We start from the raw sequence: 72,089 nt of genomic DNA, 5'->3' as shown, positions 1-72,089 counted from the left end.
GAAAAAGAAAATAACTCACTTAAAAAAAAAGAATTAGTGAAATGGAAAGAAAAAAATTCCATAGAGCAAAACAACTCAATTGGACATAAACAAAAGGGAGTAAAAAAAGCTAATGAAGAAAATAACTCACTAAAAATCAGAACTGAACAAATAGAAATGAATGATTCATTGAGACATCAAGAATCAGTCAAGCAAAACAAAACAAAACAAAACAAAAAAAAAAAAATGAAAGACTGGAAAAAATGTCAAATATTTACTTGGAAAAACAACAGACCTGGAAAATAGATCTAGGAGAGATAACCTGAGGATCATTGGACTAACCAAAAATTATGATGAAAAAAAGAGCCTAGATAAAATTTTACAGGAAATCATCCAAGAGAACTGCCCAGAAGTAATAGAACCAGAAGGGAAAATAGGCATTGAAAGAATTCATCAAACACCTTCTGAAAAAGACCCTAAAATAAAAACTCCAAGGGATATTGTGGCCAAACTTGAGAATTTTCAGACTAAAGAAAAAATTTTACAAGCAGCCAGGAATAAAACAGTTCAAATACCGAGATGCCACAATAAGGGTCGCGGAAGATCTGGCTGCTTCAACATTAAAGGATCAAAGGGCCTGGAATCAGATATTCTGAAAGGCAAAAAAGCTTGGAATGCAGCCAAGAATAAACTACCCAGCTAAGCTGAGTATTTTTTTTCCATGGAAGAAGATGGGCATTTAATGAAATAGAGGAATTCCATTTGTTTCTAAAGAAAAAACCAGATGTAAACAAAAAATTTGATCTCCAACAACAGGACTCAAGAGAAGTAGAAAAAGGTAAAAGGAACTCTTGAGAACTGTATTTCTGTTGGGGATATACATAAAAACCATATGTATAATTTGATTTTACTGATATAACATAAAAAGGGGAAGTAGAAATGGAAAGGGGATAGTGTCAGAAAAAGGGAAAGGGGGAGATAAAAAGAGGGAAACTATATGCGACAATGAGGCAAAGGAAACGTATGATATCTGAGGGAACTTAGAGAGGGGGAGGAACATTGTGTGAATCCTACTCTCATCAGAGTTGGCTCAAAGAGGAAATAATTGACATATTTGTTTTACCAAGATTCTTCTCTCTCTTCATTAAAAAGTGGGAAAGGAAAAGGGAGAAGGAAAAAGAGTAATAAGGGAAGGGTACAAGGAAGGGGAAGGGATTCAAAGGAATGAGGGAGGGATACTAAAGAGGGAGAGCTACATGACATAAGTGGGACCAATAAGTTTAATACTAAGGAAGAAGGGAAGGAGGGCAAGAAAAAGAAAAGTATAATTTGGGGATATTAGGATGGCAGGAAATACAGAATTAGTAATTTTAACCTTAAATGTGAATGGGATGAACTCTCCCATAAAGAGGAGATGGATAGCAGACTGGATCAAAAGTCAGAACCCTACAATATGTTGTTTACAGGAAACACATTTAAAACAGGGAGATACATACAGAGTAAAGGTAAAAGGCTGGAGCAGAATCTATTATGCTTCAGATGAAGTCAAAAAAAGCAGGGGTAGACATCCTTATCTCAGATCAAGCAAAAGCAAAAATTGATCTAATTAAAAGAGATAAGGAAGGAAACTATATCTTGCTAAAGGGTACTATAGACAATGAAGCAATATCAGTATTAAACATATATGCATCAAGTGGTATAGCATCTAACTTCCTAAAGGAGAAGTTAAGAGAATTGCAAGAAGAAATAGACTGCAAAACTATAATAGTGGGAGATCTCAGTCTTGCCCTCTCAGATTTAAATAAATCAAATCACAAAACAAATCAGAAAGAAATTAAAGAGGCAAATAGAATATTAGAAAAATTAGGTATGATAGATCTCTGGAGAAAACAGAATGGTGACAGAAAGGAATATACTTTCTTCTCAACAATTCATGGAACCTACACAAAAATTGACCATATATTAGGATATAAAGACCTCAAAATTAAATGCAGAAAGGCAGAAAAAGTAAATGCTTTCTTTTCAGATCATAATGCAATAAAAACTACATTCAACAAAAAGTTAGGTGTAAATAGACCAAAAAGTAATTGGAAACTAAATAATCTCATCTTAAAGAATGATTGGGTGAAACAGCAAATTATAGACACAATTAATAATTTCACTCAAGATAATGACAATGGTGAGACATCATACCAAAATTTATGGGATGCAGCCAAAGTGGTAATAAGGGGAAATTTTATATCCTTAGAGGCTTACTTGAATAAAATAGAGAAAGAGAAGATCAATGAATAGGACCTGCAACTTAAAAAGCTAGAAAAAGACCAAATTAAACCCCCCCAATCAATTACTAAACTTGAAATTCTAAAATTAAAAGGAGAAATTAATAATATAGAAAGTAAAAAAAAAAAACTATTGAACTAATAAATAAAACTAAGAGTTGGTTTTATAAAAAAAAAAAACTATTGAACTAATAAATAAAACTAAGAGTTGGTTTTATAAAAAAAAACAATAAAATTGATAAACCTTTGGTAAATCTGATTAGAAAGAGGAGAGAGGGAAATCAAATTAGTAGTCTTAAAAATGAAAAGGGAGAACTTTCCAGTGATGAAGAGGAAATTAAGAAATAATAAGGGGTTACTTTGCCCAACTTCATGCCAATAAATTTGATAACCTAAGTGAAATGGATGACTACCTCCAAAAATATAGGCTTCCCAGATTATCAGAGGAGGGAGTGAATTGCTTAAATAGTCCCAATTCAGAAAAAGAAATAGAACAAGCTATTAATCAACTCCCTAAACATTTTTTTTTAAATCCCTGGGACCAGATGGATTTACATGTGAATTCTACCAAATATTCAAGGAAAAATTAGCCCCATTGCTTTATAAACTATTTGGAAAAAAAAAAGGGAATGAAAGAGTCTTACCAAATTCCTTTTATGACACAGACATGGTACTGATACCTAAACCAGGTAGGTTGAAAACAGAGAAAGAAAATTATAGACCAATCTCCCTAATGAATATTGATGCTAAAATCCTAAATAAGATATTAGCAAAAAGACTCCAGAAAATCATCCCCAAGATAATATACCACAATCAAGTAGGATTTATACCAGGACTGCAGGGCTGGTTCAATATTAGGAAAACTATCAGCATAATTGGCCATATTAATAATCAAATTAACAAAAACCATATGATTATTTCAATAGATGCAGAAAAAGCATTTGATAATAACCAATATCCATTCCTATTAAAAACTCTTGAGAGCATAGGAATAAATGGACTTTTCCTTAAAATAATCAGGAGCCTCTATTTAAAACCAGCAGTAAGCATCATATGTAATGGGGACAAACTGCAACCATTCCCAATAAGATCAGGAGTGAAACAAGGTTGCCAACTATCACTGTTACTATTTACTATTGTATTAGAAATGCTAGCTCTGGCAATAAGAGTTGAGAAAGAGATTACAGGAATAAGAATAGGCAATGAGGAAACCAAATTACCACTCTTTGCTGATGATATGATGGTATACTTAGAGAAACCCAGAGACTCTACTAAAAAGTTATTAGAAATAATCCACACCTTTAGCAAAGTTGCAGGATACATAATAAACCCACATAAGTCATCAGTATTCTTATATATCACTAACAAAACTCAAGTCAGAGTTACAAAGAGAAATTCCATTTAAAGTAACTACCGCTAGTATAAAATACTTAGGAATCTATCTGCCAAGGGAAAATCAGAAACTTTATGAGCAAAACTACAAAACATTTTCCACACAAATTAAGTCTGACCTAACCAACTGGAAAAATATTAAATGCTCTTGGATTGGGCGAGCAAATATAATAAAGATGACCATACTACCTAAACTAATCTATTTATTTAGTGCTATACCAATCAGGCTCCCCAAAAACTACTTTGATGACCTAGAAAAACTAATAACAAAGTTCATATGGAAAAACAAAAGGTCAAGAATTTCAAGGGAATTAATGAAAAAAAAAATCAAATGAAGGTGGCCTAGCTGTACCAGATCTAAAATTATATTATAAAGCAGCAGTTACTAAAACCATCTGGTATTGGCTAAGAAATAGACTGGTTGATCAATGGAATGTGTTAGGTTCAAAGGACAAAACAGCCAATAACTTTAATAATATAGTGTTTGACATACCCAAAGATCCCAATTTTTGGGATAAGAATGCATTATTTGACAAAAATTTCTGGGGAAATTGGAAATTAGTATGGCAGAAACTAGACATTGACCCACATTTAACACCGTACACCAAGATAAGATCAAAATGGGTTCATGACCTAGGCATAAAGAATGAAATTATAAATAAATTGGACGAACATAGGATAGTTTACCTCTTAGACCTGTGGAAGAGGGAGGAATTTATGACCAAAGAAGAACTAGAGATGACTATTGACCACAAAATAGAAAATTTTGATTATATCAAATTGAAAAGAACAAACAAACAAATGCAGACAAGATTAGAAGGGAAACAATAAACTGGGAAAACATTTTTACAGTCAAAGGTTCTGATAAAGGCCTAATTTCCAAAATATATATAGAATTGATTCTAATTTGTAAGAAATCAAGCCATTCTCCAATTGACAAATGGTCAAAGGTTATGAACAGACATCAGATGAAGAAATTGAAACTACTTATAGACATATGAAAATATGCTCCAAATCATTATTAATCAGAGAAATGCAAATTAAGAAAACTCTGAGATACCACTACACACCTGTCAGATTGGCTAGAATGACAGGGAAAGATAATGTGGAATATTGGAAGGGATATGGGAAAACACAGACATTGATACATTGTTGCTGGAATTGTGAACACATCCATTCATTCTGGAGAGCAATTTGGAACTATGCTCAAAAAGTTATCAAACTGTGCATACCCTTTGATCCAGCAGTGTTTCTACTGGGCTTATATCCCAAAGAGATACTAAAGAAGGGAAAGGGACCTGTATGTGCCAAAATGTTTGTGGCAGCCCTGTTTGTAGTGGCTAGAAGCTGGAAAATGAATGGATGCCCATCAATTGGAGAATGGTTGAGTAAATTGTGATATAAGAACGTTAAGGAATATTATTATTCTGTAAGGAATGACCAGCAGGATGAATACAGAGAGGACTGGCAAGACTTACATGAACTGATGCTAAGTGAAATGAGCAGAACCAGGAGATCATTATATACCTCAACAACGATTCTGTTTGAGGATGTATTCTGATGGAAGTGAATCTCTTCAATAAAGAAAGCTAATTCAGTTTCAATTGATCAAGGATGGACAGAAGCAGCTACACCCAAAGAAAGGACACTGGGAAATGAATAAAAACTGCTTGCATTTTTGTTTTTCTTCCCGTGTTATTTATACCTTCTGAATCCAATTCTCCCTGTGCAACAAGAAAACTATTTGGTTCTGCACTCATATATTGAATCTAGGATATACTGTAACCTATTTAACATGTAAAGGACTGCTTGCCATCTGGGGGAGGGGGTGGAGGAAGAAAGGGGAAAAATCAGAACAGAAGTGAGTGCAAGGGACAATGCTGTAAAAAATTACCCTGGAATGAATTTTTATTCAATAAAAAGTTATTAAAAAAAAAAAAGACTTGCCACCTTTCTGCAAACATCATCTGTATGCAGAATACTAGTTGCTGGAGAAATAGAAAGATAAGATAAAAAGATATAGACATAGCTCAAACAGCTTGCAATCAAGTCAGATAGAGGAAATAGACATAAATACTTCTAAACAACTAAAATATGAAAGTCTTTAAAATGAGCAGAAAACACCATGAAATCAGAAGAGGGAAAAATCATGTCTATCTTGAAGTTGGGAAAAGATTTGTAGCCACTGGTAGAACTTTAAGAAGAAAAGAGCATCTGAATTAGGTTATGAAAGAGAGGTTTTCATGACACTACTTTCTTGGCTCTTTTCCTGCCTCTCTGATTAATCCTCTTTTACTGGCTCTTCATTCAGTTTAGTTTAGGATTTAGGGTTAGTTTAGGATCCTGGGTCATTTTCTCTTCTCCCTCTGTTCTATTTCCCTTGGTGACTAATCATCTCCCATGGATTCAATTATTCTTTCTAAGCTAATGATTTTGAAATCTACTTCAGCCTTCAACTCTGAGCTAGTGTCAATATTCATATGCTGTTTGAATTCCTTATTCAACTTTTCAGGCTGAGTGTCCCATAGAATCTTAAATGTAACACATCCAAAGCTGAACCGTTTTACTTTTCTTTTCTACTTTTAAACTTCTCTATTACTTATAAGTATATAGAGAAGACTATACCATCATCTCAGGCTCACCATTCAAGAAAGGATAATCCCTTCATCATACATTCCGAGAAGAAGGCTCACTCATCTTCCCCATGAATATCGGATATGCTCTAAGCACTGGGTTCTCATTGACCAGTCTTTCATTGCATTTGTATGTGTTGTCATGAACTGAGGATGAACTGAGGGTGAACCTGAGCAGAAGCCTATATAATTATTTCAGGGATGTTATCCAGTCCCAGAAAAATGAGAATAGGGGTCAGAAATCAGAGATTAGATAAGTTCTCAGTTAGCAGTCTATCTAGAACTACTATCAGAGGTTAATATCCCAAGTAATTGCTGGAATATTATTATTACAAGATTCCAAAATAAAATTTAGGAGCACCTTGGACAAGAACTAATTCCAATAGCAACAATAGCAAGCAGCAGTACTGGATAACATCACAATGAAAAAACATGGGCCTGGGGTGAGAAAAGAACTGAGTTCAAAGTCTGTTCCTAACATTTGATAAGCTCTGTTTTATTACAGGCAAAGCATTTAACTTCTTTCTATCTCAGTTCCTCAGTCTGTGAAAAAGAGATAATTCTTGTTCACATAAGTAATGTATATAAAGTGCTTTGCAAACCTCAAATGTCAGTTATTCTTATACAACTACTATGCCCTATAAATTCAAAGGCCTATTCTAAGCCTACTATATTATATATTAAGCTTTTCTTTACTTTTCAGGACACCCCCCCCTCCAACAAAGGACTGAGGTTTTTTGTTATAGTCAGCCTGGGAGACAAGTCAGAATGGATACAGGATTTACACCTGTTTCACAGTGTCAGAATACCAGAAAGGGGAGTACAATGATGGGACAATCTCTGGCAGATAATATAAAATAATGGAATTTTGGAACTGAAAAGGACCTTGGAAACTAGTTTACCCCTTATTTGATAAGTGAAGAAATCAAGACTCAAAGAACTTAGTGACTTATCCAAAGTTGCTGAATAATTGGCAGAGGAAGAACAAGAACACCGTTCTTCTGACTCACTTCAGAGAACATTTTACTTCTACCAGGCCATCTATTCCTCATGTAAAGAGATGAAACTAATAATAAGAACAATTTAGCAACAATTGTAAAGCACTTAAAATGTATGAAACACTTCCCTTACAATAACCTGATAGGTAATTGATATAAATAATATTTATCCCTTGTACAGATGTCAAAACAGACAGATGAAAGTATAAAGATGGTAAGTTATGAAACCAAATCAATGATAGACAACCAGATTATCCTCCCCAGTAGTTGAATTACCAAACCAGGGATAGATTTATTAATATAAGCCCCAAAATTCACAGTCTATTTCTCCTTGTCTCATTGGTATTTAGGTAATAATGTATCAAAGACCTAATAATGCTATGATCTAGGTTCAGAAGAATAAAGGCAAAAGATAAAAACAAAAAAGAAATAGGGCATTATCAAAACCTAAGAAATGCATAGAAATTGAATGCCAAGGCAGAGTAGCGAGCCCCAGACAAATAAATGTTTGAACTCTAGAGATTACAGAGAAGCTAGAGAGAAGCAAAGGACCAGAGGAAGGCATTAGGATAAGGATAGCAGAAAAGGGCAAGGAAACACATTGCACTAGGGGAAAAAAAAGAATGCTTTCAATCCTTGATAAAGGCTCTCTCGCAAAACAAGCCCTTTAAATTCTTTCTCCTACAGGAACAAATAATGAGGATCTTCCCAAGATCAAGTTAGACCAGGAATTGGGTTTGACAGTCTATAAGAGAATGACAATTTGCCAGCCTGATGTTATAGCTGCAAAGATTACAACTCGACTCAATATAATGCAATACAAAAAATCAAAAGTCATTTATAAAGAGCTTAATGTGGAAATCAATTATTTTTTTTTACTCTGGGTCCAAAAAAGAACTTATGTTCTACTGGGAGAATGGAATATGTCCTTGTATTATAACAGATAAGTAAATAAAGTGCAAAGTAAAGGGACAAGGAATTGCAGTCAGCAATATATTTACCCAAAGTCTACCAGTTCCACTGAAGATAAAAGTGAAGCAAGAACTGATTCTCCAGGTAGGGTCTCATTTTCTTTCACAGTCTTCTCCAGAATTTTCTTCAGAAAGTTTAGATATAACTATGGAAACCAATTTAATGCTGCTTATCTGACAAGTCAATGTTGAAGTGGTCAAGATTCTGAACTACATTTCTATTATTCTAGGTGACATGTTAAGAAATTCTTGATAGGATCCAAAATACAGTACAAATCAATGTAAATGTGATTTAATCCAGTAGCCAACACACTGTTTATTGAATGCAAAAAGGGACTATCCATTAAATCCATATTCAGAAGTGAGTATGGTAGAACATAAATACCTTGTAGCAACTGAATTAAATTTGAAACTCTCCTGGTGAATAAGGGTAGTAGAAAGAAGAGTGTGCCCTAATTTGGAGGAATGTATTATATATATATATATATATATATATATATATATATATATATATATATATATATGATAGACATTGATATATCTTCCTGATAAATATCTTTTGAAAAGACTTATCAATGTTAATTCATGATATTGAGGAGAAATCTAAGAGTCACATAATAGTGGGGTTCTAATCACTAGTTAGATTATATTAAAGAGATAAGTGGTCAACTGAAGTGAGAAAGGTAAATAAACCAAACTGGAAATTCAGTCTAATGATAGCTTTAAAAAGAAAACCTACTGTTTTCACACAAGAGCAACCTCAGAATTCAAGGGGGAAATATAACCAGCTGAGCTCCAGACAGTTGACCTGCTGGTGTACAACTGAATTGGGAGAATGATTTCAGAAACTTGTTACATGAGTGAATGTAAAAAAAAGTTTTGTCCTTAATTCAGAGACAGATTGTAGCTGAATTCTGCATGTGTAAGTCTATCATTTGGAATTTCAATCATATAAAATAGCGAACGATGATTAAATTCACAGATAGCACCTTGGTTAACCATGACTTAATTGATCCAGTTTGTAAAATCCCTTATCTATATCTCTCAACACTCTAATGTTGTTGGCTACAAGACAAAGAATTTGAAAGTTTAGAACTGCTGGCCAGTTTTGTACAGAAAGGACATTTGGGAAAGGATCTTTCAATAATTGTGTGAAAGAAAATTCATAATAATGGAATTTTTGTGAGTTTTTTTTTAATTGGTTGGTCCTTTAACTGTAGCTTAGAAGGAAAGAGTGAAGTGATTTTAATGCTGCTTATTCACTTCCTGAACAAATAACAAATTGAAAGACTTCTCTCAGCAGATAAATGTCATAACAGTGGTGAGAGGGATTTGGAGAACTTCTAGGACCTGAATAACATTTTCTCTAAATTAAAAATGTCACCTGCTAAGGACTCAGAAAATTCTTGAAATGAGTAGTGAAGAAGTCATCCTGAAGAGGTCCAATTAATACCATAGCAAGATTTGCATAGCAGATTGTGAAGATACCAAGTTAAATAAAAGCATTTCATAGAAAACTTTTTTCTTCTCCTGAAGCTTCTTTCTATTATTACTAGCTAAACTTAACTAACTTATTGAAAATCTACTTACTAACCACACTGATGATTTTTTCCTCGACAATTATTTATTCATTCATTCAATAAGTATCTATTAAGCACTTGCTTAATGTGCTAGGTACTAAGGATTCAAATACAAAAAACAAAAATCTCTGCCCTCTTTATTCCCACTCCTTTCCACATTTCCATTCATTTTATTGGAGGCAAATGACTTATAGACAGAAAAATAAATCCATAAGAACTGTATAGAATATGCACTGGGATATCACTCCAATAAACAACGACTTAGTTTCAAAGTGAATTCAACTAGGAGGTGAAATAGGAAACAAGGGTAATATTCTAGGAATAAGGTGATAAGGACCTTCATTAAAGTGATGACTTTGAGTTGAGAGAAGGAGGTGGTTATTGAAAATATGTAGAACAGGCAAAACTTGACAATTGATTGGGCATTAGGGATGAGGGAAAAGAAAGTTTCCAAGATAATTTTGAGATCATGAAGCTGCATGACTAGAAGAATGGTGAAGAAGAAAGAGAAAAAGAAAGAGAGGAAGAGAAAAAAAGAAAGAAAGAAAAAAAGGAAGGAAGAAAGAAAAAAGTAGCAAAGAAAGGAAGGAAGAAAGAAAGAAACAAACAAACAAACAAACAAAGAAGAAAAAAGAAAAAGAAAGAAAGAAAGAAAGAAAAAAGTACCAAAGAAAGGAAGGAAAGAAGGGGGGGGGGAGGAAGAAAAGAAGGAAGATTAGTGGGAAAATATATTGGGTTCAGTTTTAGACATGTTGAGATTGAGATACCTCCTTGGTGCTTGAAAGAATTCTGGGAAGGACACTGAAAAAAACCTTGAAATCAAAGGACCTAAATTTGACTCCCCAGTGTGTTCACGACAACCTATCTGAATTTTTGACAAGTTGATGATGAGGGAGAGAATTCATGCAGTGACTAGCAATTTTTACACAACAATCATATGTGGTAGGTAAGAGAATGATAATAATTATCCCCATTAAAAAAAATAATGTAAGTAAAATTCAGCAACCAATGCTCATGGTTACAAAGCTTTTAAGTGTCACTTACAAGATTTAAATCTGCAAGCTCAGCATCTTTCTACTGTTGCATGCTTCTCTGATAGTCATCTTAATCATTGAAGATGAGAAAAGGTCACTTTAGAAATGCTGGCAGATCTGTTCCTTATCATGCCTATTTACTATCTTCCTTCCAATTTCAGTTATAAATGCAATTGGGAAGATCTAGTTATAGTTTAGGTATAACCCATGCCAAGCTTTTTATGAGATTGTTTTCTTAACTTCTCCTTTTTAAAACTTTTTTATAAAATCATACTATTTGTATCTTCCATCATCTTCCTAGATCCTACTTATTTTGAAAGTTTGTACTATTAATCATTGCAAAGCAGCAGCATAAAGAACCAGGAAAATCTGAGTCCACAGCTTATCTAAAACACCAGTTAGTTGCATGACCTTGAAGAAATCACTATTTTCCCCATAATCTTGGTAACTCTTTGAGACTACAAATTACAGAGAAATTACATTTAATAAAGTTCATTTACCCAGCAGAGATTTCTATATACCTATGACCCTATATCTAACTTAATATCTAACCAGTATTAACCTTGCTGAGTACATCCTTTGTGTTTGTAAAGAGAGTAAGTTTTTGCTCATAGATGCAATTTGTAGGTATACTTGGCTTCCTCATTATAGTAATTATTTTGCATTAGCTAAACTTCTTTAAGAAGTTCCAATATTTCGAGGGGGTATGGGAAAACTGGGAACATTAATACATTGTTGGCACAGTTGTGAACTGATCCAACCAATCTGGAGAGAAAACTGGAACTATACCCAAAGGGCTATCAAACTGTGTATACTCTTTGATTCAGTAGCATCTCTACTGAGTTTGTAACCCAAAGAGACCATAAAGAAGGGAAGGGACCCACATGTGCAAAAATGTTTGTGGCAGCCGTTTCTATGTCAAGGAACTGGAAGCTGAGTGGATGCCCATCAGTTGGAGAATGGCTGAATAAGTTATGGTAGATGAATATTATGGAATATTATTGTTCTTTTTAAGAAACAGTCAACAGGATGATTTCTGAGATGCCTGGAGAGTCTTACATGAACTGATGTAGAACCAAGAGAATAGGGCAACAAGAAGATTATACAATGATCAATTCTGATGGATGAGGCTCTTTTCATTTGAGTGAGGTGATTAAGGTCAGTTCCAATGGACTTGTGATGCAGAGAGCTATCTGCACCCAGAAGGAGAATTGTGGAGACTGAGTGTAGATCACAACATAGTATTTTCATTATTTTATTGTTTTTGCTTGCTTTTGTTTTCTTTCTCATTTTTTTTTCTTTTTGATCTGTGTTTTTTTTTTTTTTTTTTTTTGTGCAGCATAATAATTTTGGAAATTGTCCATGTTTAATGTATATTGGATTATTTACCATCTAAGGGAAGGGGGAGGGGGAGGGAGGAAGAAAAAATTTGAAATACAAAGTTTTGCAGTGGTGAATGTTGAAAACTATTTATGTAAATATTTTGAAAATAAAATTTTATTTTTTAATGGAAAGCAGCAATGGTGCATATACTAGACAGAGTGTATCATAGGTTAAATGTGTATATGAGAGAGAAAGGAGATAATGAGTGAAGATTGGTTCAAATGTACAAAGCATAAATGGTTCTGGGAGTGTCATTGAAATAATAAACTTTGTTTTTCCTTCAAAAAGAAAAGTTCCAACATTTCTCTAATGAGTTATTTTCATCAGCTATCATAGGACTATCACATTTAGACTCAACTCCCCAATACCTTGTGTGCAAAGGGAGGAATTTTAAAATAAAACTTAAGGAAATGAATTTGGAGAGGGGCAAGTCATAAAGAAAACTTAATGGAGGCAACAAATTTAAAAGATGGATGTGGGGCTAAATTTCATGCTTTCTCACAGTGGAAAGATTGCAAAGGAATGAAAACGTTACAGATAAGAGTATTAAAATAACAACAAAAGACAAACAAGAAAATATCAGGAACTATGAATTAATTAGTATACCTGATTTTTTTCCTCTCTGTCTTAACCACTCCCTAGTTTATTTTGCTGGATCTTCTTCCAGATTAAGCTTAATAACCATTCCACCCATCAGTCTCCTCTGACATATTCTCCATTCTGTCATCATCATTCTTTCACTTATCTTCAATATTTCCCTGTGTACTGACTTATCCCCTATTCCCTACAAACATGTCACATATCTCCTATGTCTTCCCCAGCCTGAAAAAAAAAAAAAAAAACAACACTCATTTGATCATTTCATTCTCACTATTGTCTTTTTTCTGCTCTTTGTAGTTAAATTCCTGCAAAAGGCTGCCTTTGCTTTCTTTGCTCTCACTCTATTAACTTCTTACCCTCTGACGTCTGACCTTATCATTCCACAGAAATTGTTCTCTCCAATGTTACTAACACTATCTTACTCACTGAATCCAATGACTTTTTTTCAGCTCTCATTCTCCTTGACACTGGTCATGATTTTCTTCTCCTTGATATTCTCTTCTCTCTAGTCTTTAGGACACCACTCTTTGTCTAGTTCTCCTCCTACCCAAATGATCACTCTTTCTCTGCCTCCTTTGCTGTATCTTCCTCTAGATTACTCCCTCTAACTACAGGATTTTCTGCTAGGCCTTCTACTTTTATCTCTATATCATATATATAGATATAGATATAGATATACATATTTCATTTAGTGATTCTCATCAGCTCCCATGGAATTAATTAGCATCTCTGTGCTAATGTTTCTCAAATATACCTTTCTTGCCTCAATCTTTGCAGATTTCCAATCTTGTATCTCCAACTACCTTTCTTAAACTGGAGGTCCATCAGACATGGTAAACTCAATGTATCCAAAAGAAAATTCTTTATCCTTCCCCTAAATTCTCCTCCCTTCTTCAATTCTCTATTACTGTAGAAAGCAACACCAAGCTCCCAGTTATTCAGGATCACAATCTAGGATCTTCTCTTCCTCATTACCTCTCACCCACTAACCAATCTATTGCCCCAGTCTGTCAATATAATCTTAAATATGTCTCTTTCTCTCCTCTGAAACAGTCACTACTCTGGTATAGGATCTCATCACCTTACTTTTAGATTATTGCAATAGCCTGCTAGTAGGTTTTCCTGACTCAAATCTTTTCTCATTCAATTCTCCTCCATTCTGTCACTGAAGTGATTTATCTAAAGGGTAAGTCCATCCATGTCAATCCCCTACTTTAAAAAACTCTGGTGACTCCCCATTGTCTCTAAGATCAAATATAAAATTATCTGTTTTGTATTCAAAGCCCTTCCTAATATAGTCCCCTCCTATTTTTCTAATCTTCTTACATCTTACATCCACACATATATTTTTCTCTCTATCAATACTGGCCTTCTTCTTGTTTGCTGTTATTGTTTTGAGAGACAATTGAGGTTAAGTGACTTATCAAGGACCACACAACTAGTAAATGTTGTATCTAAGGCCAGATTTGAACTCAGGTCCTCCTGATTCTAGGACCTGTACTTTAACCACTGTACTATTTAGTTGCCCCTTCTTGCTGGGTTTTAAACAAGACTTTCCATGGGAAAACAACTCTGGTTACATGCCCTATATCTAATTTAATACTACTAATAAAAAATAATAATTTAATAATTGTGAAGGTATCTAAGGACTAGGGAGGAATCAAAGGCCATGGCAACATCATCTATAAGCAGGAGAACAGAACTGACAACACTAGGTCAGTGGATATAGATAACTATTCTGACTGGGCCATTCATAAACTCAGAAGTTAAAGTAAAAGTATTGGGCCTACACTTCTAGTCATATGAAAAACATGCTCTATTCAACTTAAGACAGCTCTAAGATACCTCTTCACACCCCTCAGATAGGCTAAGATGACAGGGGAAAATAATGATAAATGTAGAGGATATGAGAAAACTGAGACATGAATACATTGTTGGTGGAGTTGTGAAATGATCCAATCATTCTGATTATTATTTTTGGAGTAATTTGGAACTAAGCCTAAAGGGCTATCAAACTGTGAATACTCTTTGATCATGCAGTGTCTCCACTGGGTCTGCATCCCAAAGAGATCATAAGAAAGGGATAAAGAACCCATATGCAAAAATGTTTGCAGCAGCACTTTATGTAGTAGCAAGGAATTGGAAACTGAGTAGATACCTATCAGCTGGGGAATGGCTGAATAAGTTATGATAAATAAATGGAAAGGAATATTATTGAACTATAAGAAACAAACTGCAAGATGATTTCAGAAAGACCTAGAGAGAATTACATGAACTGATGCTAAGTAAAGCAAGTAGAACCAAGAGAAAGTTGTACATAACAAGATGATCAACTGTGATGAAATGGACTCTTTTCAACAATGAGGTGATTCAGGCCAATTTTAATAGACTTGTGATGGACAGAGCCATTTGCAAACAGAGAGAAGACTATGGGAACTAATTGTAGATTTTCACCATTTTTGTTGTTGTTTGCTTGATTTTTTTTCTCATTTTCTTTTCTTTTTTGATCTGATTTTTCTTATGCAGCATGATAAATGTGGAAATATGTTTAAAATCATTGCACATGTTGGATTGCTTGTTTTGTAGGGAATGCAGAGAAGGGGAGGTGGGACCAAAAAAAAAAAATGAAACACAAGGTTTTGAAAGAGCGAATGTTGAAAACTATCTGTGTGTATTTTAACAAATAAAAAGCTATTTTTTTAAAGTGTTGGGCCTATTAGAACAGTGATCAAACTTATTATTTAGGGAAAAAATAAGAGGAAAAAGCTCATCTTGACAAGTAAAGTTTTGTTAGTTATATATAGACATACTAGTGATTTAGTGAGTTTATTTTGTATTACAACTTTGTTGAAGCTATTAGATTGATTCTTGCAAAACTGCTAAGTAATTGTTCATCTGCAATGATACTTTTGCACCTTCTTTTCAAAAATTTATTTTTTAAATGTTTTCTTGTCATATTACCTAAACAGCATTTCTAGAACTATGTTAAATAAGAATGGCAATATTAAACATCTTGGCTTTATAGCCTAAGCTTATTAGGAAAGAGTTTAGAATTTCTCCATTAAAAACTATTTGGAAGAAAATATCTACATACTGTCTCATGAATATTAGTATCTTAATAGCAATAGTAACTAAGTAAGTAAAAGTAAGTAATTAAGCAAGTAATAACATGCATTTACTGCTTTAAGATTTTCAAAGTATTTTTTCAGTATGAGCTTCCTCCCTACCCCCTTCCAATCTATTGAGATAATCACATTTTTAATATTTAATTTTCTTTCTGAGATTGTTTTCATTAGAACATTTGGATAATCAAATAAAACTTTCTGTTTTAGGAATCTCCATGACATATAAACTTTAGTGTCATACTTGTATAACATTTAATGCACCACAATTGAGTTCTATGTTTCTATTCATCACTGAACAGTATGGTTCCTTTTTGAAACATTGTAAAGACTGAAATAGATAAGAATGGGACAATTAACTATTTCACATTTATTTCCTATTTCTCATTCCTGTTATAGCTTGCCTTAAGTTTTATGTATTTTCTTGCATGTCTATCAGTTTCTTTTTTGTTGTTTTATTAATAAAGAATCATACATTATAATTTAAAATTTAATTGTCTTTAATCTTAATTTTTTATTTCACCTTTCTCCTTTTTAAAATATTTTGGTTGTTATTCCTCTATATGTAAAAAAAAAAAAATTAGCTCATAGTTTACTAAATTTATACATATTTTTAAAGTATAGATTATTTTTTTTATTTATTCAACTAGATATTGTTTTCAATTCTGTTTATTTCACTTATATTTTTTCCAAAATTCTGTTCTGAGTGTTTTAGTCATATCAATTTGTTCATTTTCTAAGTTTTAAATAGAATGCTTAGCTTCCTTCAATGACCCATTCAGTTGTTACCATCTGTAGAAAGTCTTTCATCATTCCAAAAGTTGTTACTGACCTATCCCTAAACAATTATAGTCTTTTTACCTATCTTGGTCCATGATTGATAGGAAAGAAGTAGGGACACATTTGATTCTAGAAGTTTTTAAAAAGAAACATGGATGACCAATCTTCTAGTAATTAAAGTTGACTAAAAATAGGTGGGGCTTCTATAAATAATAATGACTTGTCCTTTACTTTGAGTGTCCCCATGCAGGATGGATAATTAGTTGTTGGATATCTTGATAGAGATGGTTTTTGTTCAGATGATGTTAGGCTAAATGATCTCGGAGGTCCCTTTAAAATCTTAAGTTTGGTGAAGTATTACTTATAGAAGAGCTTCCATGACTACTTTAGTAGACACTGATCTTTTCTTTAGTTGAATTCCTTTTGGAATTATTGGCTTTTATATCAGAATCTAATACCTTATAAAAATTCTCATAATATTCTCATTCATTTATATCTGAGCTCAAGAAACATGTATTATCCCACATAGTATATAAGACATAATAAAATTCTTACTGACAAATTATACAGCGTCTGTTCATTTAATATGTGAGTAACCAAAAAGGATCTAATCAGACAGTTTGGACCTCATGAGAATAAACTGAAGGCCATAAAAATTGCATGTACTTTTGTCTATAACACCCAAACAAATGGATTTAATTATATGTTTCACTTTTGCAAGTTATTGTTTCGGCATGTGTAGTGTGAGGAGAATGACTGTGATGACCGCGTATTTAAAATCAGCCAGAGTCAGGAATTCAGGTTAAGGGAAAAATCTTCAATCTTTATTGAAGTTAAGAGGTGAAAAAGGATCACAATAGCAATATGGGCAAGAAGAATTGCAATAGCAATATGGGCAGCTGCGACAGGAAGCCAGCTAGCAGTAGGGGATTGGAGATGAAGGGCTGTGGCAATGGCAATGCGAGCAGCTGTGTCAAAATGCCAGCAGCAGTCTCTCCTTCCACTTCCTTTTCCACTCCCCTGCCTCCACCCACCAAAAACATCATGTCCTATACAACACATCAAGACTTGCACAAAGAGTGGGCGGGGGCCATTCTTTCTCCAAGCTTATATATTAATAGAGTATGTTCCAATTACTATTTAGCCTCATGTGCCTGGGACCTCAGTGCATCAACTCAAGCCTCAGCCCATTACATCTCCCGCTTTCTTTTCTTTTAGAACACAGGTGATCATGCCATCCCTGACTCCTCAGGGAGGTCAGAGCCCCCCAAGGGGAGGTGATCATACCCTTCCTGACTTCTCAGGAAGGGAGGTGAAAGCACTAAAAAGGAGATAATCACGCCCTCCCTGACATCTCAGGAAGGGAGATGAAAAGCACCAAAGGGAAGTGGGGGTTGCTAGCAGGTTTCTGGGCTGAAGGGTCTTATTATGCACAAGCCCATCAGCATGGGAGGTATTACACAAGCACATAGCAATAACACAGAGGCTATTAGTCATGACTCTCCCCACAGTCAGTGCAGGCTTGATGTGGTATAACAAACATGAATTGTACACAAAAGTAACAGTATATATAAATCAGCATTGTGTTGTAAAAGATTGCCAGAAGTTCTAGAAGGAGAGTATGTAAACAGCAGTCACACATACGCCTTCTTCAGCAGCCAAGAGATAGTCCAGAACCAATCTATTGTCCATTGCTTCACATATCAGGGAATCCAATGATACCCCCAAGTTTTTGAAGTCCTGCAAACATCTTTTTATGTGTTAGGGAATCCAATGATTCCAGCAGATTTTGAAGTCCTGTAAGAGTCTTATTATTTCTCAGAAAATCCAATGATTCCTGAGGGCTTTCAAGTCTTATGCTCAAAAAATCCAAAGATTCCTGAGGGTTTTCAAGTCCTACAACAATCTTATCATGTCACCGAGAATCCAATGATTGCTGAGAGTTTTGAAGTCCAACAATTTTCTACATCCATAAGTCAAACGCCATAACTGCCATGCTCTTTCAATGGTGAGCACAATTAGCAACAGAACCACCCGGTATTTTTTGGGTCTTCTCCTTCCTTTCAAGGCTCTGCTACGACTCTCTGTGCTGGACAAGGCAAATATGGCTTGCTGGCACCCATCTGATTCGTTCTCCACTTGTAGAGATACAAGCAAACCCCTTCCCCCAAGCAGTTAGCCTATCTGATCCCTTCCATTCACCACTTTCTGGGTCTCTCTACATCACCTGGCGATTATCTAAAGATAGTGGAGCTGCTTGCTCTGGATACTGACTTTCCAGTGGGTTATAAAACCTGTCTGCTGGAGCCAGTGCATCTTTGTCAAAAATCAAGAAGTTAATAGTATAAAGGGTGAGATTTAGAAGTTCTCTAGGGTTACCTGTGGCTCCCCCTTTCTTTTGTTTTTGGAACAGCATCTTAATGTCTCTGTTTCTCCTCTGTACTATTGCCTGCTCTTGAGGATTAAAGGGTATGCCAGTGGTGTGTAAAATCTTATACTGTGCACAAAAGTGTACAAAATGTTTGGAGGTATATGCAGGATCATTGTCTGTTTTTATTGCTTGTGGCACACCCATAATGGCAAATGCTTGTGTGAGGAATTCAGTGACCACTCAGGTTGTCTCTTTTGCTGCTGGTATTGCAAAAGTGAATCCTGAAAAAGTGTCTACCACAACATGGATAAAAGACAGATGACTGAAAGATTTATAATGGGTCACATCCATTTGCCAGATTTCATTGGGTCTCAAACCACGAGGGTTCTTCCCTGGAGACAGTGTAGGAGGGTGGAAAGGAAGGCAAGCTGTACAGCTTTTTACTATGCTCCTAGCTTCCTCTTTTGTTATCCCAAATTGTAAATGCAAAGCTCGAGAAGCCTGATGGTATTTAGAATGGGATGCCTGAGCCTCCTGAAATAAAGGCATACTGGCTAACATAGTTAAAAGGCTATCTGCCTTTGAATTCCCATTAAAAAATAGGACCTGGAAGTCCACTATGTGACTGGACATGTAAGATATAAATCTTTCCTAGATGCTTTCTCACTTGCTTCTGAAGTTCCTTAAATAGCTGATATATATTAGAAGCTTCAAATTTTATTTGGGCTGTGGCAATTCTTTGTACCACACCTACTGAATAGGCTGAATCAGATATTATATTTATGTCTCCTGGGTAATAAGTGAGAGCTAGCATGATTGCATACAATACGTTTTTTTTTTTTTAAACTTTTTATTGACAGAACCCATGCCAGGGTAATTTTTTAAAGTGTTACCCTTGCATTCACTTCTGTTCCGATTTTTCCCCTCCCTCCCTCTACCCCCTCCCCTAGATGGCAAGCAGTCTTTTCTATGTTAAATAGGTTACAGTATATCCTAGATACAATACATGTGTGCAAAACCAAACAGTTCTCTTGTTGCACAGGGAGAATTGGATTCAGAAGGTATAAATAACCCAAGAAGAAAAACAGAAATGCAAGCAGTTTATATTCATTTCCCAGTGTTCTTTCTTTGAGTGTAGCTGCGTCTGTCCATCCTTGATCAAATGAAACTAAATTAGCTCTCTTTATTGAAGAGATCCACTTCCATCAGAATACATTCTCAAACAGTATCGTTGTTGAGGTATATAATGATCTCCTGATTCTGCTCATTTCACTTAGCATCAGTTCATGTAAGTCTCGCCATTCCTCTCTGTATTCATCCTGCTGGTCATTTCTTACAGAAAAATAATATTCTATAACATACATATACCACAATTTACCCAGCCATTCAACAACTGATGGGCATCCATTCATTTTCCAGCTTCTAAACACTACAAACAGGGCTGCCACAAACATTTTGGCACATACAGTCCCTTTCCCTTCTTTAGTATCTCTTTGGGATATAAGCCCAGTAGAAACACTGCTGGATCAAAGGGTATACACAGTTTGATAGCGTTTTGAGCATGGTTCCAAATTGCTCTCCAGAATGGCTGGATGTGTTCACAATTCCAGCAAAAATGTATCAGTGTCCCGGTTTTCCCACATCCCCTCCAATATTCTGCATTATATTTCCCTGTCATTCTAGCCAATCTGACAGGTGTGTAGTGGTATCTCAGAGTTGTCTTAATTTGCATTTCTCTAATTAATAATGATTTGGAGCATATTTTCATATGGCTATAAATAGTTTTAATTTCTTTGTCTGAAGATTGTCTGTTCATATCCTTTGACCATTTATCAATTGGAGAATGGCTTGATTTCTTATAAATTAGAATCAGTTCTCTATATATTTTGAAAATGAGGCCTTTATCAGAACCTTTAATTGTAAAAATGAGTTTATTGTTTCCCTTCTAATCTTGTCTGCATTTGTTTTGTTTGTACAAAAACTTTTCAATTTGATATAATCAAAATTTTCTACTTTGTAGTCAATAGTGATCTCTATTTCTATTTTGGTCATAAATTCCTCCCTCTTCCACAGGTCTGAGAGGTAAACTATTCTATGCTCTTCCAATTTATTTATAATCTCATTCTTTATTTTGACCTTATCTTGGTGTATGGTTTTAAGTGTGGGTCAATGCCTAGTTTCTGCCATACTAATTTCCAATTTTCCCAGAAATTTTTGTCAAATAATGCATTCTTATCCCAAAAATTGGGATCTTTGGGTGTGTCAAACACTATATTATTAAAGTTATTGGCTGTTTTGTCCTTTGAACCTAACACATTCCATTGATCAATCAGTCTATTTCTTAGCCAATACCAGATGGTTTTAGTAACTGCTGCTTTATAATATAATTTTAGATCTGGTATAGCTAGGCCACCTTCATTTGATTTTTTTTTTCATTAATTCCCTTGAAATTCTTGACCTTTTGTTTTTCCATATGAACTTTGTTGTTAGTTTTTCTAGGTCATCAAAGTAGTTTTTGGGGAGCCTGATTGGTATAGCACTAAATAAATAGATTAGTTTAGGTAGTATGGTCATCTTTATTATATTTGCTAGCCCAATCCAAGAGCATTTAATATTTTTCCAGTTGGTTAGATCAGACTTAATTTGTGTGGAAAGTGTTGTGTAGTTTTGCTCATAAAGGTTCTGATTTTCCCTTGGCAGATAGATTCCTAAGTATTTTATACTAGCGGTAGTTACTTTAAATGGAATTTCTCTTTGTAACTCTGACTTGAGTTTTGTTAGTGATATATAAGAATACTGATGACTTATGTGGGTTTATTATGTATCCTGCTTCTTTGCTAAAGGTGTGGATTATTTCTAATAACTTTTTAGTAGAGTCTCTGGGGTTCTCTAAGTATACCATCATATGATCAGCAAAGAGTGATAATTTGGTTTCCTCATTGCCTATTCTAATTCCTTTAATCTCTTTCTCAACTCTTATTGCTAAAGCTAGCATTTCTAATGCAATATTAAATAGTAACGGTAATAGTGGGCAACCTTGTTTCACTCCTGATCTTATTGGGAATGGTTGCAGTTTGTCCCCATTACATATGATGCTTACTGCTGGTTTTAAATAGAGGCTCCTGATTATTTTAAGGAAAAGTCCATTTATTCCTATACTCTCAAGAGTTTTTAATGGGAATGGATGTTGGATTTTATCAAATGCTTTTTCTGCATCTATTGAGATGATCATATGTTTTTTGTTAATTTGATTATTAATATGGACAATTATACTGATAGTTTTCCTAATATTGAACCAACCCTGCATTCCTGGTATAAATCCTACTTGATCGTAGTGTATTATCCTAGGGATGATTTTCTGGAGTCTTTTTGCTAATATCTTATTTAAGATTTTAGTATCAATATTCATTAGAGAGATTGGTCTATAATTTTCTTTCTCTGTTTTCAACCTACCTGGTTTAGGTATCACTACCATGTCTCTGTCATAAAAGGAATTTGGTAGGACTCCTTCATTCCCTGTTTTTTCAAATAGTTTATAAAGTATTGGGGCTAATTGTTCTTTGAATGTTTGGTAGAATTCACATGTAAATCCATTTGGTCCCGGGGATTTTTTTTTAGGGAGATGATTAATAGCTTCTTCTATTTCTTTTTCTGAATTGGGACTATTTAAGCAATTTACTTCCTCCTCTAATAATCTGAGAAGCCTATATTTTTGGAGGATTCATCCATTTCATTTTGGTTATCAAATTTATTGGCATAAAGTTGGGCAAAGTAACCTCTTATTAATTCTTTAATTTCCTCTTCATCAGTGGAAAGTTCTCCTTTTTCATTTTTAAGACTACTAATTTGATTTCCCTCTCTCCTTTTTCTAATCAGATTTACCAAAGGTTTATCAATTTTATTGTTTTTTTTTTCATAAAACCAACTCTTAGTTTTATTTATTAGTTCAATAGTTTTTTTTTTTTTTTTTACTTTCTATATTATTAATTTCTCCTTTTAATTTTAGAATTTCAAGTTTAATAATTGATGGAGGGTTTTTAATTTAGTCTTTATCTAACTTTTTAAGTTGCAGGCCCAATTCATTGAACTTTTCTTTCTCTAATTTATTCAAGTAAGCCTCTAAGGATATAAAATTTCCCCTTATTACCACTTTGGCTGCATCCCATAAATTTTGATATGATGTCTCATCGTTGTCATTATCTTGAGTGAAATTATTAATTGTGTCTATAATTTGCTGTTTCACCCAATCATTCTTTAAGATGAGATTATTTACTTTTTGGTCTATTTACACCTAACTTTTTGTTGAATGTAGTTTTTATTGCATCGTGACCTGAAAAGAAAGCATTTACTATTTCTGCCTTCCTGCATTTAATTTTGAGGTCTTTATGTCCTAATATATGGTCAATTTTTGTGTAGGTTCCATGAACTGCTGAGAAGAAAGTATACTCCTTTCTGTCACCATTCAGTTTTCTCCAGAGATCTATCATACCTAATTTTTCTAATATTCTATTTGCCTCTTTAATTTCTTTCTGATTTGTTTTGTGATTTGATTTATCTAAATCTGAGAGGGCAAGACTGAGATCTCCCACTATTATAGTTTTGCTGTCTATTTCTTCTCAAAACTCTCTTAACTTCTCCTTTAGGAAGTTAGATGCTATACCACTTGATGCATATATGTTTAATACTAATATTGCTTCATTGTCTATAGTACCCTTTAGCAAGATATAGTTTCCTTCCTTATCTCTTTTAATTAGATCAATTTTTGCTTTTGCTTGATCTGAGATAAGGATGTCTACCCCTGCTTTTTTGACTTTACCTGAAGCATAATAGATTCTGCTCCAGCCTTTTACCTTTACTCTGTATGTATCTCCCTGTTTTAAATGTGTTTCCTGTAAACAACATATTGTAGGGTTCTGACTTTTGATCCAGTCTGCTATCCATCTCCTCTTTATGGGAGAGTTCATCCCATTCACATTTAAGGTTAAAATTACTAATTCTGTATTTCCTGCCATCCTAATATCCCCAAATTATACTTTTCTTTTTCTTGCCCTCCTTCCCTTCTTCCCTAGTATTAAACTTATTGGTCCCACTTATGTCATGCAGCTCTCCCTCTTTAGTATCCCTCCCTCCTCCCTTTGAATCCCTTCCCCTTTCTTGTACCCTTCCCTTATTACTCTTTTTCCTTCTCCCTTTTCCTTTCCCACTTTTTAATGAAGAGAGAGAAGAATCTTGGTAAAACAAATATGTCAATTATTTCCTCTTTGAGCCAACTCTGATGAGAGTAGGATTCACTCAATGTTCCTCCCCCTCTCTAAGTTCCCTCAGATATCATACATTTCCTTTGCCTCATTGTTGCATATAGTTTCCCTCTTTTTATCTCCCCTTTTCCCTTTTTCTTACACTATCCTCAAATCATTTTTACTTCCCTTTTTATGTTATATCGGTAAAATCAAATTATACATATGGTTTTTATGTACATCCCCAACAGAAATACAGTTCTCAAGAGTTCCTTTTACCTTTTTCTACTTCTCTTGAGTCCTGTTGTTGGAGATAAATTTTTTTGTTTACTGGTTTTTTCTTTAGAAACAAGTGGAATTCCTCTATTTCATTAAATGCCCATCTTCTTCCATGGAAAAAAATACTCAGCTTAGCTGGGTAGTTTATTCTTGGCTGCATTCCAAGCTTTTTTGCCTTTCAGAATATCTGATTCCAGGTCCTTTGATCCTTTAATGTTGAGGCAGCCAGATCTTCTGTGACCCTTATTGTGGCATGTCATTATTTGAACTGTTTTTTCCTGGCTGCTTGTAAAATTTTTTTCTTTAGTCTGAAAATTCTCAAGTTTGGCCACAATATCCCTTGGAGTTTTTATTTTAGAGTCTTTTTCAGAAGGTATTCGATGAATCCTTTCAATGCCTATTTTCCCTTCCGGTTCTATTACTTCTGGGCAGTTCTCTTGGATGATTTCCTGTAAAATTTTATCTAGGCTCTTTTTTTCATCATAATTTTTGGTTAGTCCAATGATCCTCAGGTTATCTCTCCTAGATCTATTTTCCAGGTCTGTTGTTTTTCCAAGTAAATATTTGACATTTTTTCCAATCTTTCATTTTTTTTTTTTTTTTGGTTTTGCTTGACTGATTCTTGATGTCTCAATGAATCATTCATTTCTATTTGTTCAGTTCTGATTTTTATTGAGTTATTTTCTTCATTAGCTTTTTTTTTTACTTCCTTTTGTATATGTCCAATTGAGTTGTTTTGCTCTATGGAATTTTTTTTCCATTTCACTATTTTTTTTTTAAGTGAGTTATTTCCTTTTTCCAATTTGCAAATTCTGTTTCCCTGCACTTCTTGGGAGTTTTTTTTATCTTTTCTAATTCACATTTTAGGAAGTTGTTACTCTCTTGCATAGCTTCTCTTTCCTTTCCCCATTTCTCTTCTAGCTCTCTTTTAAGGTTTTTAATAGTCTCTTCTAGGAGAGCCTTTTGTATTGGGGACCAACAATTGTCTGGAGACTGTATGCTATTAGTCTCTTCAGGGTTGAAAAGCTGTTCTCTTTCTGTATAGAAACCATTAATCGTTCTTTTGATTTTTTTTACTCATTTTGTTAAAGCCTGTAGGGTCTGCCTTCAGAGCCAGGAGGTTACCAGCTTCCTCTGCAGAGCAGATGTAAGTTGTATGGATGGGTAGCTGTCCTGCCAGCTGGCTACAAAAAGCAGCAAGGTACTGGAGTGCTCTGGGAAAGAGTTCCCCACCCAGGAATAACTCACGCCTGCAAGGTCAAGCTGGGAAAGTGCCCTGCAAAGAACCCCAGCTGTGTGAGATAATGCCTGTCCTGGGGCTAGATACTGAGTAGTGAGGGTTTCACTTCCCAAGCCAAATCTCACCCTGGGCCTGTGAGTATTGGCAGTTGAGCAGTGAATGGATTTGCAGGGACAGGAAGTGTCTGCCCAGGAAGGATTGTCTGCTGGGGAAGTTCTATTGCCCCAGGCCGAGCCCCCCATTGTGCCGATTAGAGGCTGTCTACGCTGTGCCCCCCTGCCATGCAGATTAATAACTGCCCCAGCAAAAGCCCTGAACTGCAAGATGTGGCTGCAGGGCTGCCTTAAGGTCTGCCTGAATAACTTTCCGGTTTGAATGGTCACAGCTAGATTTCATTAGGTTCTGGCATTTTTTTCAGAGTACTCTCAGTTTTAGGCTTTAATTTCTCTGCCAGTTTACTACTTTGTAGTCAAGGCAGAGCAGTTAGCCTATGGCAGAGTCATCTCTATACCTTCTCTAGCCCCAGAGATCATCCCTGCCCCTGGTCTGCTCAGGACACTAGTCTCTCGCTGCCTGTGCTAGTCTGTTCCTGGCCCCTAAGGACAAACCTTTCCTGGCGATCTTCCAGATTGACTTCGGTTGGTAAATTGTAGTGCTTCTAATCTTCATGAATTTAAGCAATGAAGAAGAGGCTGGATTAAATAGCTGGTTATGAGGGGAATGAGAGGAACTTAGAGAGTTGTGTGTGCCTGCTCTGCCCCCCACATACAATTCATTCTGCTGAGTGGACTGAAAAGGAGTTCTGACTACTTTCTTTATTGTTAAGTCATGAGAGTATTCAGGACAAATATTGTGTTTGGATGCATCTGTAAAGATAGTTGGTCCTTTAAGAGGAACTTTAGAAACTGTTTCTTCAAGAATCCATCGCCACTTATGTAAAAGTCTGGTTATCTTTAATGGAGACCCATGTGAAAAATTTGGAGCCATGGCTAATAAAATTTGCCACTCTGGGATGGTCTCACAACACACATTAACTTGTGTATTGGTGTAAAAGTGTATATCTTATCAGGTCTTGTCCCAGATAATTGTACTGCTCGCTTAATGGCCTTTAATAAAATTCTAGCCACAAACACTGCGTAGGGAGTATGGCTTTGTTCTGGTTGTGCCACGAGGTTCCTCCACTCTATCACACTGTCTCCTTGATGAAGGACTGCTGTGGGTGCCTCTTGTGTGGCAAAAACTGATATTTCCAAGGGTTTTTGAGTGACTCTTTCAATCACATTGGATAAAGCCAGTTCAACTTTTCTCAAAGCCTCTTGAGCTGCTTTTGTATGCTGGCATGGTGAATTTAAAGCACTTGCTCCCCTGCAAATGTCATATAATGGTTATAACTGATAGGTAGTCAAGCCTAACATTGGCTTATTAGCCAATGGTCACATCCATTGGATATCTCTTATCAATTTCTGAAAATCATTTAAGGTATTTAATTTCTCTGTTCTTAAGGACAGTTTTTGTACTGTAAGCACCTTAGGGTATACTTCATATCCTAAATATTGAAAAGGAGCAAATCTTTGAATTTTCTCTTCAGTTATGTATAATTTGTAGTATCTTAGTGTTTCTATGGTCTTTTGTAGACATGATTCTAGCATTTGTTCCTCAGGTGCACATCCCAATATATCATCCATATAATGTAATAACATTACTTTTGGAAATGCTTTTCTTACTGGAGCAAGAACAGCAGCAACCTACATTTGACACATAGTGGGGCTGTTTTTCATTCCCTGTGGCAAAACTGTCCACTCATATCTTTTATAAGGTTCAGCTAAGTTAATGCTGGGCACTGAAAAGGCAAATCTTTTCATATCCTCCTTATCCAGAAGGATAGAATAGAAACGATCCTTAATATCTATGACCCAAAGAGGCCATTCTCCAGGCAACTGAGTAGGAGATGGAATTCCAGGCTGAAGAGTTCCCATAGTTTCCATCTGTTCATTCACTTTTCTTAAATCAGTGAGCATCCTCCATTTTCCAGATTTCTTTTTTACAACGAATATTGGGGAATTCCAAGGACTTAGAGAAGGTTGTAAATGCCCTTGTTCAAGCTGCTCTTGTACTATATCTAATAAGGCCTGAATTTTATCATTACCTAAGGGCCACTGTTCTATCCACACTGGTGTATCAGTTTTCCATTGGATCGGAACAGGTGAAAATGTTGGCAGGCCTTCAACAGCAGCCCTGCTTAAAAAACCGAAGTACTCATTTTTAACTCTAATTGCTTTAAAATGTCTCTTCCCCACAGATTGATGGGGATTTTTTCAACTATAAAAGGAGTAAAAACTCCTGTTTTGCCTTCAAAAGTCCATCTCATAGGGGCAACACTAACTTCAGCTGCTATTGATCCTCCTACTCCAGAAATGTAGGTGTCTGCTTTAATCTTTGACCAGTGACTGGGCCAATTGGCACCTCTAATGACTTTACGATCTGTACCTGTGTCTATCAATCTTCTAATGGTAGGCCATTTATACAGATCGTGAGCATAGGTCGGTCAGCTGTTACAGAAGCTGTCTAGTATATTTTTGGATTTTGTGGTCTGGAGTCAGAATCTGGGTGACTATCACCAGGTTGCTTATTAGGATTCTGTATGTGTAAATCTGATGCTACTACTTCTCCTGGGTGATAAATGACACATTGTCTACCTGTATTAGTGACTGGGATATTATCTACACATTCCCCAATTTCCCACATCAGTGTGTGGATAGACACTGTTTTGTATGTATAAAAAGGAGGTAAAATAGTCAAGCCTACTGTGCCTGGAGATAAGGGATCCATAGGCTGGAGAGGAACAGATTTCACCTCTCCAGGAGGTATCTCAGTTGTCCCAGCTGCATACAGCTCTGTTCTCCCCAATTGTAATTCCTTTCTGCCATCAGGTTGCTTCCTGGCTGGTTGATTGTGTAATCCCCTTCTCCCATCATATGGCTTTCTGGCTGATTAGTCATGTCTGGGTACTGAACTTGTAGGCACTCTCTGGGTGCACCATTGGCTGCCATCATGCCCCAAGTGTTTTTTGCCTTGGGCCCTGGGGTTGGGCCCCTCATCCCGTTTCCCTGAATCTGTCTACATTCTGAGGCCCAATGGAAGCCTCTGTTGCGTTTTGGACATGGGGTACTGTGTTTGTTCTCCCACCCTGTTTTCCCATTCTATCTCTATACCAACATTAAGCTTTCAGATGCCCTACTTTTCCACACTGAAAGCATCTACGAGTCTCTTTTGGAAGTCCCTTGCCAGGAGGGACTCTGTCTTCCCACGTTGGGATTTTGGGAAGTCTTCATCATAGCCTGGCTATAAAAGGCATTTGTGCCCACTGTGGCACAGCGCCTTATGAGCTCCTCTAAAGGAGCATCCTTGTGCAGTCCTAGTATAATTCTTCTGCAAACCTCATTAGCATTTTCCTTAGCAAGTTGTCTTATCAAAATGTCTATTATTGCATTTTCCCCATTTGTTCTTGTGATAGCTGTCTGCAAACGTCCCACAAAGTTGGCAAAGGGTTCATTAGGCCCTTTTGTTATTTTTGTGAAGACCCCACCCTTGTCATCTTTATTGTGGAGAGAGGCCCACATTTTGATAGCATTAGCAGCAATTTGCTCATATGCTGCTATGGAATAATTAATCTGTACTGCAATGTCTGCATAAGGACCTACACCTGTTAGTAGATCACAGGTGATGGTAGCATGAACTTCATGTTGACTATTTTGTCGGGCTTGTATCCTACAGAGCTCACTAAATTCAGAAAGTCACAAGTAGTTTTGTCCAGGCTCTAGGCATATTCTTGCTATAGATTTCCAGTCATTAGGTGTCAAGATTTCAAAAGCCAAATTCTGTAATAACATCTTAACATAAGCTGATGTAGCCCCATAAAGAGTGTAAGCCTTTTTCAGGTCTTTGAGGATTTCTATATCAAAAGGAGTGTATCTTCTACTTTCTTGGCCTGAAGAATTAAACTGTTGAATTACAGGAAAAATGTGGTATTGAGATTCTAATACATTTCTCCCTTCTGCTTTGGCCTTAATTAGTCCCTTTTGCAATCTAGTCATAGGAGTGGCTGGATGCTGGAGGGGAGGTGCTGGATACAGGGGGGAGGTGCTGGTGCTGTCACTGTCCCCCCCCCCCTCCTCCCACTATCCCTCCTTCCTCCATCTCAGAGGGTGGAGTTAATGGAGGAGAGTCAATTACCTGCTTCTTAGGTGGGGCTGAAGCTGCTTCAGATTCACCACATCCTTGAGCCTCACTTAAATCTCCATGCCCTGTGGAGATATGGCCATTAATCTGTTCTTTGTCTTCCTCCTTTATCTCAGGCTTCCCCATTTGGCTATTCCTAGAGTGTTTTTTTTTTTTTTTCTTTTTCCTTTTCTTCTATAACTTATACAGTATCTTAAGGCCAACTGTATCATATTGTATAAATAGAATGCTTCGATGGAAATTGAATGAGGACCGTTTTCGTTGTAATATGCGGAAAGCTGTTGACCAATCAATGCCCAATTATCTGGAGAGATTTGCTCTTCCTCTAAGAACCAAGGGGAGGTGTGTTTTAATGTACCAAGAAGTCTAGCTGTCTGTTCCCAAGTTATAAGTAGCCCTTGATCTTCTATCAGCTTAAGCAGGCTTTCTATAGCGCCACTCCTGGGTAGGACTGGAGGTGGGGGGGTTGGAGTGGGGATGGAGAATCTTAATCTAGGATCTGTCCTATTTCAGCCAAAAAGGTTACTAGTTTAGTCTGTTATACTCACCTAAATTCCTGGTCACTGGAGACTTCTTCAGTGAAAGTAGGGTCCTTGGTTCCCACGCTTGTGAGCCAAATGTGATGACCGAGTATTTAAAATCAGCCAGAGTCAGGAATTCAGGTTAAGGGAAAAATCTTCACTCTTTATTTAAGTGAAGAGGTGAAAAAGGATTGCGATAACAATATGGGCAAGAAGGATTGCAATAGCAATATGGGCAGCTGTGACAGGAGGCCAGCTAGCAGAGGGGGATTGGAGATTTAGGGCTGTCGTAATGGCAATGCAAGCAGATGTGTCAAGACGCTAGCCAGCAGTCTCTCCTTCTGCTTCCCTTTCCACTCCCTTGCCTCCACCCACCAAAAACGTCATTTCCTATACAACACATCAGGACTTGCACAAAGAGTGGACAGGGGCCATTCTTTCTCCAAGCTTATATATTAATAGAGTATGATACAATTACCATTTAGCCTCACATGCTTGGGACCTCAGTGCATTAACTCAAGCCTCAGACCATTACAAATGACCTTTGAAAATTCATGTGTTGGAGTCATAGTAAAACTTCAGTTTTATGAGAATAACTGTTATTAGGTATTCTGAAATAAGTATTTGCTTTTTTAAGCAGTTGATGGTTTGCATATTTCAGAAAAATTGCCCATTGTTCATGGTTTTCTGATAAGAATGAGTGGGAAAACAATTTATTTTTTGTTATTACCACTTGTTGCATCTAAGGCTGAATATTGGAAATGATGTTACTATAGCTATTATGGTAGAATAGATTTAGCACAGTAGATCAGCACAGAAGCATCAGAAAAATAACTAGTCTTGTTTCATTCAATAGATATGCTGTATCTCCTAAAATGTTAGTCCAGCACATCAAGGGAACAGCTAATTGTAGCAAGGGAAACATTTGTTCACAGAGAAGCTATTCTAAGGGGCAACTAGGTGATACATTGGATAGAGTACCAGCCCTGAAGTCAAGAGGACCTGCGTTCAAATCTGGCCTCATATCTTTAACACTTTCTACCTATGTGTGACCCTGTGCAAGTCATTTAACCACAATTGCCTCAACAAAACAAACAAACAAAAAAAAAGCTATTTTAATTAAGAGAATTTTATGAATAGTTTCTAAGAAAGACAGGGAATAATGAAGATTACAGGTCCAGACTTGTGAGTTCCTCCAACCACATGTATTACTTGCATATGTCTTACTTATTATCCTAGAACTTATTACATAATCCTCATCTCTTCATGTGCATTATTTGGATTGGTAGAAGAATGTTTTCCAAATTTATGAGTGGAATGTTATGTAAATATTATGTTTCTTCTGCACTTAAATGTTTTGATTAATGTTAATTGGGTATTAATGGTCAAATTATTCATGAGCAACATTTTGTGGGGGCTCATGAGCTATAATTAATAGTCACTCACAAAAGTATCCCTAGGACCTCGAGAACATTGAATTGTGGCAGCCTCTGTCCCTCTTGGGAAACCTAAATTGTCAATGTAAAGGAAGATCAAGGGGAAAACAGGTTTAGAGAAAAAGTGAGTATCCTTGGAAGTGGAGTGGGAAGAAGAGGGGAGATTGAGTGTATGCTCATTATATTATGAATTAACTTTATCAAGCAAGAACTAATAGTATACATGCCTTAAGTGTCAAAGCCTTTAATAATTGTGGTGCCCTAGGAGTCAGAAAGAGTTGCTGAGCTCTTCTGCCTAGAGCCTTAGAAATGTTCTATCTTCTATCCTTCAGAAGCCCTGTCAGTGGCTGCTCTAAGCTGTTGACTGTTCTCAGAGATTGACTGTCCAGAGTGTATGATCCTGGAGCCTACAAAGGGGGTGTTATATAGTGCTCATTCTCCTGTGCCTGTTAGGAAAAAAAATGAGCCATTCCACTAGGGGACTAGAATCCTCAGAGTATGACATTTGATACAATTACATAAATGAGTACCTTAATGGGTCCCTGGACCACATTAATCAAAGGGCCATCACAGTTTGTCTTCTGTCCTCCTCAAGAGGGTAGGAATGATTTATAGCAACCCAAGTAGTTGCTTAGGAATTGCAGGTTTAAGCAAGCACTTGCCCTTCCATCAAATTCTAGTACAAAGTGACCAAAAAACAAAGTCCCCTTTAATCCTCACATGAGCAATAATTCTGAAAGAAGTTGGAAATGAGAAGCAATGAGAAATGGGTTTCTTTGCTTGCCATTCAAAGAGATGCTATGTTGCCACACACCTCCTGGAGATCCTCAAATTATAGTCAGCAAGCATCAGTCTATAGTTTGGGGGCAAAAGATGAGGTGGGAATCAAGAATCTTCCTTGCTGGCACATCTGGTAGGTCTGAATTGGCATTCACTGGCAAGGGTTTGCAAAATTAATTACATTCTGATGCCTTGTCACAAACAATAACTTAGCATGCCAAATCCTGATCCTTCACACTCTGCCAAATGTACTGCATCTGCTTCTTTTTATGGCCTTTCATCTCATTTGGCAAAGGATTGCTTGGAAAAAAAATGGGGCTGACATAGGGGGAGGTAATGGCAAAAGAGATCCTGGTTTGGGGAAGGGAGAGATGGGTTATCAATGAGGTGCTTAGTAAATCCAAGGTAATTTTCCAGGTTTAAGAAAGAAAAGGTTTTCTATCCCTCCCCAAGAAAAAGAGGATGCTATTTTTTTTTAAAGCATCACAATTAGTGCTTAACAAACCCAATCAAATTCCCTGTTGATCTTGGCCTCCGCAATTCAATATCCTCTGTTTTGATAGAATTGGCCCCATCTAAAATGTATTCATATATTTCTGGAAACTACAAACTAGCAGACTCAAGTTCTTGTCCTGGTTTTACCAATAACTTGATAAATGACCTTGATCATGTCTTTTAATTTTTCTTGGACTGTTTCCTTATCTATAAAAAGAGTTGAACTAGATGATCTATAAAGTTCTTTCTGTCTGTAACATTCTATGATTCTGTAAATCCATGGCCTATCCTTTTGTGAATTTCCTAAACAGCTGACTATTGAATGATGTTCTTTGGAAGATCACAGGGATTTTCTTTTTGCTATGATCTTCTGGGCCCCACCAGTATCCTCTTACTAAACTCAAAGCCCTCTCTTCTATTAATCCCCACAACAGGGAGGTGACATGCATATTGTAAATCTCCCTCTGAAATAGAGCTGCTCTAAAAATATCCAAAATGTGACTAACAAGATACTGAAAGTACATTATGGAAAATGTGAGGACATTGGCTTCTTGGGATTCATGCAAAACTTTGCTCTTTTGAGTTCTCTAGCACCAGAGTACAACAAACTCACACACTTAACGGTACATAGTTTTGGTTTTGATAAATTACACACTATATAAATTCATATAAACCAATTTAAAAAACACACACTGAGTCCATTTCTGCATTAAGTTTTTCAAATATCACTGTAGTTTAAATCTTCCCCAAAGTAACTGAACTCTCAAACTCTTCCTTCCTCCATACTTTCTTCCCCCCTCCTCTTTCCTCCCTTTTTTCTCTCTTTCATTGTCTGTCTTTCTTCCTTCTTTCCTCCCTCTCTCCTTCCCTTTCTCTGTCTGTCTATCTCTGTTTATCTCTGCCTCTCTCAATCTATGTATGTGTTTCTCTCTTTGTATCTCTGTCTCTATAGTTGCGCCTCTCTCTCTCTCTCTCTCTCTCTCTCTCTCTCTCTGTCTCTATCATGCTCTCTTCTCTTCTCTTCTCCTCTTCTCTTTTCTTCTCTTCTTTTTTTCCTTTCCTATCCCTCCTAAATCCAATGGCTTTTTCTTGACCTTAATGCTTTTTGGCCTTTAAAACTGTTAACTGGCTTTTGTGACATTTCTCTCCGCATTCCTTTATCTATATCCCCAATGACTTATTTTCCTCCACTAACTCCATAAAAATAGACATCTCACCCAGTGTGGTGATACACAGCTGTAATCCCTACTACTGGAGAAGCTGTGGTTTATAGAGTTCTAAGATTCAGGAGTTCTGAGAAGAAGGAACTTAAGCCAATCAAGTGTCCACATTAACTTTAACAGTAATATATTGAATCCTTAGGAGTAGGAAATCACTAAACTACCTAAAGAGGTATAAATCAGTCCAAATTGGAAATGAAGCAGATCAAAGTTCCTATAAAGAGATCACTAGTTTGATCAGTTAAATTTAGTAAGTTGAACTAGCCTGGAAGAGATTGAGGAACATCTCCTTAAAATAAATAATTAATTAAAAGAACAGGTGTCATCAAGATTCTTTCTTCAGTCTTCCTATTGTATTCCTGCTCTATTTCTTTCAGTGGTTTACCATAGCCTCAGTATCTCTCTCTCTAGAAGTAAATTCATGCATTGCCAGTGTTCCACTGCACAATTTCACCTTGTAGTATAGGTGGCTCCTCAATGTACCCCAAATCGAACCTCTCTCCCCCAACTCTTTTCTCCTTTTCATAACTTCAATGTTTCTGCTGATGGCACTACCATCCTTCTAGTCACCCAGATTCAAAACTCCAAGTTCCTCTTTTCTATGCAACTGCTAAGTTTTCATACATGTGACATAATACAGCCCATATCTGCACTCTGCTCTCTAATCATCCATTTCATGCCTAGTTCTACCCTTGATCACTTCTTATCCAGACTATCCTAACAACCTTCTACTTCATCTTTCAGACTGCAGCTCTTGCTTCTCTAATCCACTCTTTAAACATCTGCTAAAATGCAGATTTGCTAATCTCACTTCCCCAATCAAAAAATTTCAGGGGTTCTCTCTTTTAGGCAATAGATAAAATGAAAAATTTTTAACCAGCTTTTTAATTCTATTCTCCAATAATCTGCTATCAATTTAGGCTTGTAGATATATTTTGTACTACTTGGACTGTTTTCTGATCTCATTCTGCCCCATCATATTTCCATGTCCTTCTGTCAACCATCCCTAATCCTGATCTTTACTGAATAAAGTCCTTTTTTTTTTTTCCCTTCAGGGCTCAGGTCAAGAACTTCCTCCTCTGATAAATTACCTCTATTCACACCAGTTGAAAATCCTCTACTCCTCAAACTGCCTTGAGACAGTTGATCTGTATTTTTCCTCATCCCCAACATATTTTCCCTAGTATTACATTTGTTTGTGTATCATTTCTATTGCCATGTTAGATTATATGTGCCTCAATGGCAGACTCTATTGAATTTTTCAACTTTCAATGACCAATGACTAGCTCAAGATGCAGAACATAAACTAATTCTTAATATGTTTGTTCAATTTTGATTTAAATATAGCTTGTTGTTTTTAAAAAAAAAAATAGATGTTTGAATATATTCATCCATTTTCCAAAAGAGACACATCATTTAATGGTAAGCTTATACTGAACCAGACCAGTTGTTAGCAAAGCAATGGAGCAGGTTAAATGTATCTCCCCCTTTCTTGTTCTTTGTCTCTTCTCCTACTGCCTTGTACTCCTTTTAGACCCCTAATGTTCTCATACTACATCCCTGGTTGTCCACTGATTCCCACTGTCTTCATCCAGTCTCTCTCCCCATCCCTCTGACCCTTAATCCTGATAGTTAGAGAATTATCCATATTCCAAATAGCTACCTCCTCTACCTTATTAAATCTCACCTAATTGTCAGGAGAAACCAATTCACATTAAACCTACAATGACCCATAATAATTTAATATTTTATATCTCCCCAAGAGAATTGACATTTATTTCACTGTGGGCTCCTCCATATAGTTCTGTTTTATCTCAGAGGAGCAAATCTCTCATGGTACAATTTGATACACATGGACAGGTAGACATTCAAAAGTCCTAGAGGAAGAGAGGTCAAGGTGTCAGCAATGTGGTCTTAGACAAGGCTCTAACTCTCTGAATGTCAGACTTCTGATTTTTAAAATGATGGGTTTACCTTAGAAGGGTCTCTGTTCTGAGATTCTTCCCAATCTATGGGCAGGGAGGCTTTGTCATTATCACATAACCCTGCCTCTATACAAAAATGCTTCCCTTGTGGAGAGGCTTTATTAAACACAGTTATATATTTTTTCTAAGTCAAGCTCCTCCATACTGAAAGCACTGAAGCCCAAAAGTCAATATTGGTATTAATCTGAGGATTAATGATCTCCCAAGGGATGGAGATATAATACAGTAATTAAACATGATCTCACCAGGCCCTTTTCCCATCTAATCTTTACTTTGGGAATCTATGTTATCTCTTTGTCTTGACATCCCCACCCTCTTCCCTAAGGCACAGTGTTTTCCACTTCATTTCAGATCTCCCCAGAGATATTTACATATTAAATAAACAAGGGCAGAAATATGCTCAAGTTCTTATTTGTGCAAAATACTTATGAAATTGGGGCCAAATGCTACACTAAGACATCCTTTGCCTCCCCCGCCTAAGTATCCATCAAGGAACAAAAACTCGAGCTGTGCAATTGAGTCTTACATTTATATCTACATGACATTTACGAAAATTGAAGACTGGAAACTACACATACAAGTAAAACTAGTGATTAGAGACAATGAGATGCAGTCTCAGAAAAACAGTGATATTATTAAAGAGACACTGTCAAATCCTATGGGCCCCAAATATAGATTCTACCAAAACCGAAACAGTTTTAGAATTCATCAGAAATGTTAGCATGAATGTTTTTAATCAATAGAAACATATTTTTTTCTTTTTCAATTCCATTTTTTTTTTTACAGCAGCATTTGGAACTCAAGTACTTGAAATACAACTTAGACTTTCTCTCCAGTACCTAACTCATGTACATTGCAGGGGAATCAAAGGCTCCATATAACTGAATTTCTATAAAACTGAAATTTATTTTTTCAAGGGAAAGAACTCTGTTTTTCTTTGAACACTGAGCACTTTTTCATAATGCATTACTCTTTTTTTTTCTGTCTTCTTAAGCAGAAGTTATAGAACATAATTTTTAAAAATAATAATTCAGGGTCATAATTATGGGTCCAATCTTTATAGACTATAGCCTAGTTTAAAGATGCCAAAGCCCTGAAGACATATAAAAATCTCAAGTGCAACTCAAAATTCTAATTGGGAAATGTTTACAAAATAAATAAAAATGCAATAAAAATAGCTAATGTTAATTTATGATTTTCTAAGTCAATATGCAACCTAATACTGCTAGAGTTTGATGTCACTGACCTAGACTATAGATTTGGCCAGACGATAACACAATAGCCTCAGTCATCACTAAGGATAATAGTACTATTTTTTTTTTCCTATACACATCAAAGTACTGTATTTTTATGGTTCATATATCTTTTTATTATGTTTTTTGTTTGTTTGTTTGTTTTCTTCCTTGTAGTGAAGGTAGGTCCTTACTATTTGGGGGCAGCTAGCTCTGTCTTTCTCTTGCATCTTCTAACAGGTAATTCTATATTGATATAGGCTAGTTAATCTAATAACTAGTCCTATTAGAGTTAGGGGAAGTAAAAGCAAAATAGATGACAAAAGGATCTCCCATGAGGGACATAAATAGATTTTAGCCTGTCTTCAAGAACATAATCCTATTTCTGTTTATTCTACTCATACTAATAAAAACATAGCTTGAAAAAGAATGAATTTCAAAATGTAGTCCAAACACAATTAGAGTTTATCTAGAAACTATGTATTGGTTTCTTGTTTATCATATCATCACTGAACAAACATATATTATCAACTATGGGTCATGCAGTCTGATGGATATTAAGAATGCAAAAGTTAAATAGTCCTTATGCTCCAGGAAATTTAGTCTTGTTTGTGCAACAATTCCCTTTTATTGTCCTAACTCAGTTTCCCTAATGATTCTGCCTCAATTTCATTTAATTGTTCTGCCTCAATCCCCCTGGTTGCAATACCACCCTCCCCTCCTACCGTGTTTCCCCGATAATAAGACCTATCCCGAAAATAAGCCCTCCCCTTACTGTGTAAGATTACTCTAAAATAAGCCCTCCCCTGAAAATAAGCCCTATTGAGATTGCTACTATAGTGAAGGTGATCCCCTGCACTACACGCTACATTACAGTACCCTCTGTATGCACCATTTCCCTCCCCCCCCAGTGAAATGCACGCCACGCTCCGAGCTGCATCCAATCAGAGCTGCAGCAGTGAGCACATCATCCTGTTCTTCCCCAGTGATTTGCTTGCTGGAGCCATTGAGAGCAGTGCCGCGGAGGAGAGCTGAGGCAGGACAACATAAAAACCTAGTATGTAAGCGGGAGTGAAGGGGCATGATGGAGGATAAAAGGGGCATGATGGAGGATAAAAGAAGAACTCAGGGGGCATGATGGAGGATAAAAGAAGAACTCAGCCAGCACTCACCATGCTAAAGAAATGAACAACTTCCTTGCAGAGAGCAGAACAGATCAAGTAATGATTCCTGCAGGAATTACTGCCTATCTCCAGACCCTTGATATTGCAATAAACAAGCTATTCAAGTACCATTTGTGCATGGAAGTCAATGACTACATTGAAAATAGAATGGAAAGAAATCAGCGTGGAAACTTTGTGAAGCCCTTTCTGCAAGAAGTCGTGACTTGGGTGAAGAAGTCATGGGATAAAATTACTGACAGCTGTGTCACCAAGGCACTACGAGCAGGTTACCTGGACAAGGCATGTTCATTTAAAGAGAGCTATATTGCTGGACATGACAGATTGGGTCCACTTCTTCTGAAGGAAATAGAGGCGCAAGCCATCCAGGATGGAATTCAGGGTATGGACACTTATGATGATGTTGTTGAAGAAGATGACATGATCATTATTGAATAAAGGTACTTTTTTTTTTATTCACATTTACCTGTTTATTAAAATTGCTGTCAATGTTCATTAAAATAAGCCCTCCCCTGAAAATAAGCCCTCTGGTGTTTTTCTGTCCCCCAAAAAAATAATAAGACAGTGTCTTATTATCGGGGAAACATGGTAATCATTAGAACTGATATAATTTAGGGCTGGCTATGCTAAGATTGTAAATTGTAAATGTTTAATTCAGATAAGGAGAAAGACCTTCTATCTTAGAAATCATGACCCCAGACCTTCCCTACTTATTTGAATGTCCAGTGCCTTCCCCACCCCATCCTGTCAGAATTAGATTGATAGTCCCTTCCTCTCTCAGTGTTCTGACTCCACCCCTGTCTCAGTCTACCTTGGTGGCTTGGAGTCACATGTGTATATATATTTCAAGGGAACCTCATATTGTTTGCATATCTCTCCCTTTCGAATAAAATATTAAAAACTCTCATCTCTGTCTTGCCTCAGTTTCTCCAGCATTACATTCTATCACATAAATAATTGAACAAAGGGAGGAGAGGTCATTAGCAGTGGAGGAGATTAAAAAAAGTCTTCCTGTAGAAGAGGTTACTTGAGATAAGCTTTGAAAGAAGCTATCATTGCAAAGAGGAGGAATGAGGAGTAAGTGAATTTTAAGCATTGTAGATCTGTGAAATGGCATTCAGTATGGAGACAGAAAGCAATATTAATAGGTAACCACCAATAGGCCATTTTGCCTGAACTCTGGAATGTATGAAACACAATATCATTTAATAAATCCAGAATGATCTGGAGCTGAAGTTTGAAATTTGAAGATGCCAAACATGGGAATTTACATTGATTCTGAGGATAATAGGGAGCAATAGGAGATTTTTGAGTGAGAGTGATAGTTATATCTGTTTTTTGTTTGTTGTGAGTGGTGGGTTTTTGTTTCAGTTTGGGTTGGGTTTTTTAGGGAAATTATTTTGGCAGGATACAAGGCAAAGAAGAAGGAGGGAAGCCAATCAGAAAGCTATGGGAATAGTGTAAGTAAATCTTTAGGTTAGTTTCTATCATTAATTATTAATACATTTATCCAAATGTTAGCTAAAAAGTCACTAACTTTGGTTTCATATTGTTGAGACTTTCTTATTTTTAAATCAAAGGCAAATCAGAATTACTAAGGCAAGATGGCCAAAATGTTTTTTACCCTTCCAGACTCAGTTGATAAATATGCACTGAGTAATAAGTCTACATTGAGTAATGCCTTCAGAGAGGCATTAAGAAGTATAGAAAAAGAAAAATATAGCACAGCCTTCAAGTTTACAGATTAGTAGGAAAATAAGAATAGCATGCCAAAAAATTGTTCTAATTGTTAAATCTGACCTCTTTTAATCTGACCTAGCTAAAAGTAGAAACCAAATTAAATGTTAAATACATAATACATAACAAAAACCAGAGAGCCAAGGGGGTTATTATATATGTATGTATCTACCAGCCTGCTAAATGGCACAGTAGACAAACTGCTTGACAGTCATTACTTAGGATCCCAAATTTCAGTTCTTGATTCTTAATAAGCTGGAGAAAAAAAGCCACTAATCCCTACCAAAAAAAAAAAAAATGACAATAGAAAAAATCGATCTGAAACTTAGGCATCCCTCATTGTATATATATGGGTGGTGTCACCTAGTTCATTCAGTCCTTAGAAGTCTACATTCAGTGACCTGATTCCTTAACCTTGATTCCCTCTTATAATAGAGCCTTTAAGCATCAATTGTCTAAAAAAATAAATAAATAAATATCATGCACAATCTTCTTCCATATTTTAATCATTGTTCTTAGCTCCCAACTAAATAGTTTTTCAGAGGTGTGCAGGGCAACTTATTGCACAACTATTACTATCAAGAATTTTCATTTCCTGCTTGACTGAACTCTTCTGAACTTTTTCCATCCTTTCTCCCAAAATTTCATTCTGCAAGATCGTTCCAGCTCTGGAATTCACACCTTATCAGTACTTTTTGTACTGGGACTCTTTTTTCTCTCTGATTGAAGGGTGAAGAGCAAAGATCTCCAGAGAACTTCTATTTAAGAAGAGTGCTCATGTTAACCATCTTTTTATTTCCTTGCTAGATGTAGCTCTCTGGATTTCTCCAACATTCTTCCAAGAAGCTCTCCAACAAGCTTCTTCCTCTTTCAACTGTTTTTCAATTTCTTTTAAGTATTGTCTTCCCCTGTTGGAATTCCCCTTCTCCTTAAAGACAAGATCCTGATTTGTCTTCCTTTGTGTCTTGCACACAGTAGACACTTATTTAATATTTAATTGCCTTACTGATCCAGTTCAAATATCACTTTCTCCAAGATATCATAATTGATCCCTCCAGTTTTACAAAAGTAATTTCTCTATCCTTAGAATCTCATAACTCTTTGTGTGTGATAATAATAGTTGAAAATTTTAGATTTACAAAGCCTTTTCCCAACATAAATCTAGAATGTGGGTATTTCTAGTATTATTATTTCTTTTTTTTTTTAAATTTAAATTTTATTTTATTTAATAATAACTTTGTATTGACAGAATCCATGCCAGTGTAATTTTTTACAACATTATCCCTTGCACTCGCTTATGTTTCGATTTTTCCCCTCCCTCCCTCCACCCCCCCCCAAGATGGCAAGCAGTCCTATATATGTTAAATATGTTGCAGTATATCCTAGATACAATACATATTTGTAGAACCAAACAGTTCTCCTGTTGCACAGGGAGAATTGGACTCAGAAGGTAAAAATAACTCGGGAAGAAAATCAAAAATGCAAATAGTTCACATTCATTTCCCAGTGTTCCTTCTTTGGGTGTAGCTGTTTCTGTCCATCATTTATCCATTGAAACTCAATTAGGTTTCTTTGTCATAGAAATCAACTTCCATCAGAATACATCCTCATACAATATCGTTGTCGAAGTGTATAATGATCTCTTGGTTCTGCTCATCACACTTAGCATCAGTCCATGTAGGTCTCTCCAAGCCTCTCTGTAGTCATCCAGCTGGTCATTCCTTACAGAACAATAATATTCCATAAAATTCATATGCCACAATTTACCCAGCCATTCTCCAATTGATGGGCATCCATTCATTTTCCAGTTTCTAGCCACTACAAACAGGGCTGCTACAAACATTTTGGCACATACAGGTCCCTTTCCCTTTTTTAGTATCTCTTTGGGATATAAGCCCAATAGAAACACTGTTGATCAAAGAGTATGCACATTTTGATAACTTTTTGGGCATAATTCCAGATTGCTCTCCAGAATGGTTGGGTTTGTTCACAACTCCACCAACAATGCATCAGTGTCCCAGTTTTCCCGCATCCCCTCCAACATTCATCATTATTTTTTCCTGTCATCTTAGCCAATCTGACAGGTGTGTAGTGATATCTCAGAGTTGTCTTAATTTGCATTTCTCTGATCAATAATGATTTGGAACACTCTTTCATGTGAGTGGTAATAGTTTCAATTTCATCATCTGAAAATTGTCTGTTCATATCCTTTGACCTTTTATCAATTGGAGAATGGCTTGATTTCTTATAAATTTGAGTCAGTTCTCTATATATTTTGGAAATGAGGCCTTTATCAGAACCTTTAACTGTAAAGATGTTTTCCTAGTTTGTTGCTTCCCTACTAATCTTCTTTGCATTCGTTCTGTTTGTACAAAGGCTTTTAAATTTGATATAATCAAAATTTTCTATTTTGTGATCAGTAATGGTCTCTAGTTCATTTTTGGTCACAAATTTCTTTCTCCTCCACAAGTCTGAGAGATAAACTATCCTATGTTCCTCTAATTTACTTATAATCTCATTCTTTATGCCTAGGTCATGGACCCATTTTGATCTTATCTTGGTATATGGTGTTAAGTGTGGGTCCTTGCCTAATTTCTGCCATACTAATTTCCAGTTATCCCAGCAGTTTTTATCAAATAATGAATTCTTATCCCAAAAGTTAGAATCTTTGGGTTTGTCAAACACTAGATTGCTATAGTTGACTATTCTGTCTTGTGAACCTAACATTTTCCACTGATCAACTAATCTATTTCTTAGCCAATATCAAATGGTTTTGGTGACTGCTGCTTTATAATATAATTTTAGATCAGGTACAGCTAGACCACCTTCATTTGATTTTTTTTTTTCATTAATTCCCTTGAGATTCTCGACTTTTTATTGTTCCATATGAATTTTGTTGTTATTTTTTCTAGATCATTAAAATATTTTCTTGGAAGTCTGATTGGTATAGCACTAAATAAATAGATTAGTTTAGGGAGTATTGTCATCTTTATTATATTCGCTCGGCCGATCCAAGAGCACTTAATATTTTTCCAATTATTTACGTCTGACTTTATTTGTGTGGAAACTTTTTTGTAATTTTGCTCAAATAATTCTTGACTTTCCTTTGGTAGGTAGATTCCCAAATATTTTATGCTATCAACAGTTATTTTGAATGGAATTTCTCTTTGTATCTCTTGCTCTTGGATTTTGTTGGTGGTGTATAAAAATGCTGAGGATTTATGGGGATTTATTTTGTATCCTGCTACTTTGCTAAAATTATGAATTATTTCTAATAGCTTTTTAGTAGAATCTCTGGGGTTCTCTAGGTATACCATCATATCATCTGCAAAGAGTGATAGTTTGGTTTCCTCATTGCCTACTCTAATTCCTTTAATCTCTTTCTCGACTCTTATTGCAGAGGCTAGTGTTTCTAATACAATATTGAATAATAATGGTGACAGTGGGCAACCTTGCTTCACTCCAGATCTTACTGGGAAAGGTTCCAGTTTTTCCCCATTGCATATGATGCTTACTGAAGGTTTTAAATATATGCTCCTGACTATTTTAAGGAAAAGTCCTTTTATTCTTATGCTCTCAAGTGTTTTTATTAGGAATGGCTGTTGAATTTTATCAAATGCTTTTTCTGCATCTATTGAGATGATCATATGGTTTTTGTTTGGTTGGTTATTGATATAGTCAATTATGCTAATAGTTTTCCTAATATTGAACCAGCCCTGCATTCCTGGTATAAATCCTACTTGGTCATAGTGTATTATCCTGGGGATAATTTTCTGTAATCTTTTTGCTAATATTTTATTTAAGATTTTAGCATCAATATTCATTAGGGAGATCAGTCTATAATTTTCTCTAGTATTATTATTTCAAGAATTAAATTAAGTACTATTATCTAAAAGTATTTTTGGTAGAGGAAGGAACTGAGTTTATTAAGCTAGGAAATATAAGACTCAAAACTCAAACTCAGGTCTTCTGGATTCAAGAATAAAACCTTTTCCAGTACTTTATTTGATCTCTCATATTTCTTATCAACATAAATATTTATACTGAAAATCTCTCTATATATCTATATCTATATCTATATATCTGCCTATCTAGTTAAGATTTCATTATTACTTTTTTTTTATGCCACAATATTTTTTTTCCTTTTAATTCCCTATCTCTTCCACTACAACTTCCAACTCACATAGAATCCTTCCTTGAAAAATAGAAAAATATTTTTAAAAAGCCAAATGACATGACAATTGTCTGACAATATATACCACATTTCCCACTCAAAAGTTCCAGGATTTTTACTGTGATAAATCACAGTTTTCCAGGAATAAGATTCCTTATTGTAATTTAGAGTTTAACTATTTTTTTTTAGCTTGTTACATTTGCATTATTATATACATAGTTATCAGGTTCTATTAACTTCATTCTAAATCACTTCATATATATTTCTCTAAATTCTTCATGCAGTTTCTACAGACAAACTTTCATTCATATATGTATCTATTGGCCTCAAATCTGCTCCAAATTCATTCCTTATGAGCCTCAACCAAAGTCTTTAGGTCTCTTACAAAATATTTTAAAGTTTCTGATCGAAAGCCAAACAAAATTCCAAATCTTACTTAATATGGTATTATTAAAGGATGTGTTCTCAATAAATGGCCCATAGGTCAAAAAGCAAACTGCCTGACATTCCTTTGTGCTAGGAAAATGACACTATTTACAGATGCTTAAAAAAGAGAAACAAAGAACCTAAGTAATTTTCACTAAATCACAGCAATTTTAGCAAAAGGACATGTATCAAAGCTAGAGTATACCCATGCCTTTATTTAGCCTGTCTATTAATGAAAGCTCAAAAATAATAGCTCAATACACATAGATTTTATCTATTTTGGAGAAATAATGAGAAGAAATGAACTTGTAAGATATTAATCTGCAAAAATATGAAGATAAAAGAGCTAACTAAGATAGCATCATGGTGCTTCCCCTCCTCCCCCCCCCCCCCGCCCTTTTTTCTTTATTCATCAGAAGTTGTAAAGGCTCAAATCCACCTACATTACATATATAGGATTCCTCTGCTTTCTCTGAGTCCTGCATGGCTACAAGGAAGATTTTAAAATTAATGAATCTTGGAGGAAAAGAGCTAATTATTTGAGCCAAGCTTATGCTTATGGGTCTATAAACATTTAATTGTCAGTACTTCTCAGCATAATATCATAAAACATCTCTTTTGTGTTGTGTCAAGAAGAATGAAAAGGACTGAGAGAAAGGACCCCTTTCTTTTGCAGTTCTTCAGGCAGTTATTATCCTAAAAGGATTGGATGAATTTATTCCTATATTCTCTGGCCAGTCCTAATTTTTTAACAGCCAGTCCTGATTAGGAAGTTGTTTCATGAGACTTTAAGATCTATCACAGGCAAGGGCCTTTATCAAAACTGACAGATCAAGTTACTTGTCTAGAATTATACAATAGCAGATGAGGAATTCAAACAGAGAATCTCTGACTCTATCTGAAGTTCTCTATAGTATGCTTCACATCCTTGGACAATCCAAGATTAATAATTCATCTAGCCAAGGGGTAAATTCCCTGAGCACTTCTTCCAGAACTATGTTTTGTTTCATTTTTAAAGCAATAAATTCCCAGTACCTTGGATATATTAGCCACTTAATAAATGCTTGTTGATTTGAACTAAATAGAACCTCTAGGCCGCAAATATCATGGATCTGACATATTTTTAATAGTTGGCATTAAAAAAAGAAAAAACCTATTTATTGTAAATAACCTCTACAATTATAAAATATAAAATTAAATGAATAGTCATTAGAGAGTAAGCTTATAAGAGCACAGGATATAAAGTACAGGACATAAATCATCTATGTTTTATATCTATGGTGAAATAAATAGTATTGATTCCCTCATTTTAAACATGAGGAAAATGGAATTCCCTAGTGCTCCTTCCTCAGTGTTTCCTCCATTTACCTCTTCTTACTTTACTTCTTTATATGAAACTGAAGTGATGGAAAGGGCAAGGGTCCAGGCAGAGAAAGTTTCTTTATATAGTCACAGCTGCATCCCAACTAACCAACATAGCTAGAGGATTCTTGAGAAAAGGGCCAATCCAGTTGCTGTCCTGATGACTCTTCCCCTCTAGATACAGCTTTCATTCCTCCTAATTATGAGGTAACCTGCTTACTTCAAAAAGGCATGCTCAAGTAGCCACCTGAAAAGAAAAAAAAAAAATGAAGGAACTACAAATACTAAAAGTTCTTTAAGGATTCATCTGTGATCTGGGGCTCTCAGCTGCTGATAACCAGACAGGTGGTATCCAGGAAGTGAGATACTATATACTTACCCAATTACACATTACAGAGGTCAATATGCAATCATCTTGTGCAGTAATGCTAGGGAAAAGTAAAGTCAAGTGTATTAAAGGTCTAATGAGCTATGTGGGAAAATATTGGTGCAACTTATAGTCCTTTCACATCATAGATTCTATGAGCCTGGCTCTGAAGAAGGCTCTGAAGGAGGGGAAGAAAAGGGGGAATAATGTATGATGGGAAGGAGGTTGAGAAAAAGGGGAGGAAGAAGGGGATTTTTTTTTTTTGACTGACAGGAAGTACCAAAAAGGGGAATTTAATTTAATTGTGACAAGTCTAAGTCCATTTGCCTGATTTAAAGAAGCTGTTGATTTGGAGATTTCTTGTTGTTTTTAAGATAGTAAGCTGTTGATATTAACAATATCATTATAGGAAGAAATAGTCAAACATGTGTTTTGAAACTATTCTATTGGCAGAAAAAGTTACTTGTTCATGCAGTAAAAAACTTGTTCAATGAAGAGACAGCTTGGCTTAGGGGATATTCTCTGGAGTAGGAGTGAAAAAGGTAAGGGTCTGAAACTTGTCTTCAACATTTACTTTCTATGTGGTAACCCTGGGCAAGACAGAGACATACAGAAAGTGCAAGTTGCCTCAATTTTTTCATCTATAATTTGAATATATCTATAATAACTCTCTCACATTGTATTGTATTGTAAGTTTGAGTAATTTAACATAAGCAAAATGTCTTAAGAAGTTTAAAGGCTATTTGAATATCATTTATTAGTCCATTTGCAGTGTATATAACATACTCATCACTTCCAAAAGCACAACCAGAAATACTCATAAAGGCTGTCTATTAAGGGGCAGATGGAGTTGAAATCTTCCTTCATAGTAAGGTGTTAGTGGGTATATATATCCATAAGCATGGCTGTGCTCAGATTGGGGTAAGATAAAGAGCTTAGACAAAAAATTTTTAATTTTATCCCCCATTATCCTGAAAACTTGTCATAAAATACTACTTCAACTTGTCTAAGCCTGAATTTCTTCATGAGCTTTCAAACCTCTTAGAGCTGTTGTGAAGAACCAAAAGCACTCTAAGGAATTAAAATAAATATTGCAAAAGGGAATAAGGAGCAAAGATAGCACAGTAGAGGAAGCTCTACAGCCCATCTCTCTTCTACAGCTATTTCCACAATTATTTAAAAAGAGTGTGTGCCAAAATAAGTAATCACAATAATAATAAACCTGAGGAAAAACATAATGGATCATTTCTTTAGTCTGAGAGCAGGTAGTCAGCCTTTAGGTTGATAAGAGTAGAACTGCAGAACCAGCCTGGAACTACAATTCTATTGCTCTGATGCAAGAGCACATTCGTAGATTTATCCCAGGGGATAGACCAAGGATGGGCAGGGACCAATATCACTCTCATAGCGAGTAACATTACTATGGATTCAATCTGCTGACACAAACTAAAGATGAGCCTCTAAAAATCATAGATGCATGCCTTAATAAAGTGACAAGAGAAAATACTACAGAGCATGACAGGGAGTAGGGGCTGTAAAGGCATTCAGCTAGTGGATAGGATCTGGTATCCACAACTAGCTACTAAATCACCACTAATTAGTTAACCTGTAGTTGTGCTACCCAGATAAAAAAGAAATCAGGGAACAGAACCTGCAGAGCTGAGATCAAAAGGCAGTGATCAGGCTTTTCTCCAGAATAGACCGCTTTGGGTACACTAAAAGTTTGCAGTTATATGGTTTTAGCTAACCCTGAAATCCCTGAAATACATATCACTCTGGCAAATACAATATCAGGACTTGAGTTAATATAGAACAGGAGCATATAAGGTCCAAACATTCTTTCCCAAAACATGCAGAACTTAACAATAATACAATCTCCTAGATCAGGAAGTAAAACTAGAAGAATGAGTAAATAATAAGAAACAAATAATACAGAACTCATCTGGAAAGAGATAACATAAAAACCCTGAAGAAGATACTAATTCCCATATACCTATAAGCAAAGCCACAAAGAAAACATAGATAACCACAAGATCAATGAAAATTTCTGGAAAAATTAAGAAATGGATTAAAAGAAAAAATATTAAAATAATATTACAAATAAAATATTAAGTGTGAAGAATGAACTGGTATGGGGGTGGGGAAAGGAGAGCATTGGGAGAAAGACTTGGAAGAAAAACAAAAACAAACAAAAAGAATTTACACAAGTAACAGACTCCATAGAAATTGTAATTTAACAAAAAATAATGACTCTTTGAGGCAATTAGAAATATTAAAACAAAGCCAAAAGACTGAAAAATCAAAGAAAATAGAAGATAACATATTAAAAACTGATCTGGAAAATAAATCAGGCTGAAATTATTAAAGAATTATTGCACAACCAAAAAGCAAGGAACAAAAAAAAAAAAGATAGACATAATATTTCAAGAATTCGTTAAAGAAAATTACCTAAACATTAAAATAAGAAGGGAAAAATGAAAATAGAAAGACTTGATAATAAATGCTTGAAAGTAACTTCAAAATAAAAATATCTAATAATGACATAGTTTGCATCCAGAACAAAATTCAAACTACAAGGATTTGTCAGATAACCAGAATGAAAAAAAAAATTCAAGAGGATTGGAGAAAGTGGGAATACCTTATCCAGAGATATTAGGAAGAAACCTACAGAGGGAAAGTGAAACTTTAATAAAGAAAAATACTTCCAGGCATTCTTGTTAAAATAATAAAGCTGTGTTATGCTTTGAAAAACAAAACTGGAATCAAGAGAACTATAAAAGCTAAATATGAGGGAACAAATAAGGATGAAGTGAATATATTTTAACTGGAGAAGTTGATACAAGTTTATCCTTAGAATTCCAAATTAGAAATCAAAGCAGTTTTTTTTTTAAATAGAGAGTTTGAAGAACTTTTGTTATTTTTTGATGATAATATTTGACAATTTTAAAAGAAAACAAGTAATTGGGGGAGGGGGAAGAATAAAGGAGGAAAGAAGATGAGATAGAGTGTGTGATTTTTCAGTAATTTCTCAGTCATATTGATTCTTCATGACCCCTTTAAGGATTTTCTAACCAAAGATACTGGAGTGGTTTGTCATTTCCTTCTTTAGCTCATTTTATACACAAGGAAATCTTAAAGCAAAAGGTCATGTAGTAAGTATCTGAGGCTGGATTTAAACACAGAAAGATGAATGTCAAGCCCAGCATAGTATTCAATGCATCACCAAGAATGAAGAACTAATTGCCTCACAAAATCAGAGTGGTAGAAAGCTTTACAAACAAGGAGAAAGAGGCTGAGGGAACTGGAATCATTTGAAGCATAGTATTATTGAATCAGTCAAAGGAGAACAGGACACACACAAAAAACTCACACATTCACACATATGCATATATACACCCACATATAAAAGGGAGAGTAAATTCAGGGAGGGACTAGTTATCTCAGATTTTGAAATGAACATTAAAAAGGAGAAAAAGAAAAGGCTAAAACAGTGATTGGGCTCTGGTTGAGGAGAAGATGTTTATGGAAAATACACTTAAAGTATAAAGATCCACAGGCATAAAATACATAGTTGGAAAAAATCTATTATGCTTTAACTGAACTAAAAAATTACAGGAATAACAATCATAGTTTCAGAGAAGACAATAGTACAAACAGATGACTTAAAATGGATCAAATGGAGAAAATATGCTAAAAGGTACCAAAGACATTAAATTAATATAAATACTTAACATATATGCACTTAATTGCATAGAATCTAAAAACCTAAAAGCTAAATGAGCTACAGGAAGAAAAATACAATAAAATATAATAGTTGAAGATGTTAATATACACACTTCTGATAAATATAACAATGAAAACGAACAAAAACCACTAAAGCCTAATTAAAATATAAAAAAAATAACAACTGAATACAATACATCTCTGACCAGTACTGAAAGGGCAATAGGAAGGAGTGTACTTATTTCTTACTTATTCATAATGTATAGATTAAAAATTGATTCTTAGAGTATTAAAAAAATGTAAGAATAGAAGAAATACTGAAGACATTCCTTACTGACCACATTAAATAAAAATCATATTGAAATTAGATTATTAATTAGGTCATAAGCTTTTTGCAGGGTAGCTGAGTGGCGGACTGAGTAGAATTCCAGACCTGGAATCAGAAAGATTCATCTTTGTGAGTTCAAATCTGCCCTGCACAGCCTGTTTGTTTCAGTTTTCTCACTTATAAAATGAATTGTAAAAGGAAAGCACAAGCCATTCTAATACCTTTGCCAAAAAAATCCAAATGTGATCATGAAGATTTAGACAAAACTGAAATGTCTGAAGAGCTCTTTGAAGAAAGAGACTGCATTTGTTATAACTGCATTGTTATTATTTTTTTTAATCCCCAGAATTTAACCCATAGAGAAAGCATATATATATTTGAAAATCAAAGATGAGATTAACAAAATTAATATAAAACTGAATTAATAAATAATTTGAGTTGTTCTTTAAAAAAACTAACAAAATGGAAAAAAATCATTAGCTAATTTGACTTTTTCAGAAAGATGAAAACTAAATTACTAGTATCCCTTTTTTTTTAAATAAAGAAAAAACAAAACAAAAGATTAAAAATTATTTGGCCCTATAATATCCCAAGAAAATCAACAACCTAAATGAAATAAATTAACATTTATCCCCCCAAAATTGCACAAATTAAGAGAACAAAAAGTTAAAAATTTTAATTATACAGTCTCAAAAAATATTGAATAAAGTATAAATATATTCACCCTACCTCACCATATCATCCTATAATTAACCAGGCCCAGATAGATTTACAAGCAAATTCTCTCAAACATTCAGAGAACAATAAATGTTATGTTAAACAAATTGCAAATTTAGGAAAGTAGATTATTCTACTAAATTCATTCTATGGTCGTGACATCTAAAATTGGGTAAATCAAAATAGAAAACAAACTCCAGACCATTATCCCTAAGTAGTGTCAGTGTAATATATTTAAATAAAAAAAAATTAAGCTACAATAACATATTAAGAAGATCATGCACAATGAAAAATTGAATTTATAATAGAAAGACATGGTCAGCTAAATGTTAATCAAACTACAAAACATGTACCACATTGTTTTAAGATCAAAAATGTGTTAACATAATGATTGAAGGAAAAAAAGCTTTTTAAAATATAAACATTTATTTTAGAATACTAAAAACTTAACAATAAATAGATCTTTATTTATCTATCTAAAGCAAAGAGCCAAAATATCATTTAATACATATAGAGGCATTTTCAATAAGATCAGAGGTAAAGCAACTATTATATATTGCTATACATTTTAGATCTAGTAATAAGACAAGAAAAAGATATTGAGAAAAAATATACAGAAAAAAGAGAAAAAGTAATCATCAGTTTTTGAAAATAGGAGGTTTTTCTAAGTGAATCAACTAAAAATTAAAACAATTTGTTAGAAAAGTTGTAGTGAAGCTGTAGAATATAAAATAAATCCACACAAATCATCATTTTTTATTATAAAGTATATGAATAGACACAGCCATAGTCACAGTCATCTACTGAGAGAGAGAGAAAGAGAAAGATAGAGAGAGAGAAAGAGAGAGAGAGAGAGAGAGAGAGAGAGAGAGAGAGAGAGAGAAGTTCCATTATAAGATGTATTAAATAATATGCAAGGACTATAGGAATACAAATACGAATCCTTTATGATAACAAAGACAAATCTAAATCATTGACAAGAAATGAATTACCATGGATAGTCTGAATTACCAAATAAATTTTTTTCTTTAGTGCCATACCAACCAATTTACCAAAGAATTCACTCCTTGAAATCAATGGAAGGAAAGAAAGGAAGGAAAAGGGAAAGAAAAAAAGAAAAAGAAAAGGAAGGAGAGAAAGGAAGAAGGAGTTCAAATTGGTCTCAGACACTTAACACTTCCTAGCTGTGTGACCCTGGGCAACTCACTTACCTCCAATTGCCTCAGGGGGGAAAAAAACAGAAGAAGTTGCAGAACAAAAGAAAAAGTAAAGAACTGGAAGAAAAAGATGGAAATGATTCTAATGATGAAGAAGAAAAAGAGAAGATAATAAAGTAAAGAAGATGAAGGAAAGAAAAAGTAGAAGGTGATAATGATGATAGCAGAGAAAAGAAAAAGTGAAGAAGAAGATGATGATAATGATGATAATGTCTCATGTTTACAAATATTTATACTAGCTCTTTCTGTTTTGGCCAAGAACTAGAAACTGGGGAGGAAAATCCCCATCATTTGTGGAATAAATGAAATTTGAATATATTAAAGGAACAGAAAACTATAGCACTCCAAGAATAAATGAAATTAACAATTTAAAAGAAACTTGGGAAAACACATATCTAAAGTAGAATGAATAAGCAGAACCAGGAGAAGAATTTATACTAAAAAAAATAAAAATAAAAATAACTGAAAAACTTAGAAATGTGATTGATGCAATAATCAACTGTAATTCCAGCTGAATTATGATAAAGAATGTTACTCACCTGCTGATAGAATTGTGATGGACTAAAAATAAATAATGTAGCACTCAATTATAGACATGATCAATGCAGGAGTTTATTTTGCTTAATTATATATATTTGTTACAAGTATATTTTTTGGCGAGAAGGAATATTGTATGCAGGATTAAGATGTGGGATACAGAGAAGAGCAAAATTTCTTAATTGAAAAAAAAATGAAATGAAGGAGAAAAATAATGGAAGAGGTGTCATAAGATGGGAATCCAAGAACCTGGATGCAGATCCCAAACCTACTATTTGTTGTCAAAATGATCTTTGAGAAGTCACATAATCTTTTTTTTTTTATTTTGAAAAAAAAATGTCTTTACAATTTTATCCTTTGCACACACTTCTGTTCTGACTTTTTCTCTTCCTCCCTCCAATCCTTCCCCCAGATAGCAAGCAATTCTATACATGTTAAATATGATACAGTATATCCTAGATATAATATATGTGTGCGGAACCAAACAATTATCTTGTTGCACAGGAAAAATTGGAGTCAGAAGGTAAAAATAACCCGGGAACCCGGGAAAACTAAAAATGCAAACAGTTTACATTCATTTCCCAGTGTTCTTTCTTTGGGTATAGCTGCTTCTGATCATCATCGATCAACTGAAATTGAGTTAGACTTTCTCTTTGTTGAAGAACTCCACTTCCATCAGAATACATCCTCATACAGTATTGTTGTTGAAATATATAATGATCTCCTGGTTTTGCTCATTTCACTTAGCATCAGTTCATGCAAATCTCTCCAAGCTAATCTGTATTCATCCTGCTGGTCATTTCTTACAGAACAATAATATTCCATAATATCCATATACCACAATTTACCTGACCATTCTCCAATTGATGGACATCCATTCATTTTCCAGTTTCTAGCCACTACAAACAGGGCCGTCACAAACATTTTGGCACATACAGGTCCCTTTTCCTTCTTTAGTATATCTTTGGGGTATTAGCCCAGTAATAGTACTGCTGCATCAAAGGGTATGCACAGTTTGATAACTTTTGGGGCATAATTCCAGATTGCTCTCCAAAATGGTTGGATTCATTCACAACTCCACCAACAATGCATCAATGTCCCAGTTTTCTCGCATCCCCTCCAACATTCATCATTTTTTTTTCCTATCATCTTAGCCAATCTGACAGGTTGTGTAGTGGTATCTCAGAGTTGTCTTAATTTGTATTTCTCTGATCAATAGTGTTTTGGAACACTCTTTCATATGGGTGGAAATAGTTTCAATTTCACCATCTGAAAATTGTTCATTTCCTTTGACCATTTATTAATTGGAGAATGGCTTGATTTCTTATAAATTAGAGTCAATTCTCTATATATTTTGGAAATGAGGCCTTTATCAGAATCTTTAACTGTGAAAATGTTTTCTCAGTTTGTTGCTTCCCTTTTAATCTTGTTTGCATTAGTTTTGTTTGTACAAAGGCTTTTAAATTTGATATAATCAAAATTTTCTATTTTGTGATCAGTAATGGTCTCTAGTTCATCTTTGGTCACAGATTTCGTCCTCCTCCACAAGTCTAAGAGGTAAACTATCCTATGTTCCTCTAATTTATTTATAATCTCGTTCTTTATGCCTAAATCATGGACCCATTTTGATCTTATCTTGGTATATGATGTTAAGTGTGGGTACATGCCTAATTTCTGTCATACTCATTTCAAGTTTTCCCAGCAGTTTTTGTCAAATAATGATTTCTTATCCCAAAAGTTAGCATCTTTGGGTTTGTCAAACACTAGATTGCTATAGTTGACTATTTTCTCTTGTAAACCTAACCTATTCCACTAATCAATTAATCTATTTCTTAGCCAATACCAAATAATTTTGGTGACTGCTGCTTTATAATATAGTTTTAGATCAGGTACAGCTAGACCACTTTTTTTTTTTTAATTCCCTTGAGATTCTCGACCTTTTGTTCTTCCATATGAATTTTGTTTTTATTTTTTCTAGATCATTAAAATATTTTTTTGGGAGTCTGATTGGTATAGCACTAAATAAATAGATTAGTTTAGGGAGTATTGTCATCTTTATTATATTTGCTCGGCCGATCCAAGAGCACTTAATATATTTCCAATTATTTAAATCTGACTTTACTTGTGTGGAAAGTTTTTTGTAATTTTGCTCACATAATTCCTGACTTTGCTTAGGAGATAGATTCCCAAATATTTTATGCTATCAACAGTTAATTTGAATGGTATTTCTCTTTGTATCTCTTGCTGTTGGATTTTGTTGGTGATGTATAAAAATGCTAAGGATTTATGTGTATTTATTTTGTATCCTGCAACTTTGCTAAAGTTATGAATTATTTCTAATAGCTTTTTAGTAGAATCTCTGGGGTTCTCTAAGTATACCATCATATCATCTGCAAAGAATGATATTTTGGTTTCCTCATTACCTACTCTAAATCCTTTAATCTCTTTCTCCACTCTTGTTGCAGATGACAGCGTTTCTAATACAATATTGAATAATAATGGTGATAGTGGGCAACCTTGCTTCAATTCTGATCTTACTGGGAAAGGTTCCAGTTTTTCCCCATTGCATATGATACTTACTGATGGTTTTAAATATATGCTCTTGACTATTTTAAGAAAAAGTCCATTTATTCTTATTCTCTCAAGTGTTTTTAATAGGAATGGATGTTGGATTTTATCAAATGCTTTTTCTGCATCTATTGAGATGATCATATGGTTTTTGTTAATTTGGTTATTGATATACTCAATTATGCTAATAGTTTTCCTAATATTGAACCAGCCCTGAATTCCTGGTATAAATCCTACTTGGTCATAGTGTATTATCCTGGGGATGATTTTCTGTAATCTTTTTGCTAATATTTTATTTAAGATTTTAGCATCAATATTCATTAGGGAGATTGGTCTATAATTTTTTTTCTCTGTTTTCAACCTACCTGGTTTAGGTATCAGTACCATGTCTGTGTCATAAAATGAATTTGGTAGGACTCCTTCATTCCCTATTTTTTCAAATAGTATTGGGGCTAATTGTTCTTTAAATGTTTCGTAGAATTCACATGTAAATCCATCTGGTTATGGGGATTTTTTCTTAGGGAGTTGATTAATAGCTTGTTTTAGTTCTTTTTTCTGAAATGGAACTATTTCAGCAATTTACTTCCTCTTCTGTTAATCTGGGAAGCCTATATTTTTGGAGGTAGTCATCCATTTCATTTAAGTTATCAAAATTATTGGCATAAAGTTGGGCAAAGCAACTCCTTATTATTGCTCTAATTTCTTCATTGGTGGACAGTTCTCCATTTTCATTTTTAAGACTAACAATTTGATTTTCCTCTTTCTTTTTTCTAATCAAATTTAACAAAGGTTTATCTATTTTATTGTTTTTTTTCATAAAACCAAATCTTAGTCTTATTTATTAATTCAATAGTTTTTTTTTTACTTTCAATATTATTAATTTCTCCTTTTAATTTTAGAATTTCAAGCTTAGTATTTGATTGGGGTTTTTAATTTGGTCTTTTTCTAGCTTTTCAAGTTGCAAGCACAGTTCATTGATCTTCCCTTTCTCTATTTTATTCAAGATATATAAAATTTCCCCTTATTACTGTTTTGGCTGCATCCCACAAATTTCAGTATGATGTCTCATCATTGTCATTATCTTGAGTAAAATTATTAATTGTATCTATGATTTGCTGTTTCACCCAATCATTCTATAAGATGAGATTATTTAGTTTCCAAATACTTTTTGGTCTATTTACCCCTAACTTTTTGTTGAATGTACTTTTTATTCCATTGTGATCTGAAAAGAAAGCATTTACTATTTCTGCCTTCCTGCATTTAATTTTGAGGTCTTTATATCCTAATATATAGTCAATTTTTGTGTAGGTTCCATGAACTGCTGAGAAGAAAGTATACTCCTTTCTGTCACCATTCAGTTTTCTCCAGAGATCTATCATATCTAATTTTTCTAATATTCTATTTGCCTCTCTAATTTCTTTTTTATTTGTTTTTTGGTTTGATTTATCTAATTCTGAGAATGCAGGATTGAGATCTCCCACTATGATAGTTTTGCTGTCTATTTCTTCTTGCAATTCTCTTAACTTCTCCTTTAGGAAGTTAGATGCTATACCACTTGGTGTATATATGTTTAATATTGATATAGCTTCATTGTCTATAGTACCCTTTAGCAAGATATAGTTTCCTTCCATATCTCTTTTGATTAGATCAATTTTTGCTTTTGCTTGATAAGGATGCCCCCCCCCTGCTTTTTTGACTTCACCTGAAGCATAATAGATTGTGCTCCAGCCTTTTACCTTTACTCTGTATGTATCTCCCTGTTTTAAATGTGTTTCCTGTAAACAACATATTATAGGGTTCTGGCTTTTGATCCAATCTGCTATCCATCTCCTCTTTATGGGAAAGTTCATCCCATTCACATTTATGGTTAAAATTAGTAATTCTGTATTTCCTGCCATCCTAATATCCCCAATTATACTTTTCTTTTTCTTGCCCTCCTTTCCTTCTTCCCTAGTATTAAACTTATTGGTCCCATTAACATCACGCAGCTCTCCCTCTTTAGTATCCCTCCCTCCTCCCTTTGAATTCCTTCTTCTTTCTTATACCCTTCCCTTATTTCTCTTTTTCCTTTTCCCTTTTCCTCTCCCACTTTTTAATGAGATGAGAGAAAATTCTCTGTAAAACAAACATGTCTATTATTTCCTCTTGGAGCCAACTCTGATGAGAGTAAGATTCACTCAATGTTCCTCCCCCTCTCTAAGTTCCCTCAGACATGACAGGTTTCCTCTGCCTCATCATGGTATGTAGTTTCCCTCTTTTTATCTCCCCCTTTCCCTTTCTCTGACACTATCCCCTTTCCATTTCTACTTCCCCTTTTTATGTTATATCTGTAAAATCAAATTATACATATGGTTTTTATGTATATCCCCAACAGAAATACAGTTCTCAAGAGTTCCTTTTACCTTTTTCTACTTCTCTTGAGTCCTGTTGTTGGAGATCAAATTTTTTGTTTACGTCTGGTTTTTTCCTTTAGAAACAAATGGAATTCCTCTATTTCATTAAATGACCATCTTCTTCCATGGAAAAAAAAATACTCAGCTTAGCTGGGTAGTTTGTTCTTGGCTGCATTCCAAGCTTTTATGCCTTTCAGAATATCTGATTCCAGGCCCTTTGATCCTTTAATGTTGAGGCAGCCAGATCTTCCGCGACCCTTATTGTGGCATCTCAGTATTTGACTGTTTTTTCCTGGCTGCTTGTAAAATTTTTTCTTTAGTCTGAAAATTCTCAAGTTTGGCCACAATATCCCTTGGAGTTTTTATTTTAGGGTCTTTTTCAGAAGGTGTTTGATGAATTCTTTCAATGCCTATTTTCCCTTCTGGTTCTATTACTTCTGGGCAGTTCTCTTGGATGATTTCCTGTAAAATAGTATCTAGGCTCTTTTTTTCATCATAATTTTCAGGTAGTCCATTGATCCTCAGGTTATCTCTCCTTGATCTATTTTCCAGGTCTGTTGTTTTTCCAAGTAAATATTTGACATTTTTTTTTCCAATCTTTCATTTTTTTTTTGGTTTTGCTTGACTGATTCTTGATGTCTCAATGAATCATTCATTTCTATTTGTTCAGTTCTGATTTTTAGTGAGTTATTTTCTTCAATAGCTTTTTTTTTAAAACTTCTTTTTGTATATGTCCAATTGAGTTTTTAAATGAGTTGTTTTGCTCTATGGATTTTTTTCCATTTCACTATTTTTTTTTTTCCTTAGTGAGTTATTTTCTTTTTCCACTTCACAAATTCTGTTTCCCTGCATTGCTTGGGAGTTTTTTATCTTTTCTTATTCACACTTCAGGAAGTTGTTGCTGTCTTGCATAGCTTCTCTTTCCTTTCCCCATTTTTCTTCTAGTTCTCTTTTAAGGTTTTTAATAGTCTCTTCTAAGAGAGCCTTTTGTGTTGGGGACCAACAATTGTCTGGAGACTGTCTGCTATTAGTCTCCTCGGGGTTGAAAAGCTGCTCTCTTTCTGTATAGAAGCTATCGTCCTTTTGATTTTTTTTACTCATTTTTTAAAGCCTGTAGGGTCTGCCTTCAGAGCCAGAAGGTTACCAGCTTCCTCTGCAAAGCGGTGATAGGTGTATGGATGGGTAGCTGTCCTGCCAACCAGCTACAAAGAGCAGCAAGGTACAGGAGTGCTCTGAGAAAGAATTCCCCAACTGGAAGTAACTCAGGCCTACAGGGCCAAGCTGGGGAAGTGCCCTGCAAAGAACCCTGCTATTCGGGTTAACAACTGCCCTGGAGCTAGATTCTGAGCTGTGAAAGTTTCACTACCCCAAGCCAAATCCTGCTCTGGGGCTGTGGGTATTAGTGGCTGAGTAATGAATAGCCCTGTAGGGACTGGAAGTGTCTCTGCCCCGGGAAGCATAGTCGTACTGGGGAAGTTCTATTGCCCTAGGCTGAGCTCTACACTGTGCAGATTAGAGGCTGCCCTAACCTGTGCCCCCATGCTGTGCACATTTGTAACTGCCCCTGCAAAAGTCTCGTACTGGATGTGGCTGCAGTGCTATGTTATGGGTCTGCCTGAGTCATTTCTGGGTTTGAGTGGTTACAGTCAGATCTTGTTAGGTTCTGTTGTTTTTTAGAGTACCCTCTGTTTTAGGCTTTGATTTCTCTGCCAGTTTACTGCTTTGTAGTCAAGGCAGAGCAGTTAGCCTATAGCAGAATCGTCTCTATAACTTCTCTAGCCACAGAGATCACCCTCTCCCCTGGTCTGTTCATGATGCTAGTCTCTCTCTGCCTGCACTGGTCTGTTCCTAAGTCCAAGTCCAAGTCACATAGTCTTGATGACTGTCAAATGAGAGATTCAAATTTGATAACTTCTGATGTCCCTTTCAACTCAATGTTTATGAGTCTTTTAATTGGAAAAGATTTAAAAACATTCATCCACTCTCATTTCTGATAGGTGGTTAAGTCTTCCTTTGAGATCACTAATAGTTGGAAAGATACAGTGAGGCCTATTTGGGCTTTACATAGATACTTCTAATTTCAAGTGAACTGAAAATAAATTTCCTCTAACACATTGAACTTAGTTTTACCTTCTGCAACCAAGCCAAAAATTTCTTTCATGTAACATATCAAGTACTTTAAGACAAACTTTCCTCCAATCTTTTCTAGGCTCAATAGTCCTCATTTCTCTCTTCAGTCTTCATATTATATCCCTCACTGTTCTATTAGCCCACATCTGGATCTCTTCCAGCTTGTTAATTTCCCTTCTAAAATTTGGTTCCCCAAACTGGATACAGATATGCTTTGACCCAGGCAAAGAATAGTGGGACTATATATTCCTTATTTTAGATACCATTCTTCTATCAATGAATGCATCCTAAGATTTATGTATTTTTTGTTTGTTTGTTTCTAACATAGTAATACAAATTCATACTGAATTTTTAAAACACCCAAAATCAACAGATTTTTTTTTTCCCACAAATAACTTTTTAGACATTTTCTTTATCCTGCCATTATTTTTTTGTCAAATCAAAGTAGTTTAATTTTTTTGTAATTCTGATATGTTTTGTAGTTTTATGTGATTATGTGTATTTGTTTAGTTATGTTAATTCTTCATTTTATTGAATTTTGACCTATCTGTCTAAACCAATTAGAATCCAATCTTGCTATATGGAATGTTGTTGTATCATTTTATGTGTTAATTATCTTTTCCAACTCCACATCAGCTGCAAATTTTAATAGAATATCATCCATACTTATACTTTCATATTAGCCATTTATAATAAGGGAAATTGACACTACAAAGCTAGCCTTCTCATGTTTAACACTTTTGCTTAGGCCAAATCTTACACTGAAATCTTTTGAGTATTTCCAGTATTTAAAACCTCAGGTATGAATCAACAAGGATATTATTTGAAATGGTAGCAGAGAAAAATCATACAAAGTCTTCTTTTAGTTTTATTGATCTTTTGGTTGCTTATATCACCATATTATTCCATATACTTTTAACTATCTCAGGGAAAAGTATATGGGATAATATGGTGATATAAGAAACCAAAACATCAATAAAATATTAAAAGAAAACTTTATATGATTTTAACTGATACTTATAACTCTTAAGAACTTTATCATTGTGGGAGTCTTCACAAAAAGAAGGCATGGGCATAAATTGACTATGATGGGATGATATCTACTTAGATAGATAGATAGATAAAAGGCTGAGAAAGGACGACGCAGTGGGATAAAAGAGAAGAGAGGTAAAGTGAAGTAAAATTCTTAATTTTCTTCTTTTTTTAGTTGCATGCCCAATTCACTGATCTATCCTTTTTAGTTTGTTTTTTGGGGGGTTCATAACATAAACATTTAGAGATATAATTTTTTCCTAAGTATTATTTTGGCTGCATCCCATAAATTTTAATATGTTGTATCATTGTTTTTATTGGAATTTTTAAATTACTAGTTAAATACCAATTTGAAAATCCTGAAAAATCAAAAGTGATCAATAAAATAAAAAATAAGGCAATCATTGAATTAACAAATAAAACTAGGAAATTGTTTTATAAGAAAAAAACAAATAGATAAAGCATTGGTTAATTTTATTTTTTTTAAGTAGAAAATCAAGTTAGCTGCATGGAAAATAAAAGAGTAAACTCACCTCAACAAAGAAAAAATTCAACTAATTATTAAAAGTTTTTTTTTTTTTTTATTTAGATCAGAGAATTGCACATTGACAGCTCTGAGATACCACTACAGATTTCTCAGTTTGGCTAGATGACAGGAAAGAATGAGGAATGTTGGAGGGAATGTGAGCAAACTGGGACACTAATATATTGTTGGTGGAATTGTGAATGGATCCAGACATTCTGGAGAGTAATTTGGAACTATGCTCAACAAATTATCAAACTTTGATCCAGCAGTGTTTCTATTGGGCTTGTATCCCAAAGAGATCTTAAAGGAGGGAAAGGGACCCACATGTGCAAAAATATTTGTGGTAGCTCTTTTCATAGTGGCAAGAAATTGGAAACTGAGTGGATGCCGAACAGTTGGAGAATGGCTGAATAAGTTATGTTATATTTATGTTAGAAGAGATCTAAAAGGTCATTGGATCCGAGAAATACCCATCTCGGGAAAAATGTTCCACCTTGTTATTCACATGTCCCAGAAATTCTACATAGTAAAATTTCATAATTTTTTGAGACTTCAGAAAGGTTAGTTTCAATGATCCTATCCAGACCACTGAAGTGTTTTATAAACAGGAAATATGATTATTTGCCAGTAATTTTTCATTAATTATTCCCAATTGTGTTAACCTCCCAAAAGGTAACTTTGGAACTTAGTATCAAATCAAGGAATTTTATCAATTAGGAAAATTAGAAATGATATTTTGGGATAAAGGAAGAACTTTAATAATTACCTAAACTATTAAATATAATGGCATGTTTCTGTACTACAAGAAATGATAAATATGATGAATTCATGGAAACATATTGTGATATAGGTACTGGATACAAAATAAAGTAAGTAGGAAAACAGTATACACAGCATAAATGGAAAAATCTGTGATTAAAAAAATGAGAGTTACAAAATTATACTTACCAAAGTTGACATCAAAAAAAAAAAAAAAAGAAAGAAAGAAAGAAAGAGGAAGACTCTTTCACCTTATTCTTAAAAAAAAAAAAGATAGAATATCATGGGTATGGGATAATATTTGTTGCTCAGTCATGTCCATCTCTTTGTGATTCCATGGACTATATCACACCAAAACTGTCAACGGAGTTTTCTTAGCTAACGCATAGGAGAGGTTTGCCATTTCCTTCTTCAGTGGATTTAGGCAAATAGTTAAGGGTCACAAAGGTAATAAGCATTTGAGGCAAGATCTGAACTCAGGTCTTCCTGACTCTAGCCTCAGCTCTTTATTGACTGAGACACCTAGCTACTGAAAGAGAGAAAGATAGATAGATAGACAGATAGACAGAGACAGAGCTAAAGGTAGCTACTTGTTTGATATACATACATATACACATCTAATATTTTCTGTATTTACTTTTGAAGAACTTTTCTATTTATTTTAAGGGATGATTTGCTAAGAGGGTTTGGGGAAGAGGTCCAATGAAAATTCCTTTCAATGTAAAATGAAGATATCAATAATGTTTATTTAAAAAAAATCCAAACAGCATAATCGTATTCTTTACCACATATCATCAATGAATATGCTTATTCTCCCCAATATCTCAGACTTACAACTTGGATTTTTCCTGACTTCTCATTATTTTTCACCTCTCATGCCTAATCTATTGCCAAGGTCAGTCAATTTTGTTTTTGCAACATTGCTCCATCATTACCTCCCCCCCCCTTTTTTTTTCAGATATTGCCACAACTCTGGTTCAATCCCTCACCTTCTCATTGCTAAACTATTTTGGTAGCCTATAGGGGGTGCCTCCCACAATTCTCTCCCCACTCTAATTTACCTTCCACTCAGCCACCAAAATAAATTTTTTAAAGTGCAGGTTCTGACCATATCACACTCCTCCTAAGTAATCCCAGTGGTTTCCTCTCACCTCCAGGATAAAATATCAAATACTCTGACATTCAAAGTTTTTTGAAACCAAACCTGCCCTGTCCTCTCTCATCAACCTTCCTCATCCTCTTATACCTTACACCCTTTCCTTACTTACTCTGTGATGCAGAGATACTGACTTCTTGCTGTGTCTTTAACAAGACATTTTACTTCTCAGCTCTAGCCATCTTCACTGATTACCCTTCAAATTTAGAATTCTTTCTCCCCTCTCATCTCCACTCCTGGCTGCCAAAATCTTTCCTTCTGTAGGAAAGGCTTCCCTTGACCTTTTTTAGTTTGAAAATTTTCCTTTTTTAGATCATTTTTATTTATCCTATTTATAACTTGCGGTATCCTTCATTTCCATTAGATTGTAAGCTTCTTGAGGGCAAGAATTTTTCTTTCTTTCTTTCTTTCTTTCTTTCTTTCTTTCTTTCTTTTTTCTTTCTTTCTTTCTTTCTTTCTTTCTTTCTACTCCCCATGCTTACATTATTGCTAGGTAGATAGCAGGTTCTTAACACATGATTAAATGACTGACTAATGGGCTTTTAGTACTACAACTATGAGACCTCTTTTGAATCCCTCTGGAAAATGCACTAGTAACTCATACTTAGGAAATGCTTTTCTATCATTACTTTTACTTTTTTCTTGGAAGATCAAAGTTCATTTAAAATATTCTTCTACCAAATCCTCATTGAAGCTTCCATTGTACCTTCTTACTTCCATCCAAAAAATAACTCAGATTCTTTCCCTACTCTCTCTAAGCAAATAAAGGGCATCTAAAAAGTATTCCTTAAAGCATCTGTTGTTGTTGTAACTAATGGCTAGCATTTTATATAGTAACTATTATGTGCCAGGCACTGCATTAAATACTTTTTAAATATTATCTCACATTATTTGATATTTCATTTTCATTCATTTTTCCTAATAAAAGAAAATCCAACTGCAAAGGTTTCTTTGAGATTTTTTTCCCTCTGTATCTGCACTGAAATGCTGTTGCTGATGCTATTTTTTATGTGTGTGGTACTCAAGGATGTTAGTGGTTCAACAGTTACTGACAAACTATTAGGAATTGAGCATGGGATGGTACTTTGGCCTCTAGTCTACCTTTGTGCTTTAGAATACCCTACTTATTTACAAAATCTCATTGGAAGTGAAGAGCCCAGAGCAAGAGAGGAAGAGACAAACTTTGGTGGTTGTTTCATAATGATTTATTACTCTCACAACAAGGGGTATGGGTACTTTGACGGACAGAGCAATTTCACCAAGCAAGCTCAGCTCTTAGGGAAGTGCCATCTCTCCATCATGAATTATTGATCAACTCACTGTGCAGGAAAAACTACAGATGTGATAAACAATGCAACCAATTCAACAAAGAGGGAATTTATAGTTTATTATTTTACTGCCTATTATTTCCCCATTTGTGAAGATGCCAAAAGCACAGTTGCCCAATCTCCACTTGGGGGTATAAACATTGTGACAGGCAAAAAAAATAATTAACAATTTAACCCTGCCTACATATCTCTGAAATGGCCCCTTTGGATCCTGCAGAAAATTATAGTTTCCAAAAGAATACATAGACCCTGTTTTCTTTCTTTTTTCTTTATTATTATTATTATTATTATTATTATTATTATTATTATTATTATTATTATTATTATTATTATAGCTTTTTATTTGCAAGATATATGCATAGGTAATTTTTCAGCATTGGCAATTGCAAATCCTTTTGTTCCAACTTTTTCCCTCCTTCCCCCCATCCCTTCCCCCAGATGGCAGGTTGACCAATACATGTTAAATATGTTTAAGTCTAAGTTAAATACAATATATGTATACATGTCCAAACAGTTATTTTGCTGTATAAAAAGAGTCAGACTTTGAAATAGTGTACAATTAGCCAATGAAGGAAATAAAAAATGCAGGCGGACAAAAATAGAGGGATTGAGAATTCTATGTAGGGGTTCATAGTCATCTCCCAGAGTTCTTTCCTTGGGTGTAGCTGGGTCAGTTCATTACTGCTTTATTGGAACTCATTTGGTTCATCTCATTGTTGAAGAGGGCTATGATAGACCCTGTTTTCTAATGGAAGTAATTCCCAGGGTTTCTATACTAGTCAACCTCATCTGCATTATTACATTTATTTCTATTCACCATGTTTTAAAAGGAGCATTAGAGAACTAACAAGTGTCCAAATAAGGGCATTCAGAATGGAGAGTGAGCTGCAAAATATATTACAGGATAAACAGTTGAAGGAACTAGCAAAGATAAGAATTAGAGGAAGGGAGACTTCATAGAGGAGAGGGAGGTTAGGGGGAGAATTCATGATAACTGTCTTCAAATATTTCTGTTACCATATTTACATGTTTTGCTATCAAAGTAGAGTCTACAGCTTGATCATGTATCCTGTCAAGTTTTGTTGTTGTTGTTGTTTGTTTGTTTGTTTGTTTGTTTGTTTTTGAGCAGGCATAAATATCCTTCTATTCATATGCCTGGATCCTCATCCCCCACCCCCACCCCCCAAAGAGCCAGAATGGTTTGTCTATTCTTCTGCATTCTTGCTAAAACACTTTTCAGGAAATTAAATTTCATTTTGAGTCTTGGAATATGCAGGCTTGTTTTTCCCTGGTTCCCTAATAGACACAAGAGAGTAGTAACTAACTATCCAATCAGGGAATTCAGTCCAGTTAAAAGCCTTCTGGGATAGCTCTCTTGCTTCTGCATAAGAGCTATCTAGGTGGTGAGGAAGATCTGAGTTCAAATCCTTCCTCAGAAACTCACAAGCTATGTGAACTTGGGAAACATAATGATTTATATACATTGGCTTTCATATTTTGAAATTTAGTTCTCCTTGAGTTGAAAAAAGTGTTAAGAATTCATCATCTTGCCAAAGGAGAGAAGATTATTTACCACTTTTCATTAGAGACCATTTTGCAGTTCTTCAATATAAGTGATGATATCCTGGCCACTGTTCTTTGAGCCAGGGTTTTCCAAACTATGAATCTATTTCTATTATTGCTACAGATATACATATCCTAAATCTAACTATTCAGACTTAAAGGAGAAAAGGAGCTTCCTCCCATGTAAATTATTATTGAGCTGTTATCCCAACTTTCTTGGCAAGAGCAAGACAAAGGAATTATTGCCCCTATGTGGGAGGCTACCAGATTGTTCTTCCCTAAAGCATTACCTTCATTATGTTATTCTCATATTCAAAGCCTTCTATGACTTCATTATTTAGAAGATAAAACCCACACACTTCAATCTGGAATGCAAGACCTTTCAAAATCTGACACCAAACCAACTTTTCAATCCTACCTACAACTCTTCCTTAAATCATATTTCCATTCCAATCAAATTATTCTATCCTCAGAAATCCCAGGACCTAGTTTTTGCTTTCCCATTTTATTGACTTATGATGTCCCCTCCTCTATCACCTCAATTTCCACCACTGACATCTTATGCATGGTATATAGTATTTAGAGATGAGAGGCATCTCAGAAGTAGTCTCCCTCAATTTCAGATAAGAAAAATGAGACCCAGAAAGAAATCTATATCTGTGTTAGCACAGCTGATAAGTAGCATAAGGAAGATTTCAATCTGTTTCCTCTGACCCAGAATACAGTGGGGATTTTCCAATTATACAATGGCTCTTTCTAGAATGGTGTAGTTCAAGATTTCACATCTTTTGTGAATGGTTTCATATCAACCCTTGTGGAAAGTTATTGTTTCTTCTTCTGAATTCTGAAATCATTTAAAATCTTCATTATTATTCTGAAATATGACATAAATACATATATGTGTATGCATGTATATTTTTATCTGTATTCAAGTGTATAGATATATCTGTATGTTCTATAAAAAGATACATATATGTATATATGGTGCAGAAATTTATTGAGGGCAAGGCTGAGTCTTAAAATTCTTTACCACCTAAAGAGTACCCAGAAGGTTCCTTTATATAAATAACAGTTGCTCAATAAATATTTGCTGATTTATCTCCAGTAACAGAAGTAAACACACTCTCCTTCCCTTCTCCTCCTCCTTCTTACCTAAAAAGATGAATGAGAAAGCAAGGATAGATCACAATAATACCGGGAACACCCTTGGCAGAAGACACAGAACTAGAGCTGGCAAGTTGATTAGCAAAGCACACTTGTTCCCTTTACAAGATGTGTGTGCATCCTGATTGTAATAAGTGAGCTTGGAAAGCTAGACAGACTCTTTAATCTTGGGAATGACACTGTGAACTCCAGTTCACCTGCTCAATTTATTTACATTGCTTTTGCCCGCTAACAAATCCAACTCTCTATCAGATTAATCAACATTTATCAGCCAGCGGCTAGAGCATCATTTCATAACGTAAGTAAAATAGAGTGGGAGTGAAATGGAATGGAGAGAGAATAAAACTCCCATTACTCTCTGGCTATTTTATTCTCTATGTATTTTACTCACATAATGAATGATGTACTTCTGGCTCTAACAGCATCGCAGCTCTGAGTTGTATTTGGTATCTCCCTCCTCCCCTCCCCAAGGACAGATGCAATCCAATAATATATGCATAGCAGTCAAAAACATAGGAGAATGAGGTAACCCAGACTCTTTGGCCCAGTTATAACTCAATGGCTGGAACTTTAGGATTGCCCAAGAAGATCACATAAGCAATATAGTCCATTAATTTATATCAATGGCTGCTTACTGAGTATAAACTCTGTTCAAAGCTTTGTGTACTTGAAAGAGATTGAGGTGATTAAAAATTAATAAGATGTGGTCACCTATTCTCAAAGAGTTCAGTATGAGATATAAGATATATAAGATGTGTGTATATGTGTCTATGTGTATAAGATATAAACACAAATAATGAGAGGTATCATGGGTATTGGAAAAAATAATAGACTTGGAATGAAATGGTCATTTTCAAGCCCTTGGGGATAATAATATCTGTAGAGTTTTCCTCACAGGAATCTTGTAAAGAAAGTTCCAGGTAAACTATGAAGTGCCCTGTAAACATAATTTGTTGTAATACAGATAGGATCATAAGTACATAATCTAGAATCATAGCTCTAGTTCTAAGAGGGGAATTCAGAGGCCATCTAGTCAAATATCTTCATTTAACAAATGGTGGGATTTGACCCCAAATCCTTTCACTAACAAAAATATTAACATTTGCAAAGCACTTTGTAAATATTTTCTCATTTGATCTTCACAATGACCTGAGAGGTTATTCTTATCCCCAGTTTGCAGATAGGAAAATGAAAGCAAATAGAGCTATCCTGTCCACATAGCTAGCTATTCTAGGAAGTATTTAGAGACTGTATTTGAACTATGGTTTCCCTGACTTCAGGATCAGCACTTTATCTACCACATCCCCTAGCTGCTTCAACTCTCTTTCCACTACATAATGATTTTGCTTGGCATCAATCATGCACCACGGAATTTCAGAGAAAGACCCTTTTCACAGAAAAATATGAGAGAAGGTTTCAAGAAGATAGCATTGATTAAGGCCTAAAGGATAGGTAGGATTTCAACAGAGAGATGGATGGGAACCCAAAAAAAAGTTATTTTAAGCATCATAATAGCATGAACAAAGACATAAAGGTAGTATGGTTTGTATCATTTTTGAGGGAAGAAAGTAATCTATTTTAGCTAGAACACTGATCTAGAGTCGGTATTCTTCTTTTCCTGGCATGAATAGAAATCATATAAGCAGTCTGCTTCAAATAACTTGGCCAAACAAAGTTTAAGCAAAACTTGATGAGGCAAATATATAAACCAATCCTAATGATCAGAAGGCCCCCTGTGACCTCAATCTCAGTGTTCAGTGTACTCCTCTCCATCCTCCTCCTCATCCTTTTCCTTTAACACACTGAGTTTAAGGAAAGCTGGGAAGAAATAGTTTAAGTGGGTCAATGTCAGTTAAAATGGAAGAAAGAATAGATGAATGAGTGAATAAATGAATGAATAAAAACATTAAGCACATTTATTAAATCTTAAGGATATAAAAATGTGGCAAGCCCTAATGTTCTTATCTATGCCTTTAAGAACTTTACAATCTAATAGAAAGATAACCCACAATAAACTGTGTCAAGAAAGGGCATTTTGTTTTGGGGATACATTGGTATTATAGGTAGAACAATAAGGCAATCCATTGACATAATCTTTAGAAAGGCAATAGAATAATACTCTGGATGAGAGTTATAAAGAGGGAAACCTTGGCAAGTAGACTAAAATGCTTGGGATAAAGATAAGCATCCATGGCCCCAGGGAGCTCAGAGTCCCTCCAATTCACAATTTCTTTGTTACATTTGAAGGATAGAGTGCAGGATAGCAATAGCAGTGGCAATAGCAGTTTCAGGTTAGAGATGAAGCACTAATGTATTATAAGGCCACAAACCACCTCAATCTGCCTTATACTCAACACTTTTGCATTAATCACTGCTGTGATTTTCATCAATGATCAACTTACTGATCAACTTACTGAATCAACTTACTGATTTAGAAATTATCTGCACAGAGGTAATCATTAAATCCACAGGTAATAGTTAAAACCATAAGTCACCAAATCAAGAACCAGGTTGCCAGAATTCAATCCAAATGTGTATCTGTAACAAAACAATTAAAGCATATCCAGCCTGTTGTCTATTAAAATGAGAAAATACATTTTCTTTCTCTCCTGCCCAGTATCATCCAATTAGATCGTAAATTCCTGCAGAACAGGAAACATATCTTAAAGCTCTTCTTATCTCAAGTTCCTCTAATAGTGACTTACTCACTTACTCACATTACGTATCCATCAGATGTTTGTGGATGGTAATGATTGTGATGACCACATATTTTAAAATCAGCCGGAGTCAGGAAATCAGGTTAAGGGAAAATCTGAAAATCTTCAATCTTTATTCTTTTTGAGGTGAAGGAGGATTAGCAATGTGAGCAGCTGCAACAAGACGCCAAGCAGCAGTCTCTTTCCGCTTCTCTCTCCGCCCCTCTGCCTCCACCCACCAAAATCGTCATTTCCTATACAACACATCAGGACTTGCACAAAGAGTGGGAGGGGGCCATTCTTTATCCAAGCATATATATTAATAGAGTATGGTCCAATTACTATTTAGCCTCACATGCTTGGGCCCTCAGTGCATCAACTCGAGCCTCAGCCCATTACAAACGATGATCACCATGAACCATTTGTCAAATTCTAGGGTACTTTGCATTCAGATAGGAACTGGAAAAAATTATATTACTCCAGGACAAATGGAAATTCATAGATTAAGCTAAATAATGATTTTAGATAATTTGGCTAATTTCATTATCTTCAAATAGAGTTGACAACTATCTGAACCCTGACCACCTCATTTTGTCAGGAATAATTTGGTTCTCATATATTATCTCTGCTTGCTTTTTGCTTACACATGAAATATGGAATCATAAAACTGTAAATTTTCTTTTCTAAAAAACATAATATTTTCCTTTCCTGGACCTGTATCTGAAAGAGATCATAAAAAAGGGAAAAAAGACTATCATGTGCAAAAAAAAAAAAAAAAAAAGCAGGCTTTTTTGTAATGGCAAGGGACTAGAAACTGAGTGGATGCCCATCAGTTGGAGAATAGCTGAATAAATTATGATATATGAATGTTATGGGATAGTATTGTTCTATAAGAAACTATCGGCAGGATTATTTCAGAAAGGCCTGGAGAGACTTACATGAACTGATGCTAAGTGAAGTTAGTAGAACCAAGAAAACATTGTACATAGTAATAAGACGTTATATGATGATCAGTTCTGATGGATGTGGCTTTTTTCAATAGTGAGGTGATTCAGGCTAGTTCCAATGGTCTTGTGATGGAGAGAGCCACCTGTATCCGAAGAGAGAACTGTGGGAAGTGAGTATAGATCACAACATAACATTTTCACTTTTTTATTATTGTTTGCTTGCATTTTGCTTTCTTTCTCATTTTTTTTTTTCGTTTTTGGTCTAATTTTTC

This window comes from Antechinus flavipes, chromosome 1, assembly GCF_016432865.1.
Source record: "Antechinus flavipes isolate AdamAnt ecotype Samford, QLD, Australia chromosome 1, AdamAnt_v2, whole genome shotgun sequence".
Taxonomy (NCBI): Eukaryota; Metazoa; Chordata; class Mammalia; order Dasyuromorphia; family Dasyuridae; genus Antechinus; species Antechinus flavipes.
This window is presented reverse-complemented; position numbering follows the sequence as displayed.